The 72,089-nt window shown below is 37.2% G+C and overlaps 4 protein-coding genes across 5 annotated transcripts; 3 read left to right on the top strand and 1 right to left on the bottom strand.

Moving 5' to 3' along the window:
* Positions 1–17,047: 17,047 nt before the first annotated feature.
* LOC110739520 (protein trichome birefringence-like 43) lies at positions 17,048–20,362 on the top strand. The gene is made up of 4 exons (XM_021919966.1): positions 17,048–17,496; positions 18,087–18,264; positions 18,346–18,530; positions 19,475–20,362. Exons 1-4 carry the CDS (start codon positions 17,123–17,125, stop codon positions 19,962–19,964), a joined length of 1,227 nt encoding a protein of 408 aa, XP_021775658.1. The 5' UTR covers positions 17,048–17,122; the 3' UTR covers positions 19,965–20,362.
* Positions 20,363–23,139: 2,777 nt separating this feature from the next.
* LOC110739521 lies at positions 23,140–28,846 on the top strand. Of its 2 annotated transcripts, none has more exons than XM_021919967.1 (12): positions 23,140–23,317; positions 24,329–24,432; positions 24,541–24,621; positions 24,717–24,836; positions 25,053–25,125; positions 25,313–25,653; positions 26,322–26,388; positions 26,607–26,775; positions 26,859–26,933; positions 27,091–27,229; positions 28,092–28,361; positions 28,614–28,846. In XM_021919967.1, the coding sequence occupies exons 8-12, from the start codon at positions 26,642–26,644 to the stop codon at positions 28,758–28,760; spliced, it is 765 nt and encodes a 254-aa protein (XP_021775659.1). In that variant the 5' UTR covers positions 23,140–23,317; positions 24,329–24,432; positions 24,541–24,621; positions 24,717–24,836; positions 25,053–25,125; positions 25,313–25,653; positions 26,322–26,388; positions 26,607–26,641; the 3' UTR covers positions 28,761–28,846. The 2 variants fall into 2 exon arrangements, with proteins under 2 accessions (XP_021775659.1, XP_021775661.1); XM_021919969.1 differs by having other exon boundaries at positions 26,670–26,775.
* A 12,754-nt stretch (positions 28,847–41,600) lies between these two features.
* Positions 41,601–43,159, bottom strand: LOC110739568. Its single transcript, XM_021920024.1, has 3 exons — positions 42,253–43,159; positions 41,756–42,036; positions 41,601–41,624 (listed from the first exon to the last, which is right to left on the bottom strand). Exons 1-3 carry the CDS (start codon positions 43,157–43,159, stop codon positions 41,601–41,603), a joined length of 1,212 nt encoding a protein of 403 aa, XP_021775716.1.
* Positions 43,160–62,265: 19,106 nt separating this feature from the next.
* On the top strand, positions 62,266–63,584 carry LOC110739569. The gene is made up of 2 exons (XM_021920025.1): positions 62,266–62,683; positions 62,761–63,584. Exons 1-2 carry the CDS (start codon positions 62,266–62,268, stop codon positions 63,582–63,584), a joined length of 1,242 nt encoding a protein of 413 aa, XP_021775717.1.
* Positions 63,585–72,089: the final 8,505 nt, after the last annotated feature.

The raw sequence follows: 72,089 nt of genomic DNA on the forward strand, positions 1-72,089 counted from the left end.
AAGTTACAAGTGGCACAAGGAGGATGAAAGATTAGGTGAGGACCATATCCAAGGGAGGGACCATAGCCTTGATTCCCAAGGCAATGCCCACAACCCTTGGTTCCCACTTAATCAAATCGGCATCCCTCCATGTGGTTGGCAGGCAGCCTGCCTTAGCTGCCAAGGCTGCCAGCTGGCGCCTAGCACCAAGGTTGGCCAGCCACCCAGCCAACACACACACGCATACATCGCAGCTAGCCAGCAAGCACCCCACGCAAAGCCATTATGCGTGCTGCTAGCGAGCCACGCATGCTGGGCGCTGCAATGCTAGGCATACGCACACGCACACGCATCGCTGCTGCTTGGTGTTGTGCTAGCGAGGCACACGCACACGCATCGATGTTGCTTGGTGCTGTGCTAGCAAGGCACACGCACACGCACACGCATCGCTGCTGCTTGATGTTGTGCTAGCGAGGCTGCCAGCGCCTAGCACCATGCATAGCATAGCACGCCTAGCATGTTGCTATGCGATGGTGCGTGGCTGCGATGGCTAGGCGAGCAGTGCCAGCCCATGCCTTGCGCTAGCGCCTAGCATGCAAGCAAGGCCTAGCCTTGCGTTGCTTGGACTCATGGTGTGCTTGCAAGCTAGCATGCATGGGCCTAGCACGCCTAGCATGCTAGGCTTGCGATGGGTCTTGCCTAGCCTAGCACTCACATGGCTAGGCAATTGCGAGGCTACAGCTAGGCTCGTACTTGTAACTTGATTGATTTCATGTCTCGTCGAATTCCAAACTCGACTCGACTTGTGACGCTCGATCTCGACGCTTTAAGCTCGGTATGCGACGTCTTTGTTCGTAAAACTCCGACGACTAATCAAATCCTCCGGATTGATTCGTCGTCTCGGATCGGTTGTTCGATTGGGTTCGACCCGAAGGGTTCAGTCAAGATTAAGTTGTAATATTAATTATACATTAATATTACTGATCGTAAACGGCCTCCACCTAAGCATTCCGATCACTTGACCTTACTGAAGAATTAGCTTTCCAATAATTCTGAACCCTCTATCGGAATAATACGGACACCATTCCTTTCAATCTCCCACCTGTCCTTCCTGACAAGTGTGCAAATTGTGTATAGCCCCTTTCCTATGTCACTTAATGTCTCTTCAAGAACTGTAAGATAAGATTCTTCGTCATCCTTATTACGTCCAGAAGTATTTCTCGATTCCCGAGTTTGATTGTCAATAAGCAGATGATTTTTAAAATCCATATGAGCTAGGCCATGCATTTTTACAGCCTCGCTCTTCGAGAGGCCTTGTAAACAACAAAGACAATTTCCCTACTGTTAATAGGGGGACATTCCCAGTCTTGTATTGTTAGCTTCCCTTACTAAGAGGACTTAGTCGGCCGAGTGTTGCCGTTATAAACCCCATTTACGGCAGACGTTTGACAACATCAAAACGACTAGTACTCAAACAAGAGAACTTATAATACTCATGGTCGAGGAAAAAAGTTCGGATAGCTAATTGAGAAATGTACTAATGAACTTACGAATCCAAACTGCTTACTTAGCTGCTTCCGAAGCTGCCAAGTATTCGCCTTCAGTTGAGGAATCTGAAGTGGTGCTTCGCTTAAGGCAGAATATGTACCCCGACTGCGACTTGCAGTCACCTCTGTCAGTCTGGAAGCTCGCGTCAGTATAACCTTCAACAACTAACTCGTTACAGCCACCATAGACAAGGAAATTATCCTTGTTCCTTGTCAGGTAATTTAGGATATTCTTGGCCGCAGTCCAATGCGCCTCTCCTGGGTCTGAATGGTATCGGCTCGTAGCACTCAAGGCATATGATACATCCGGCTTATTACATATCATGACATACATGATCGATCCAATAAGCGAAGCATATGCAATCTGACTCATTCTCTCCCGCTCATCACGTGTCTGTGGACACTGTTTCTTGTTGAGAGTTATGCCATGGGACATGGGTAGGTGCCCTCTCTTGGCCCCTTCCATGTTGAATCGTTCCAGTACCTTATCTATATAGGTACTTTGGCTCAATCCAATCATCCCTATAGATCTTGATGCCCAATATGTAATGTGCCTCTCCTAAGTCCTTCATTGAAAAGTAGTTTCCCAGCCAGCCCTTTACGGACTCTAACAGTTTAATGCTGTTTCCAATGAATAATATGTCATCGACATATAAGACTAGCAATGCAATGTCACTCCCACTGACTTTCTTGTAGACACAAGACTCATCTCAGTTCTTGACAAAACCAAACTTACTAATGGCTTCATCGAATCGCAGATCCTAACTTCTGCTTGCCTTGTAGGGTTTCGTAGTGACCCACACTACGCGGAAAGGAAATCCCCCAAGACCCGCCTCGATAACTAAAGCAATTAAAACAAGCATCAACATAATTAAGCAAAAATTAAAAGAAGAGAGAAAGAAATTATACCCTCGATGCGTGCTTCGCTCGCAAATCGACCTCTTACTTCAAAAGCTCTAGCCTCGCAAGTGCGACGGCCTTCAACGGAATCCACCCTCGAGACCCGACCCGAACGACCCCTACCCCGAAGGTTAGTTGGGGCTAGACCAAGAAAGACTAGAGTATTACGAACTTAGAGGTTTTCTCACCTTAAGGGAGATGCCTCATTGAGTTCAACTCAAGTGGTTTTTCCCAAACCCAAACTTGAGTATTTATAGGGAAAGGAGACTTGATTCTCCCTTCTCCCATCCATGTGGGAGAATTGCATTTTCCTACTAATTTATTTTAATCAAAAACAAATTAATGAGCAATGCAATCAATGAGTTACAAGTGTCAAATGGAGGAAGAGTGATTAGGTGAGGACCTTTCAAGAGGGGGGGACCATAGCCTTGGTGCCCAAGGCAATGGCCACCACCTTTGGTCCCCACACACACAAACCAGATCCTCCCTATCCAAGTGGCTGGCTGGTAGTCTGCCTTGGCTACCAAGGCTGCCAGCTAGCGCCCAGCGCCAAGGCTGGGCAGCCTGGCCAGCCAACCAGCACACACGCATGCATGCGCAGCCAGCCAGCCAGCACGCACTGCTACGCTGCTGCTTGGCGCGTGGCGCTGGACGCTGCTATGCGAGGCACACGCACAGCCCAGCATGCCTAGCACGCTGCTGGCTGGTGCGTGCTGCTTGCAGTGCTGCGATGCACTAGGCTGCAAAAGCTATGCTTCTGCTGCTAGCGCCTAGCATGCTAGCAAGGCTGCTAGCGCCCAGCACGCTAGCAAGGCTGCTTGCGCCCAACACCATGCACAGCATAGCATGCTGCTATGCGATGGTGCGGGGCTGCCATGGCTAGCTAGCATCATGAGCCTAGCATGCCTAGCATACTGGGCTTGCAATGGGGCTTGCCTAGCCTAGCACTCACATGGCTAGGCCAATGCAAGGCTACGGCTAGGCACGTACTTGTAACTCGATTGATTTTACGTCTCGTCGAATTCTAAATTCGACTCGACTTGCGACGCTCGATCTTGACGCTCGATCTTGACGCTCTAAGCTTGATATCCGACGTTTTTGTTCGTAATACTCTAACAACTCATCTAATCTTTCGGATTGATTCGTCACCTCGGATCGGTTACTCGATTGGGTGTGACCCGAAGGGTTTAGTCAAGATTAAGTTGTAATATTAATTGTACATTAATATTACTGATCGGAAGCGTCCTCCACCTAGACATTCCGATCACTTGACCTTACTGAAGAATTAGCTTTCCGATAATCCCGAACCCTCTATCGGAATAATACACTTGTTGGAAGGACACCATTCCTTTCATGCCTTCTTAAGCATGCATACCTTCTTAACACTGCTTATATCAACAAAACCTTTCGGCTGTGTCATATACACAGTTTCTTCCAAAATCCCATTGAGGAAGGCGATTTTGACATCCATTTGCCATATTTCATAATCGTAATGTGCAGCAACTGCTAGGATTATCCGGACGGACTTAAGCATTGCAACTGGTGAAAAGGTGTCATCATATTCAACTCCGTGAATTTTCCTGTAACCTTTTGCCACCAGTCTAGATTTGTATATAGATACATTTCCATCTTTGTCTGTTTTCAATTAGAAAATCCATTTGCGAACGATAGGTGTACAACCTTCGGGCAAAATTAAGTCCCAGACTTGATTTTCAGACATGGATGCCATCTCGGATTTCATGGCCTCTTGCCATTTAGCAGAGTCGGGGCTCGTCATAGCTTGTTTGTATGTCACTGGCTCATCTCCATCCATAACTAGGATGTCTAAATCTTCGGTTAAGACAATACCAAGGTATCTGTCTGATTGAAATCTTGGTCGTTGCGACCTATGCAGGGTAATGGGGTGAGCATTTGCATTGCCGGTTTGACTCTGACCAATGTCAACAGCTGCTTCTAAAGCACTTTGATTGTCAGTTTTGTCAGTTCAATTTTCCTCCCACTTGTCATTTTGGAAAGGTATTCCTTCTCCAAAAAGACACCATCACGAGCAACTAACACTTTTTTCTCGGATTTATTGTAGAAGTAATACCCCTTGGTTTCTTTTAGGTAGCCCACAAAGAAACACTTGTCCGATTTTGAGTGAAGTTTGTCAGAAATTAATCTCTTGACATTTGCTTCGCAACCCTAAATCTTAAGAAAAGACAACCTCAGAGGTTTCTTGGTCCATAATTGATATGGAGTCTTTTCGATAGCTGTTGACGGAGCACGGTTTAGTGTTAGGGCCGTAGTTAGAAGTGCGTGTCCCAAGAAAGAGATAGGAAGTTCACTAAGACCCATCATTGATCGAACCGTTCGGATACTCCGTTCCATTGTGGAGTTTTGGGAGGTGTTAACTCTGAAAGAATACCATTTTCTTTCAAGTGATCATCGAATTCATGGCTCAAATACTCGCCACCCCGATCCGATCGAAGTGCTTTTATTTTCTTGCCAAGTTGATTTTCAACTTCACTCTAAAATTCTTTGAATTTTTCAAAAGATTCAGATTTATTCGACATAAGGTAGACATAACCATATCTACTATAATCGTCCGTGAAGGTAATGAAATACCGATAACCTTGGCTTGCGGGTGTACTTATTGATCCACATACATCCGTATGTATTAGACCCAATAAGTCACTTGCCCTTTCTCCCAACTTAGAGAATGGCTGCTTTATCATCTTGCCTAATAGACATCCTTCGCAATTTTCAAACGACTCCAAGTCGAACGAGTCAAGAACACCTTCTTGAAGAAGTTTCTTGATGCGTTTGACGTTAATGTGGCCAAGACGACAATGCCACAAGTAGGTTTGATTCAACTCGATGGTCCTAGCCCTTTTGGCGGTATCATAAATTTGTCTAAACATATGCAGTTTTATAGAACATATAAACAAGAAATTTTAACAATCCAACCATTAATTAAGTCTTGTTATCAAAATAACTTGGTGTCCAACACCATAGATCAAAAGTATGTTCAAAAGCATAAGAAACAATCATTGTTTAATTACAAATCATAGACAAAATAAATGCGCCTACAAGCACAATCAAAAGACCATCTTTGTCGTCCGCTTGTGGTTGCACATCCACTTGTGAAGCCCTCTCACTTGGTTCCTGAAAAAGACAACGTAAAGTGAGTCATATGTGGTATCCAATACCTATGAATAGCTTTCTACAAGTGTTAAGGAAGATACCTATGGTAGATGAAACATTTCTCTCCTCCTACCTCCTCCTTTCGGAAGAGCTTGCATTCGCTCTTGTAGTGGTCTTGTCCACCACAATAGAAGCATCGCATCTTCGCTTTGACCTTCTTCTTCAAGGGCCTTTGCTTGCTCCATGAGAGGTGGCTTGGAGAAGCCGTTGTATGTGCCCTGAGAGCATCATAGCCCGAGTGTAGAGAAGCAAGTAAGATATGACCCGACATCTCATCCTCCAATGGGATTCTGAGAAGCTCCATGTGCTTTAAGAGCCTAGTCATTCTAAGCACATGAGGTCGAATGGGCATACCGGGTCTCAATTTGGTATTACATACCCTTGACTAAAGCCGGTACTTTTCCTTAGCAAGGTAACCCTTTTCCGGTGGCTTTATATTCATGTTCGAGAGTGACCTAGTCAAATCAAACACAAGTCCATCATAGTTGCCATTGTTACTCTTGGTGACTCTTATATTGACAACGTCCTCAAGTCCTTTGAGGAACATGTCCGGAAAATAGAAGGAGAGCCTTTCCTTCCAATCTTCCGGGATGGAATTAGCCATAAGTCGTGAGACTTTGTTGCAATCGGAAGACCATTTTTCATGAACCTCATCGGTCAATATTCCCTTAGAGAAAAAGCTTGGAATGGGAGTATCAAGAGTGTACTCCAAGGAGCAATTCTGAAGAGTTTTCCTGAGTTCCTCCTCCCACTCTTTGTAGTTGACCAAGTTAAGGCTAAAAGACAACTTGTCGGAGAGTCCCGGGAACATAAAGTTGTTTGTTTGAATTACTTGCAGAAATGTTTCTACAATTGAAAGAATTTGAAATGAGAAACCATTCATAAACCAATAAGTTTGAAATTTAAAGCGTTCATGCAAATTTTCAATCTTATTGAGCATTTTATCCACGCATTAACATTAGTCCTTTTTAGGCGAGAATAAAATGATTCCAAGATCCCAAAAATCAAAAAGTGATTTAGAATGCTTTGGCTTGTCTTAACACTTAATATTTTAGGGTAAGCAATCCAATTGCTAATAGCTCCAAGCTACTCTTGGTTCGATAAAATGTCGCATCTAATGCTTCCTTGACATTTTATTTCCATTGCCATGACATCTAAGGACTCTTTACCGATATCATTGAGCTTAACCAAGACAACTTGTATACCTAATATACCTTACGTTCCTAAGGAAGTAGTGATGCGTCGCTTTGGCATAGCCCATCCCATACGCGCATTAGTTCGGTAAGTGTTGTTCTTGGGATGGCATATTTTAGCTCAATATTTTAGGGACCTAGGGTTTCTATGTTGGTTGATTTAAGTGAACTCAATTAATCATCGCAAGATTTGAAAACCTAAACATGCACCTAACATATCATTAAGATTTATTGAGATAAAATATGCCATCCCAAGGTTCTCCGATGCAACTTCTTGGCTTGTCTTCTTAGAAACGCCGTCTTCGAGACATCTTCGCTAACTATGAAACTACTAGCTACTACGACTAGGAATAATCTAAATATTAAAGTACAAAAATACGCAATGGTACGCAGAAAGTATTTAGATTTACAAAAATACATAACGGATCGCAGTCCGTATTTACTATCCTAGTTGGGCCCCACTAGTTGCCATTTTCACAAAACCTGTGAAACAATATACATTCCATTCATCCATTCACTATATGTGAATGGCCCATGCATTTTACAACGATAAACAAGTAATAATGCATTAACACGCGCGAACTAGTAACTAACTTAGGTGGTTAATCAAATTACTACGCCTAATTAAAACTAGTCAAAGTTGTTAAATATTTTATGTGATTAAAACGCAATTAGTTCATGTAATTAACTAAGCTCCCACTAAATTCCGCAGCCAACTTAATTAATCTAATTAATTAAGTCGGTTAACCCAAATTTTGTCAAAATATTTTTGCAAGTGTTAGAGGAATCGAGGCCTAGCCTCGTTAAAATAATGAAATAAATAATTAAAACGGCCCCAATTACGCAAAACAATAGCCCTCAACATGCCCCAAGTGCCTAGCATCAAAGCCACGGGGCTAGGATTGCTAGGCACTAAGGCCATGGCTTGCTAGCCTAGGGTGCTGGGTTACGCACTATGGCTGCCTTGCTGCCTCTAGGAGTCGTGGCTGTGCGTGCTGGCATGCCTGCCTAGCAGAGCACGCCACACTTGCTGGCACCACACGCATTGCAGCAAGCTACGCATGCTTGCGTGCATGCTGGCGCAGCCTTGCACACACATCGTAGCACCATGCACCACACTTACACACACTAGCGCGTCTACGAGGAAAGGCAGCCCATCACGCACTTTGGCAGCCACATGTGGGCTTCTTGAGCGCCCGGGTAGCCTAAGGGCGTGGCTTGGGCGATTTTACCTCGATTTTTTTGCACTTGCCTCGGGATTTTAATTCCCGATTTACGTGTGATAAAAATTAATTCTAAATTTATATAAGAACCAATTAGAAAAAAGTGAAAATAATACAAGTCCAACTTAATTAAATTCAATTTTAATAGTGCACAAGCCTAAATTATTCAAGAACCATTCTTTAAATCAATTTAGGTCTATCTTGATGCTACAAATATGAAGGGCTATACTCATAATTAATTTAACCAAATGTAAATTAATAATAAGATTTGAAAAAATTAAAGGGGTTGGAAAATTAAACCCTTTCATCCAATGAAAAAATTTCCAACACTAACTTATGTATAATTGAAAAATTACATCTTCCAATATGAAGATTTATTAAATTTCAATAACAAGTTTTGAACTTTTAGGACTTTAATCAATTCAAAAATGATTAAATCCAAAAATTAGTTCAACATGGAATTTAGCATTCAAAGTTCCAACCAAATTTACAATTAAAGATTGGATCTTTAACATGTTAGGGACTTAAAAATTACAAATTCACCATAAACATTCACACTTGAAGCAATCTATTTGCAAAATGTGAAAATTTCAAGTTTATGTGAAAAAATAAACTCACCAAATTAAGCACCAATTATGACTTCATAATCATACTTAATAAGGTTTATAATTGCAGTAGATTAGGGATGCAACCATACATTTAATCTACCTTTAACATGCCATAATTAATCAAGGTTTAAAGATTTAAAATTTTTCGTCAAAAACAAAAAAACCCCTCGAAAAACATGTTCCTGGGTGGATTTTGGCTTCTAGAAAGATCTCAAAGAGGAACAAAAATGATTTAGAACATCGATTCCACCCAAAAATCACTAATTTTGAGTCGAAATCAAGGTTCGTTGGCCAAAATTAGTAAAAAACCAAGATTAAAACTAATTAAAACGAGCTTCTAATCTAATTCAAAAGCAAAACCAGAATTTAAATCCATTTTAAGTCACCTCAATTAATTATTAGTTACAATAATTAAAATGAGCGCGGCTCCGATACCGCTGTTAGGTTTCGTAGCGTCCAACGCTACGCGTAAGAGAAACCCGCCCAAGACCCGCTTAATAATTAAAGCAACTAAACATGCAATCACATAATTAACAACATAAGAGAGAAGAGAAAAGACATTCTTACCCTTGATGTGTGCTTCGCTCGATTCACGAGCTCTTACTTCAAAGATCGAGCCTCGCAAGTGCAATGGCCTCCTACGGCTCGCACCGACCTGACCCGATCGGTCTTAATCCCGAAAGTTAGTCAGGACATGACCAAACAAAACTAGAGTATTACGAACTTAAAAGTTTTCTCACTTTTCAATGAGATGCCTTTTTGAGTTCAACTCAAGTGATTTTCCAAACCCAAAACTTGGGTATTTATAGGGAATGGAGACTTGATCTCCCTTCTCCCATCAATGTGGTAGATTTGTATTTTTCCTCTATTTTATCTTAATCAAAATCAAAATAAAAATGCAAGGCAATCAACAAGCTCCAAGTGTCACATGGAGGGAGAGAGTAGGTGAGGACCATTCAAGGGGGGGACTAAATCCCCTTGCTCACCAAGCAATCCCCTCAATATTGGTCCCCACACAAAACCGCACCACCTTGCCACTTAGGTGGCTGGCAGCCTACCTTGGCTGCCAAGGCTGCCAGCTGGCGCCTAGCACCAAGGTTGGGCAGCCCATCCAGCCAGCCCACGCATGCGTGTTGCTAGCAAGCCACGCATGCGGGCTGATGCCCCTAGGCGCTGCTATGAGATGTGGCGAGTGCTTGGTGTTGCTCGCTAGTAAGCACGCACAGCCAGCTGCTGCTGCTTGGTGTTGATATGCTAGCAAGCACGCACAGCCACAAGCATGCATGGCTTGCGATGCTATGCTGTGCGATACCCAAGCATGCTGCAATGCTAGCGATGATGCGGCTGGTGCTGCTATGCTAGCAAGCACGCCCAGCCATGCATGTCCAGCCACACACATGCGCATGGCACGCATCTTGCGATGCTCGTGCTAGGCAATGCTAGGCACGCTAGCACGCATGCAGTTTGGCACCTTGCCTAGCCTAGCACTCGCATGGCTAGACCAATGTAATGCTACGGCTTGGCTAGTACTTGTCGCTTGCTTGATTCCACGTCTCGTCGAATTCTAAATTCGACTCGACTTGCGATGCTCGGTCTCGACGCTCTAAGCTCGATATCCGACGTCTTTGTTCGTAATACTCTAATGACTCATCTAATCCTTCGGATTGATTTGTCGTTTCGGATCGGTTATTCGATAGGGGTGCGACCTGAAGGGTTCAGTCAAGATTAAGTCATAATATTAATTATGCATTAATATTACTGATCGGAAGCGGCCTCCACCTAGGCATTCCGATCACTTGACCTCAATGAAGAATTAGTTTTCTAATAATTCCGAACCCTCTATCTGAATAATACACTTGTTGGAAGGACACGATTCCTTTCAGCGGCTTCTCGTCTTCTCTGCGTGTGTGTCCCTTGCTACGTGGCTGCTCCCCTTAAATACAGTAGGTTTTGTTTTGAGGGTTTTCCTTCTTATTCTGCCTCTTGCGGCCGCTTCTATTCTTTTTTGGAATCTTGAGGTAATGGGTTTTCAACCCACTAATCTCTTTTTTTTAAGCACATCACGTGAGAGTATGTATATAGTCGGCTTTCTTTATCTTTCTATCTCACTTGCAAGTTGCAACAACCTGTAAATGATGTAAAATCAAAGATTTTTTAGCTCCATTTCTCTATTTCTATCATATAATATAATATAACTAAAACTACCTCTGTCATATGAGAATTAAAAGAGAAATAAATTTCACTAATCTATACAACATGAGCAAAACAAAATCATAGTATACTAGAAATGATTATTTGAATGAGCAAAATAAAATCTCATATTATGATATAAAAGTCATTTAAACTATATAGATTATACTCTAAAAAATATCATTAAAATGATATAATAAAATATATAAAATATGACTTATCACATACAAGACCAAGAAGACTACGCTACTCCCACTAACCTTCTTAGAAACACAAGATTCTTCTTCGCTTCTAAGAAAATCAAACTTTTTGATAGCCTCATCAAATCGAAGATTCCAACTCCGGGATGCTTGCTTAAGTCCATAAATGGAACTTTTAAGCTTACATACCTTTCTAGGATTTTTAAGATCTACAAAACCTTTTGGTTGTGTCATGTACACATCCTCTTGCAAGAAACCATTCAAGAAAGTGGTTTTGACATCCATTTGCCAAATTTTATAATCATAAAATGCAGCAATCGCTAGAAGTATTTGAACGGATTTAAGCATTGCTACTGAAAAGGTTTCATCATAGTCAATACCATGAATTTGTTTGAAACCTTTAGCAACCAGTTTTGCTTTAAAAACAGTAGTGTTTTCATCTTTGTCACTTTTCAATTTGAAAACCCATTTGCACCCGATGGGTGTTACCCTATCCGGCAAATCGACCAAATTCCATACTTGGCTTTCTGACATGGATTCCATTTCAGACTTCATGGCTTCAAGCCATTTTTCGGAGTCTTGACTCGCCAAAGCTTGTTTGTAGCTAGAAGGCTCTCCACTTTCCAAAATCTTAATTTCAGAATTTTCCATCAACAAGAAATCAACATATTTCTTAGGTGGTCTAGTGGGTCTACTAGATCTACGTACGGGCTCGGCAACATGAGAAATGTTCTTCTCAACTATTAAAGAATTTTCGCACGAATTAGATTCGATTGGGACGACAGGAGGTTCTTGCGTTGAATGCAATTCCTCCACCACATTATTAGCAGTAAGGGGAGGATCGTGTGGTTGAGGCACTACCTCTTCCTTATTTACTATTGGCTTAATCGGTAAGAAATAGCCTTGTGATCTCGTTTCTGACGTGGTTTTATCCACATCTATTTGTTGCTCTTCTCAAATTTCTTCGAGAAATATACAACTCCCACTTGTCTTTTTGGAAATAAAATCTTTTTCCAAAAAGACACCATCTCGAGCAACAAACACTTTGTTTCTCATTCAGTTGTAAAAGTAGTAGCCCTTTGTTTCTTTAGTATAATCTACAAAGAAACATTTGTCAGATTTGGGTGCTAGTTTATCAGAAAGTAAACATTTTACATAAGTTTCACATCCCAAATTCATAGATAAGACATTTTTGGAACTCTTCCAGTCCATAACTCATATGGGATCTTTTCTACTGCCTTTGACAGAGTCCTATTTAGTGTAAATGCAGCGGTTTCGAGAGCATGTCCCCAAAAGGATATTTGAAGATATGAAAGACTCACCAATAATCGAACCATATCTAGTAAGGTTCGATTCCTCCTTTCAGATACACCGTTTAATTGGGGTGTCCCTGGTGGAGTTAGTTGTGAAAGAATTCCACAACCCTTTATATTATTATCAAATTCTTAGCTCAAATATTCTCCACCACGATCTGATCGTTGTGCCTTTATTGTCTTGCCAAGTTGATTTTCTACCACATTCTGAAATTGTTTGAACTTTTCAAACGATTTAGACTTATGCCTCATTAAGTAAACGTAGCCATATCTACTTAAATCATCAGTAAAAGTTATGAAGTAACTAAACCCTCCCCTGGTTGTAGTGCTCATTGGTCCACGCACATCTGTATGTATGAGTCCCAAAAGATCAATAGCTCCTTCTCCTTTTCCCGTAAAAGGAGACTTTTTCATTTTACCCATCAAACACCTTTCGCATACACCATAGGATTCATAATCAAATGATGTAAAATGCCATCCTTTTGCAATTTCTAGATTCGTTTTGAGTTGATGTGTCCTAAACGACAGTGCCATAAGTAAGTAGGGTTTAAATCACTTCATTTATTTTTCTTGTAATCTATGTTATAGACGTGTTTATCAAAATCTAACACATACAAACCATTTAATAATCTAGCACTGGAATAAACATCTCTTCAAAATAAACTGAACAACAGTTGTTCTTTATTTCAAACTTAAAACCTTCGGTGTCTAACACCGATACAGAAATGATGTTTTTAGTAATAGCAGGAACGTAATAACAATTATTCAATTCTAAAACTAAACCAGAAGGTAAAGGTAGACTATATGTTCCAACTGCTAAAGCAACAACTCTTGCTCCATTTCCGACGCGCAGTTCTACCTCTCTCTTAGCCAGCTTTCTACTTCCTTTTAGTCCCTGCACACTCGAAACAACGTGAGTACCACAATTGGTATCAAATACCCAAATATCAAAAGTTGCTAAATTTTCTTCTATAACATAGATACTTGAAGAAGAAGCGCTTGTCTTCTTATCCTCAAAGTACTTTGTGCAGTTTCTCTTCTAATGGCCTATGCCATCACAATAGAAACACTTGGCTTCAGATTTTGCATCGCCTTTGGGTTTTTCAGGGCCTTTGGTTTGAGCAACTTTCTTACCCTTACCTTTCCTTTTTGTTTACCCTTGCCATTCTTCTTGTACCCTTTTCCTTTCTGAACCATTAAAACTTCTTTCTTTGGTTTTGGAATGTCTAGCTCAACAGTGACAAGCATTCCATGCAGTTCTTCTAAGGTATTCACTTTATCTTGCATGTTAATGTTCTGTCTGTATTGTTGGAACCCATCATGATGAGATATCATGATAATGTCAATAGCCATCTCTTGGCTATAGGTATGACCTAGTCCGGACAATCTTTGGAATAAATCCATCATCTTGTGAACATGGTCTCCCACTGATTCATGGACCTTTTGTCGACATTCGAGAAGCTCTTTATGAGTCTCGTATCTCTCAATCCTAGCTTGTTTTGAAACATCTTTTTCAGTTGCAAGATAATGTTATAAGCATCCATACCATCAAACTTCTTTTGAAGGTTTGGTTCCATGGAAGCTAGCATGAGACATGTGACAAAAACTAACTTATCTTGAATAACCTTGCGAGCAGCCTTTTCAGCATCAGATGCTGTTTCTGCCAGAATTGGGGTAGGGGTTTCAAGGACATCCTCTCTTCCTTCGGCCCTAAGAACAATTCTCAGGTTTCTTTCCCAATTAAGGAAGTTTGTGTTGTTCAATTTGTCCTTCTCAAGGTATGAATGTAAGTTGTGATTATTGTTGTTGTTATTAGACATGATATCTACAATAGAAATATAGCAAAGTTCAAATTATGTATATCATAGTAGCATAAAAATATTTTAACATACAAGCTACTAATCACGTCCTTTAATTTATGTTGCCATTTTTAAACAATATGATATCCAAGACCCTTAAACATAAGATTCCTAGCGGACTTTGGCTCTATCATTAAAATCTAGTGTCTATGGTAAGTAACAACCTTTACTGATTATATCGCATATAATCCTTGGTCGATAGGTGACAACTCTTGTTCTTATCTCTATGTTTCAAAACCCAAAACTTTATCTTTTGATGGTTGTGTTGAGCAAAAACCAAACTTTAACATGTAAACTTCATAAGTTCACCCTAACATCCCACAATTACATGCAACACCCCACTTTGGCGGAACCTATTATTAATGATCGAGAGCTTTATAGGTGTAGTTTGGAAAAACATATATCTCAATACTACTTTTAGGGACCTAAGTTTACTATGTTGGTTTATTTATTAGAGAATCCATAACATAAATAAAATCAACATGCATAAACTTAAAAATAAAGCATAATATAATGCGAAATTAAAATTTGTGATCCTAGTATGGCCCCTAATACTATGAAAAACTAGTCTTTATAAGCTCCATCCTTGATTCATCGTGGATCTCCATCCTCGATTCACCTTGGATCATCTTTTGATAGTCTTTTGCTTGCATTATTTGTATGTTAAATTTAAATAAAAATAAATAAATTATAAAAATACAAACGGTACGCAGACTGTATTTAATTATAAAAATACGTTAACGATATGCAGATCGTATTTACTATCCCAATTTGGGCATACTAGTCACCTTGGCTAACAATAATAATATCATACATTCAAAATTGTCATCCATAATATATGCCATATAATAAAATATCATATAAAATAAATAAGGCAAATATTAATCATTTATATTTGGTAAATGATTCAAATATAATCCAAATTAATTCCTTTAATTTAGTCAACTAAACATCCTAGGAAATGAAAGAGTAACGCTTACGTTAAAAATAGCCAACTTCCATTATTATGATTCAATTAGAATTAATATACGGCATTAATGTATAATTAAATATTAATTTGCTAAGTTGGACCATTGCTAATAACATAATGGTTGACTTAATTTCATAGCAACTACACTATCACCATTGCTCACGCCCTCCTATGTCTGCCGTATATCAATACCACCGTCGTGGCCCACCATCGGTGATAAAGCCACCCAGCCACGGTGGTTCACTCCCCTCAGTATATTTTTATTTATTTTTTTTATTTTATTTTTATTTTTGTTTTTTTGAGTTAATTAAAACAACTCTTGTTCTAATTTGTAGGAGATTAACATTAGCATGATGAAATTTAGCACAACTCTCTTATGCTTAGCCATCAAATTTAGGCAGGAATAACTATAGTCTTGCAAAACAATTTTACTCATATAGTTGTGAGGTTTTACGTAGTACCTAGAATTACTTAAGATCTTATCTTAAGAATAAATCAAATTTATCTTTTAATTCTATATACTTATTTAACTTTAGGTGAAATAATCAGAATAATTTATCATATAAAATCTGAAAATTTTTAACCAAATTTGGACGTGAAATCTAAATCTTTATAAACGGGTTATATGTACCCATACAAATAATCTAATTATGTGTATTATCCGAAATTCATGATATTAAGCCTAAAATCATATTTTAAAGCTTAAAGAAAAAAGGAAAACAAACAGAGCTTCTAGATGGAAGGCATGTTACGTGATAGTTTTTTGATGGTCCAATCAATTAAAAACCATTTTTAATCATGCATATTAATCCATATAAAAACCCTCCCTTAATTGAATCAAAATAATCAATATTGCATCAAAGTTAATCGTATTAACAAGATCATATTAACATATGCAAGAGGCTAACTGATACCACTGTAGGAACTTATTAGATGTGATAGTGGAATTTCAGGAACGCTTCCTAAACATATAAACAGGATCTCATGCATATTATCAATCTAAATCACATAATAGGAGTTAGATATACCTTTGATGTGTTCACTCCCTTTTAGCCTTTGATAGCCCTCCTTCGAAGACCAAGAACCTCAATTGTGATTCCTCTACGTGGTTCACAAACTCGAGAAAGATCCCCACGTATGCTAGTACGGAAGAAGGAGGAATAAACTCTTACTCTCTCTTACTTTGTATGGGATACGACTATTAGAAGTATTAGGGTTGTATGCACTCTTAATTGTTATAATTGTTATATATCTCATACATAATGTACAGCCTAATATATAATAGAAATTAGGTTATAAGATTGCAAACCCATTCCCCTAATTACTTCTCATGACCGGCCACTTTAACCTTTATTGGATTTGTGGCTTTGATCCATCTCGTGTTTATATGTGTGACCTTATAGGATCCGGCTATAATTAGTAGCAAGCCCATTATACAATTAACTTACTGACCGAAGTTGATTTCTAGCAAAACACTACGACCCTTAAAATAACCGAATTAATAATCTCCTTAATTATCCTATTTTATATTTATTAATTGCTATGCTTGATCGAGTACACTTCCTTCAGTATTTCATTAATTGGTGTCACCCTCTATTTAAGTACCACAGTTGTACACTTCGTACTAGCTTGTCAAAGTACGTGAAAAAGAATTAATTGAAGCATATATCAAGACATTAAAAATATAATACTTAGCTAGTATTATATAGTTGCCGTGTTAAAACATTTGGCCTAACGCATAGAAGCTTCTATTTGGATTGAATAGGGTTAATTATTGTACCTCCAATTAATTACTTACCACATGCACAAACACATGCTTAATTATATAACAACTCTTAAAAGTAGTTGACCTACATATCCATATGTACCAAATATTCTTAGAGATCTTGAGTAATGGAAAAATAATCCAACTAAATAATTAGGGAAAATATTAGTGATCATAAAATAAAGTAATATGGAATTGAAAATTTCCATGTATGATTCATGGAAATTACTCACTCTTGGAACTTTAGTGGGGTGTCTACTCTTTCTTGTTTTAGATAAAACACATCAAAATATAAGTCTTTCTATTGCAAGATTTGCTAGTTTACCCATAAAAGCTTCAAATTTTAACATCAATTATTCAGTAGGAATACCAAATGAAAAAACCAAACAGAATTGTAATATATTTGATGGAAGATGGGTTTACAAGCCAGAAGATCGAAATGCTAGCTATGATGCTCGCAATTGCCCTTTCGTCGAAGAGAAGATGAGCTGCCATAAGAATGGAAGGCCCGATTTCGAGTTTTTGAAGTGGAGATGGGAAGCTAATGATTGTGAGATACCAGTGTATGTTTCTTTCTCTGTGCTTTCTTGGTAGTAAAGTCATTTCTAATTTGTTTTTTTAGAAAAATAAGCTTTCTAACATTATGTACTAGTATTTAGTTTTTGATGGATGAAGACCTATTTTTATGACTAAAATCTGTTTCGCTAACTGTATACATATTTTATTTTATTTTTTTTATTTTTTTTTTGTTAACTTTCTTTTGCTTTTCGAAAGTTCGACTCACTTAAATGACTTAATGTAGAATCTTGTTTCCGAAAAATAAAGTGAAAAGGTGGGTGAGAGTAAGAAAATAATTAATAAATATAATATGTACGCCAAAATAGAGTAGAACTTTCTAAACACCCAAAATGAAAAGTGAGTCGAACTTCAAGTTTAGAGAGTAGATGAAATTTGAAATAACAATTTCTACACATTTATTATTTACTTTTCACTCAGACATTCCTTGGATTTGCATAGAATCATTCGAAATATTTGAAAGTTTATTGAAAATTTAAATATACATTAACGTATATTCCCTTTAACCAAACCAGATAGAATGAAGTTGTTTTTAAGCTAGACATTTCATATCAATTGTATTAATGCTTCATTGTAGGTTTAATGGAAAAGACATGTTGGAAAGACTTCGAAACAAAAGGGTGATCTTAGTAGGGGATTCACTCAACAGAAATATGTGGGAATCTCTTGCTTGCCTCCTACATTCTTCCATACCTTCCTCAAATGTGCAACTTCGTGACAATAGCAAAGTCCCTAGGCTTTTCTGGAAAGCAAAGGTATATTCAATTTCAGTAAATATGAAATTTAAATTTTATTATCAACCAAACAAGCACTTAAAATAAAAACAAATTTTATAGGACTACAACATGACCGTTGAGTTTTATTGGAGCCCATTTCTCGTCGACTTAAACCTAAACCATGAAAGCGGAAAAACGGTTCTTGTGCTCGACAAGCTTTCACCCAACTCCGAAATGTGGACCGGAGCTGATGTTATGGTGTTCAACTCGGGCTTTTGGTGGGTGCAACCCGGTTCAGCCAAAAGGTACAATGATACGTAACTTTTCACTTGTTTAGTCCTACTAGCTAGCTTTATTAGCGCAGCCATCAATAGTACAAAATTATAATCCGTATTATAATGCTAATTACTATCGATTTTTAGTGATTGACAATAATAGAAACTAATTCCGAAGATAGATCTGACAGGAGCCATAATTCATCTTTGTTTTTAGTGTCATATAGTCACAAAAAACAAAGACAAATTGCCTGTATCGTTGCATTGTGAAGTCAACTTTTGGCTCATTTGTGGTATTTTGAGTACATCAACAATATTCTTTTTTTTATTATTTAAAGAATTAATGAATTAATTATTGATATTTTGGATCATATTAACAGTATAATTTTTTTAATCCTAATATATGTGCTGTTATAATTTTTTATTTATTTTTTTTTTGTTTTTTACAAGAAATATATGTGTTGTTGGGGTATTAACAAAATTCTGAATTTAGAATTAATTAATTACAGAATAGGACAAGCTTTTTTTTTTTAAAAAAAAAAGACCTTTCATAACATGATTTTTGTTTTTTTTGGATCTTGTTATTAACAATATTAAGTGCCCCAAGGAATATATATAACAATTTAAAAAGTAGGTCAGAACTATGCGTCAATCATATTGGTTTAATTTATATATATTTCTAGTTTTTGTTTTTGCACTTATTAGGTTTTGCTTTTTTTATTTAATTTTTTTTTTATTTTATATGTATATTTATATATAAAATTACACAGATAGTCAAATATGAGTTAGATCATGAGAAGAAATCTAATTAAAGAGAAGAAATGATCGTACTAGACTAATAATATCTTTAAAAAAATTGTGAATATGTGATAACTAGGTACCTAAAATTTAGGTAAATTGAAAATGATTTTGAGGAAGAGTAATAAGTAAGTGTTATATATTTCGTACATCTTACATTTTTCATCAAATTTCAGATGGGATTACATTGAATACAAGGGGAAGCTAATACAAGAAATGTCAATGGAGCAAGCGTATGAAACGGGCATGAAAACATGGGCAAATTGGATCGAGAAAAATGTGGATCCAAATAAAACCACTGTTTTCTTTCGAAGCATTTCGGCCGAGCACAAAACTAAGACTCCTGAAAAATGGTGTTACAATAAAACCAAACTCGCCTTAGTTGATTACTATGCAGCTGTCTACCCTAAAATTTTAGTAGACATTATAGAGAGATTGATAAAACGGTTTAGTAAGTCTCAAGTAAAATACTTGAACATTACGAAACTATCTAGGTATCGGATTGAAGCTCATCCCGGTATCTATAGGTATAAGGATTGGAAGAATCTCACCGAGCATACGGATGATATAGTCACTCTTCGTCCTGATTGTAGTCATTGGTGTCTTCCTGGTGTTCCTGATACTTGGAATAAATTATTGTATGCTTCACTTTTTTTTGATTTGTGATATGAAGAGCTACAAATAATGTCGAGTTTAACATATTAATTACCATGTTTCACATATCTTTGTCATTTAATTACAAGGAGGAAATTTACTTTTAAGTAGTGTCGTTTATAGGCGGTTATAATATGTCTTGCATTAGTTACTAGACTTCAACGAAGTAAAAACGACATATTATTTGTTAAATATGTGGGCTAAGATTATTTGTTTTTGTGCCTATTTTATATTTGTTTTCAGTTTTGAGGGTATTCGATGTACATGGTCCCTTAGGATTTTACTGTCCGTGGATATAGCTAACTATTATGAATTACGTTCAACATAAATAAAACACTTGTCTCGTTCGTTGATATTAGGTAACAAACCGTCAGTGAACCACGTTGAATTTTGTGTTCATGTTTGTTGTTTTCTTCAATCTTTCTTGCATCTAATATAACATGGCGTATAATCTATATTCTTGTTGATTAATATCTTTAATCTTTCTTACATTCTTTATAACATAGGCTGTATATGTGTATATAACGATCAAGCACAACAATGATGTGCAAACCCCGAATATATCCTTGAATGAGTAAATTGCTCGTTGTAAGTCAACGTTTATGTAATTGGATTCATAAAGACATTATTTTATTTACGGCGACTTTAATGAAAAAGACCCTTTTTACTTCACTTTACAAAAATAATATTCAATAAATATAATTTTATTTCATTAAAATTAATTTCAGTTAAGTAAAAATAATTTCATTTCAGCAAAAATAATTTCATTTTAGTAAATATATTTCCAGTTCAGTAAAAATCAGTAAACATAAAAAAGAAATATATTAGAAAATCAGTAAAAATAATTTCATTTTAGCAAAAATAATTTTAGTTCAGTAAAATTAATTTCAATTCAGTAAAAAAAAATTTAGTTCAGCAAAAATAATTTCAGTTCAGTAAAAAAAATTTAAGTTCAGCAAAAATAAGGTAAAGTGAACCGGGAATTTTATTGGAAAAGTTTCTGCATAATACAACTGTTAGGGTTTTTCTAAAAAAAAACTAAAACTGTGAGGGTTTGTTTTTGTTTTGTTTTGTTTTTTTAATAGTATTAAAACTGATTATTTTGTAATTTATTAAAGAAAAATACTCCGTACAATTTATATCAGTTAAGACTTACTTTTATTTAACAAATCTGAATTAATTTTTAACTAGTTCAAAACCCATGCTATGCACGATTTTACAATAGTAATTCATTAATCATTTATTAGAAACTATACATAACGAAATCATAAGAACGAAAAAAAAAATTTAAAAAAAAAAGTACAATAAACATTGTGATATACCATAAGATTAATCTTAATATCTAAATATATAGTACAATTAATGTTAGATAGAAGGAGATAACAAATATAATAAAATAATAACACTTTTTGATAATATTCTAAGTAGTATTTTGTATTATTCAAAACATTTCTTATTCTTTAGTACAACATTTTTTAATTTTATTTAAATTATTATTGTTTGGCATCATTCCCTAAATATAATGCCAAACTTTTCCCTAAAATATAGTAACAAACTTCTTTCAAAAATGAAAAGTAACAATTTTTTTTGACGGGAAATTTTTTATGAGCTAATGACACGTGTATTTAAGGGATAACTACTAGGATTACTTTAGTATATAAATATAGATGCATACACATATACTTTGAATTGTTTGAAACCTATGTATTTAGTTTACTCATTTACAAAAGTATAAATAAAACAATGAAACAGAAGCACGCAGTATAATTTATTGATCCCATATATTAGGATCATGTTGTTAGACTATGGATGTCCTCATGTCCATGTTAACAAAATATACTATGGAGTATTTCATATCAACATGATCTTCAAGAAGTTACTTAATGTAAGATAATATGAAACTCCTTGAATTGGAGTGTATTCCATTAATTCATATACATAGAGTTACAAAGATGAGACCTAATCACGTTAGAAAATCTCAGAAGATATTTACACAATATTCACAAAATATATCATTCTATAACAAAATATCTATCATATTTTCTATCACACCCTCGCAGTCGTAGTGGGAGGAGGGTGAACGCTAAGACTTAATCTGAAGTCCAAAAATAGTTGTCGATGTAGGCATTTTGTGAAAATGTCTGCACATTAATACCGGGAAGGAACGTGTAGGACCCATACATGCCCTAACGCCGCCTTTTCTCGGAAGAAATGAATATCCATTTCGACGTGCTTGGTGCGTTGGTGTTGTACAGGATTGTGAGATAAATAAATAGCGCTTAGATTATCAGAATAAACAATAGTAGCCTGTCGGAGAGAACAATGTAACTTCAAAAGAAGATTTCGAAGCCAACAAGCCTCGGCAACAACATTTGCGATACCCCTGTATTCTGCCTCTACACTTGATTTAGAAAGAGTAGCCTGATGCTTAGACGACCATGAAATGAGATTGTCACCCAAAAAACAAGAATAGCCAAAAGTCAAATGACGAGTGTCAGGACACCCGCCCTAATCTGCATCTGTATATGTGATCAAGTTTGTCGAGCTGAAGGATATAAGTGAAACCCGTGAACAATTGAGCCCTGTATGTAATGCAAGATGCGTTTCAATACATCATAATGAGCCTCTCTAGGGTCATGCATGAATAAACAAACCTGCTAAACTGCATAAGCTATGTCAGGACGAGTAAAAGTGAGGTACTGTAATGCACCTACAAGATTGCGATAGAGTGTTGGATCATGAAATTTAGGTCCAGAGTCTGCACTGAGCTTGGATTGAGTATCCACTAGAGTTGTTGCAAGCACTAGTAGAAAAAATGAAGAAGGCACCGCCCTTTTCGCATCGGTTCTTAAAAACCGGTGGGAAAAAATTAGGTGGGATTTGGATAATTACTTTTCGCACCGGTTCCTTATAAATCGGTGCCAAATATTGGTTTTCACAACAGTTTGAACCGGTGCTAAATGTTATTATTAAAAAAAAATAAAAAATAAAAGAGGGAAAGCGGGATTTCGCACCGGTTCAGCCCAAATCGGTGGGAAAATTCATTTACAACCGGTTCGAACCGGTGCTGTAAATTAAACAAAAAAACCACTTAATCGTGAAATTCGATCTTCTTCTTCCTTCAATTCAGTTTTCATTCCCCTTCTAGCTTTTCCACATTCAATTCGCACCCCCCTCGTTGTCGCTTACCTTCCCCATAGCTGTACGTCCTCCATCGAAGCGCATTCTGGGCTTTCTCACCTCCATTGCCGCAACTCGTCTCTTTCTCTCCATAGCTCTCCTCCATTGAAGCGCATTTTGCTGAGCTTTCTAACCTCCATTGAAGCGCATTCTGAGCTTTCCAACTCCATTGTAACAACTTCGAGGTAAGATTTATTTTGTGGTCTTCCTAATCTATTGAATTCCTTCGCAATCTAGGGTTAGTCGTTGATTTAGGGTTTTCTGTTCTTTATGGTTTTCTGTTGTGACTTTAATTTTGAGTTGTGCATTCAACAATAGTAAATTGTTTTAGGGTTTTGATTGTTGCTGTTGTTTATGAACTTGATGGTTCTCGTTTGGGCATTTGTTTATGAACTTGATGGTTCTCCATTGCTGGGTTCCTCAGCTTTCTGATTTGGCGCTCAGCATATCTAACGCGTGTACTTAGCTGGAGAAACAGATTATATGTTGCTGTAAACTGGGCAACCATTCTAGTTTTTGGCAGGGATATTTCATAGATAGGAAACTGAAGATATTAGCTTCAAATATTGTTGTTGTTGTCCCTATTGCATTGAGGTCCTTTTACTTGTAGTTTGTGCTAAAACTTTGGACGTTATTTGATTTGTTGTAATCGAATTTTGCGAAACTGAATACTTCTACATATGATACTCATATTATGATATAATTACAGTATTAATCAAACAGATCAAGGTCTTTTGAACTAATTAAGTGCGTAATACAAAAACTGATTAGTTATCCGATTTATGTAGTTTCTCAATCTTATATGGCATCTAAATGAGAATGTGCTGATCTTGGTAAAATTGCAAGAAATGAGATGAAATTGTGCAAAGCTGTTGTGGTGTAATATTGGATAAAATTGCAATTATGTAAGCTTCTGTGGTGTAATGAGCTGCTTGATTTATGTTGGTCATTACTCATATAATATTGGATAAAATTGCAAGAAATGAGATGTAATTGTGCAAAGCTGTTGTGGTGTAACACGTGGCATAGGCTGGCAGCATCTCATTTAGATTTAAAATAAAGCATAAGAAATTGACCATATAGAGGTTTCCCATGCTTTACTGTGGTAGACTCAGGATACATGCCATCTTAAATAAATGATATTGTGATATTGTCTGCTCAGTGGATCTAATTTACATGTAATTTTCTCCTTGCAGTTGATATTATATCAACTATTGAATTTGACAAGACTGGGGATCACCTTGCTACTGGAGATCGTGGGGGCCAGGTTGTTTTGTTTGAGAGAACCGACAGAAAGGGTGTAAGTGCAATCATGCTTGTTTGATTCACAAAGTAACTTTCTTTGATTCTAATATAATTACATGTTGAGGCCTATAACCTATATATAATGTGATCATATGATATGTAGCCTGGTGGACCTAGAAGAGATCTTGTTAGTAGGCATCCTGAGTTTCGCTATCAGATTGAGTTTTAGAGCCATGAACAAGAGGTAGGTATCTTCATTGAATTGGCTGTCATAGTTGATGTTTGTTTCTCTTCCTTTTTTTCCTTAACTAAGCTCACATATTTACCTTTTGGTTTCAGTTTGAGTACCTAAATAGTTTAGAGATTGAGGAGAAAATTAATAAGATCAGATGGTGTGAGATGGCTAATGGCGCACTATTTCTTCTTTCCACTAATGACAAAACCATCAAATTCTGGAAGGTGAGGAAACTCTTGCTTGCTATATGTCTTTGCAGTTTATTATAGGATTTGTCTATCACCAGATAACTATCGAATTTAGGCACTTTCTGTGGATGAAGATATTAGCTGTATTACTCTTCTTGTCTGACTTTTTTTATCTCCCATATGGTAGTATTGGATAGGTATAATTTTTTGTCTCGTGTCCATTATATCTCACCGGATAGCTTCCTTGGTTAGGTTTCGGGAGAAAAGAAAAGAGAGGTGTTTTGTAACAAAACAGGTATACCATACGAAAGGAGGTTGCTCAAAGGTGAGATTTTTCTCTAAGTTTTTTTTTTTCTTTTTTTTTTTCAGTTTCATATTTCTCAGTCAGTTTACCAAATTGTTATGGCTATGCTGCTGTATTCACTGTTGGTCTGTCGGGAGTTCTATTATTATCTATGCTAAGGGATTGCTTCTTGACACCAGTGCGCTTTATTTCTCTTTTCTATTTCTAGGATGCACCACAAGAATGGCCAATTTGCATCTTTGAGAGAAGGTTCAACATCTTTCAATTTGGAAGCTAAAACGAACTTAGTGGTTGGTAGAAGCCTGGGACCAGAAACTATGAGAGTCCTTGTTAATTTAATCCCCCTCCTCCCATATGCACAATGTGCTGAAGGATAGTAATTAATTTATCTCCGAATTCCTGCTTATTCCCTTTCTAATTTTCTCTATAATTTCTAGTTCAAACAAGTGTCAGCATTGTGGTAGTGAAAATGATACACCAGCGATGCGACGTGGACCAGCTGGTCCAAGAACCTTGTGTAATGCTTGCGGACTGATGTGGGCCAACAAGGTGTGAATTCATAATATTGTATTTAAAATGTTTTAGAGTTGAGATTCTTGAGGGAGATAAAATGTTATAATATGAACATATATGCATTGAGCTTTGTGTAATTAAAATAATGTGCTGTAGGATAGAGGAAACCATGTGTAGGATTCTGTCTGTGTAAAATGGTCTATGTAATCTAAGTTTCTGATACTAAGGAGGGATTGAGTTGCTAGAGAAGAAATTATGAGCCTGATTTGATAATTGAAACAAATTTGGTTGATAATTAAACTATGAAATTGGACCTATTCTCCCATTACTAATACTGTTTAATTGGAAATATGAATTTGGACCTCTTCTCCCAACAATGAACAATGATACAGTTAGAATTAGATTCATCTCAATAAATTAATCCAAAAGAAAATCATTTTATGGTTTATATGCTGTATTTATAGGTAGTGTGATAAATAATAATGAACAAACAGAGACACAACTACAGAAGCAAACAGATGCCCAGCCTGCCTCTTTTTTTTTATTTTATTTATTTATTTATTATTATTATTATTATTATTTTTATATATATATATTTTTTGTTTAATATTTGAATTCTTATGTCTAAGCATTTGACTCTACATCGTGTAAAGAATGTAACCTCCTCAGTCTAGGTAATTACAGTCCATATATGTTCTTTACAGAAATCTTGTTGGAGCCGATTTGGGTGGTGAATTGGGGCATAGGATTATTCACATCTATTAAATCAATGTAAGATCTCTCTCTTTGCTGTATGGACTTGTAACTTGACCTTGTTAGACACACAGGAAGTAATAAATTTATCTTGTAATTGAAGGAGAGTGGTATCACACAACATATTGTCTAATTGCTTGCCTCTAATGTGCATTTGTGTAGTCCTCTGTTGTAAATGTTACTATATTTGAATGTATTTAATATTCTTAATCTTCACCAATATCTTACTTGTTCAGTCTTGCAGTCTTTTATTGTTGATCTACACGAGAAGATGACTGGCATTAGCATCTATGGTGCAGTTATGGACATCTCTCGAGAAGCAAATACTGCAAAATCTATATTCAATATGAAGATTCAAGATCCAACAGGAGCTATTTGTGTAAAGTTGCATTTTAATGAATCTTGGTATTACTAATTTGAAGTTTCGAAAAATGTTTCTTCGTTAGAGGATCAATTTGTTTGTTGATTTCTTCAACCATGTTCTTCAGGTCTTTAGGGAGATTGAGTCTTGGTCACACTGTGTACATCTCTGGTTTGACATGTGCCAAGACAAAACACAAGGGGTGAGCTCAACACTTATTTCCAATGATTATTGATATGCACATATCTTTATTGGCTATTGGTTTCTCTGACCAATTTTTGTAATCTGGTTCTAGTTAAGTAATATAAAATTATGTATAGCCTCACCTCAGATTGTAATATATTAAGTTTCTTTGACAGTCTAGAAGCACGATGGTTTGAAAATGGTCCTGGAACTTCCTTTGTCAACCTAAGCTGCTTGCCTGCAATCTTGAACTCATCTTGTCTCCACAAGCATTCTTACCTTGCTGATGTGTCAAGGCAGAATACTGGTACACATGTATGTCCTCAACAAGCTGTCATCTTTTGTATCACCTGGCTGATTACGTGTTTTAAGTGATTTTCTGCTAGATAGCATTCATCAGTTTGATAACTGAATTTGCATGTTGGTAGCATAGCCTATGACTGGTTAAATATGTCTTTGTCTCTGTTATACTACATTTTCGTTTATGAAAACTAAGATCTGGAGCTGTTAACTCTTATAGACTCTGCCAATGCATCTTTAGCCAAAGCTGAAGCTTGGGGTTTTCAAAAAGTCTTCTCGTGTAGAATTAGCTAGCTTAAATGGTGAAGTCTCTGGAGTAGTACCTTTGTGGTTGCTGACTGAGAAAGTAATCTTCTCTTAACTAATATATTCTCCTAGTTTATTTGGTCAATCACTCAATCCTATAAAATTTCACTTTACTCCTAAACCAGGAACCTTACTTATTGTAAATATTCTTAAGTCATTATATACTACATACTTAAATCTGACAATTCTTTGAAGAATACAACTGAAACCCTAAAGTCGTTTTTTTAACCTTTTTTTATTAACTGCTTCCTGTCTTTTAGAAATAGAATTGGTTGTGAAAAACATATACCTAAGTAGGATTCAATCACAATAGTAAGAAGGGGAGGGGGGGTGGGTGAGGGGTTCTTTCATAAATAGAATGGGTTGTGAAAAATATAAACCTGGGTAGTATTCCACTTCAAAACTAAGAAGGGGAGGGAGGGGGGGTCTCACTGCGAGATGAGGTTTAAGTGTTTAACTGATTCCTGAATGAGAGTATACCTTATTTTTCGTGAATTACAAACTAAGTCTGATGATAAGTTAGATTGTTCACAACTCTTACCCTGTTTCTCCTGCTGTCAATATCGAGTAGATTTGCAGGGTGTGGCTGGACCAAATTGAATACTGTCATGTTAATACAAGATTGGCACATGTTACTTGTGGTCATTTTGTTAAGACAACTGCAAGTGGTTCTGTTGAATGTGAATTTTGTTGCTGCAGCTGTGAGACGAAAACTAGACGCACTTTCCATGTAAAAATAACTGTGGCTGATGATAGTGGTAAAGTCTTTGCATGGTGTACTGGTCAAAATGCGATTGAACTACTGCAAATATCTCCAGATGAATTCTATGAATTGCCTGAGGTATGCTTCTTCATCACCTATTTCCTTTTCTTATAGGACACCTGTTTTAGTTACTGCTAAGATTGGAACGTAATTTCATTAAATAAGTCCAAACCAATTTTGTCCTCGCTTTTGGGAAAACTCTGCTCAAATATTGGGGCATTTGTGCATAATGTTAGAAATAAAGTTGGTGGTAGAAATTTTCAAGACGATTGGAAGACAATAGATTAGCATTAAGCTTAGTCTAATATTGTTGCTTCCCTTGGCATTCAGGAGGAACAAGTTATTTACCCATGTTCGCTGGAGAACGAAAGATACATGATAGCAATTGTGAACTGTGGTCAGCAGGAAACCATCTTCAAGGAATGTTTGACTGCAGAAAATGAGATGGTATACTTCATCTTCGTTTCAAATTTCTGATTTGCTTATTGAATTGCAATAAAAATCCCAACCTTGTATTTTATTTTATTGTATATTTTATTTTTTTGGACGAAAATTGTAATATTACAGCCTATTTTAATGAAAGTAGGTAACTTTATATATATGTTAGTGTTTATATATCAATTTAAGTGAAAAAAATGCAAAAAAAATTTTAATTTTTTTTTATTTTTTGGGGCATTTTTAGCACCGGTTTTCAAACACAACCGGTGCTAAAAGTTTTTTTTAATTTTTTTCGGCCACTTTAGGCACCGGTTCACAGAAAGAACCGGTGCTAAAAGTTTTTTTTTAATTTTTTTGTGGACTTTTTCGCACCGGTTCACATCAAGATTTGGTGCGAAAAGTCTGGGATTTAGCACCCCCGAAATCAGGATCGATTCTAAACTGGTGCTAAATGAGGGGTTTGAACCGGTGCGGATTACGTGTTTTCGCCTAGTGAGGTTTACAACTACTCATACCTGCGCGTTCTAGAATTTCCTGTGCATATTTTTGCTGAGATAGAAACAAGTATGAAGGAGTACGAGTAACAGCAATTCCCCCAAAAAAAAAAATTCAAAGGACCTAATTCAATCATCGGAAAACCATTCCATAAGTGAGAAATAATATTCCCACGTAGTCGATCCGAGGATGTAACCAACACAATATTGTCAACATACATATAGTAGAAAATATGCCATATCATTCCCGATGTCGGAAAATAAATAAAGAACTGTCACTCTTAGCAATGACAAACCCAATCTGCAAAAGATAGTTAGCAAATCGCTAATACCAAGCTCGTGGAGGTTGTTTTAGGCCATAAAGAGCCTTTCAAAGTCTGCAAACATAACCACGAAACCTTTTGTCAACAAACCCGGGGGGTTGATGCATATAAACACACTCATTAAATCACCATGCAAAAAGACATTTCTTACATCAAGTTGGTGAATAGACCACTTACAAGCCATAGCTAAACTCAACATCGTTCGAATAGTGGTAGGTTAAACAACCGGGCTAAAAGTTTCATCACAGTCAATTCAACTCCTTCAACCTGAGACCTGCCATCATAAACTAAACAAGATTTGTGTCTTTCAAGATCACCATTAGCTTTCAATTTGTGACACAATAACCACATACAATTGACAATATTCACCCCCTTAGGTCTAGGCACCAAATTTCAAGTTCCCGTTTCAATTAAAGCACTTTATGCATCACGCATCGCAGCATTCCAATTTGGGTCGACAAGGACTTGTTTGTGATTTTTAGGAAGCGGAGATCGAATAGTAACAGCTAAACTGTACTTTGGATTGGATTTGACAATACCATGTTTGGACCTAGTTTACATGGGAGGTGATGGAGGTGGAGGTCTAGTAGGTGAGATTGGAGTATGCCCACGAAGAAGGGGGGCCGGGGTGTAAGAATTTTGGTTGGTTTGAGATAGAGAAGAGTGTGTAGGAAAGTAGGAAATAGTTGGCTAGGCCACAGACTGGGCCTGGGAGGAGGCAGCGGGCGCTAGGTCATTAGGTAAGTGCGAGTGGGCTTCTAGCTGGCCCATTAGAAAGTCAGCAGCAGTTAGGCTTGGTGGAGTTAAAGAGTGTCGCAGCCCAGTTGCGGTATGTTGGGGTGTGACACAACTATGTTGCGGAGTGGACTGCTCAAGCCTTTCAGAATTAGTATGCAACAAATATTGGTGATGTAAAATTGGTGATGGATCATCCAAATATTACGAACTAAGATGTCGGATTCCGAGCTTAGAGCATCGATGTCGAGCGTCGAAAGTCGAGTCCAATTTAGGACTGCTAGCCTAAACGCTAGCAAGGCCGCAAGCCAGCAGCCTATGCGCGTGCTTACTGGAGCTTGTTGGCCAAGCTCGCGTGCTAGCAGTGCTAGCAAGGCCAGCCGCATGCTAGCGCGTTGGGCCTCGCTGGCTACTGCTAGTGCTAGCTAGCCCAGGGTGCTTGCCTAGCAAAAGCAGCAGCACCCCGCATCGCACAGTTGCTTGTTATTGCTGATGCGGCAAGACACAGCTAGGCAGGCCCAACCGAGGGACCAGGCACCAGCATGGCTGCCTTGGTGCCCAAGGCGGGCTACCAGCTAGCCGCCTCCTATTGCACCGTTTTTGTGAGGGGCGGTTTTCTTGGGGAGTAAGGGGAAGGTGGTCCTCCCCTTGCGGTCCTCACCTAACCCCTTGCTCACCTTGTGCCACTTTTCGTTTGATGATTGCCTTGAAATTTTAATTTAATTGGGAATTAAATTAATTTTTTCTTTTGGCATATTACCAACTATCCCACATTGAAAGATGATGGGAATTCTTGGGAACAATTCCCTATAAATACCAATCTTTGGGTATTGGGAAATTCACTTGAGTTAGTGAACTCTAAGGGATCTCCAAAAGTGAGAAAACCTTAGTTCATAAACTCTAATTTATTTTTGGTCTAGCCCCGTCTAAGCTACGGGGTAGGAACCGGTTCCGGTTCGGTAATCCAGGGTTTGAACCGTCGGACGTTTCACACTTGCGGAGCTTGAAGCTTTCAAGTCCGAGCTTATTGAGTGAGCGAAGCACGCGTCGAGGGTGAGTTTCTTTCTCTCTCTTCTCTTTATGTGTTCAGTTTTGTTTATTTGCATGCTTTTGTTTATGTTGTAATTATTATGCATGTAATTTGGTTATCGGATTTTGTTTCCGCGCGGTGTCGGTTATCGCAAAACCCAATAGTGGTATAAAAGCCTCATGCATTTAATTTTTGCAACTAAAAATTAATTAAAGTAATTTAAAATGGATTTAAATTCCTTGTTTAGCATCCTAATTAGATTAGGAGCTCGTTTTTAATTAGATTAAAATCGTATTTATGCTAATTTTGGCTTAGTAACCCCGATTTCGTACAAAATAGTGAATTTTGGGTGAAATCGACTTTCTAAATCATTCTTTACCCACATGGTGATAAAAAATGACCTTCCATAAGCCAAAATCCAACCAAAAAGTGGTGTTACGAGTGGTTTTTCGTTTGGAACGAAAAATTTTAAATCTTTATCTTGATTAATTATGGCATGCAGTTATTGGATTATGTGTTTGATTATACCATTAATCTTCTACAATTTTAACCCTTATTAAGCATGTTTATGAAGTCATATTGGTGCTTAATTTGGTGACCTCTAAATTTCACATAAACTTTAAATTTCACATTTTTGCAAATTAATTGCTTGGAGTGGGAAAGTTTATGGTGAATATGATTTTTAAAGGCCCTAAAATGTTAAAGATTCAATTTTATTTGTTTATTTGGTTGAATCTTAACTTGCTAAAATCCATAATGATCTTATTTTTGGTTTTAATCATTTTGGAAATTGATTAATATCTTAAATGTTCATACTTGTGCTTGAAATATTATACATTGTTCTTCATATTGGAAGGTTACAATATTCAATTATGCACAAGTAAGTGTTGGATAAATCAATTCATTGGATGATTGATTATTTATTCAACTATTTTGTCAAATCTCATTATTAATTTATGTTGGTTAAATTAATTGTGAGAATAGCCCTAAATATTTGTAGCATCAAGTTGAGCCAAAAATAATTTAAAGAATAGTTCTTAAATTAATTTTGGTTTGTGCACTAAAATTGAATTTAATTAAGTTGGACTTGTTTTATTTTCAATATTACTCATTATTAGTTCTAAAATCAATTTAGAATTAATTTTTATGTCACACAAAAAAAAAGGAAATAAAATTCTGATAGGACGTCGTCAACCTATCAAGAAATAAGACCTAACTCGATCCTACTAAACTAGTAGCAAGGGCAAGAAAGGGTCGAACCCATGAGAGGCGTTGAATCAACCACCAAATGTTATTGTTTAAACAAGCTAGATTAAGTCGGGGGTTTTAAGTTGGTATTACGTCACATTATTCTAATTCAAATCAACTAATTCTAAGAGGTGATTAACAATATTAAGAAGGCCTAGGGCATGGGTTACACCACTCAACTTCATCACGGACCACAAGTAGCATGCATAGAAATGGTGATTTAGGGGATAAATTAGGGGAAGTTATCAAATGCACCCAACTACTCTCTCAAGCTAGAGGGATTACTTGACATCAAAACCATAACCTACTCTCGTGATTATGGGCAAGAAACAAGTGTTAAAACATCCTCACGATAACATGCAAATTCCCTTGACTAGAAATTCCTATTCTCATGGCAAATCAAGTCAATCAAGCATAAGGGAGCTTCCTCAAGTTCATCTCTCGATCCTTCGTTGAGGAAGCTAGATAAATAATTCAAGCAATGGCCAATTACAAGAATTAACAATGAAACCTCTTAAACTCAACTAATTAACACCCCACAATTAACAAATTAGTACATGCAACAAGTGTTGGTGATTACATTGAGGGTTCACCCAAACCCTAGAAATTAGACTACTCACAATCCATGGAGGTTAAAGCAATTAAAGATTTCAAGGAATTCATGAACAAATTAAAACTAAGAATTAAGTAGAATCTAACAATTAAACATGCAAAGAACAACCAAACAATTAATAAAAAGCAAGAATTAAAGATAGAAGAGAGAAAGAAAGAGTAAGAAAAATTACTAGAAGCTTCAATAATTGACTAACAATGGTGGAACTTGTCTTCTACAATGATTGGATTGAAAACCTTCAAAACAAGAACTAAAATCTATGCTAATTTGAGGATTTTTGTGTTTCAAACTAAGAGGAGTATGAAAATCTGAAAAAATTGGGAACCCCTCTAAAATGGTCCAAAGGGGCTATTTATACTACCCCCTAAAATAAGAGGACGGAGAAAACAAGAAACGGGTAAACTGTAGGCCTGCACGGACGTGCTGAAGTTGGCACGTCCGTGCAGACCAAGGCAGAAACTCGGTTTAAGACGACCTGCTGCAGCACGGGCGTGCACCTTTGGCACGTCCGTGCTGCATCATCTGCACGGACGTGCAATATTTGGCACGTCCGTGCAGGCCTTGGCAGAAAGATGGGTTCAGGTCTGCACTCCTGCACGGACGTGCAACATCTTGCACGGCCGTGCAGGGTCTTCTGGGCCCTTTTCTTCGTGTTTTCTTCTACGATGCTCTTGTACTTGGATTCTTTCCATCATTTCCTTGCTTCTAACCTCGGTTTGGTAACCATGGGCTTCATTTGGTCGTCTTTGGACCTAAAATCTCATCAAAAACACTAACAACCCGTGAAGCATAGGATACACAAAAATTGCATAATAATAGGGTAAAAGTGAACCAAAACACAAATTTGTTCAGGTAAACTAGGTTCAAATACGCCCTAAAACCGCATAAAATAGCAAGTTATCAAATCCCCCCAAGCTAAGCTTTTGCTCGTCCTCGAGCAAACTAGTCATGACAAAACAAATAGAGGGAACTAACTTGTTATAGAAGGTTGAAGCAAAAGTTAAACCAAGAAAGGGTAGGCATACACAATAAACCGAACGATCACTTTTAGCAAAAGTGAGAAGCCGTTTAAACCTACAAGTCGCCTAGTAGGACGAGTCCATCTCTCGTGAGGGTTTCCAAAGAGAATCACCCACAACTCCCACAAACACAACAACGATTTTTTTTTTTTTTTTTTTTTTTTTTTTATAGCCCAAGTCAACTCATCGGGATGTGATTCAAAAGCAAGACAAGTGAACGACATTCAAAAATCAACATCATAATAATGTACACATGAGTTAGAGACCAAGAAGGATGCTGAACAAGATTGCAATGGAACACTTCCTTAGGCTTTTTACTAGTTCATTAAAGCACATTTGCTCATTCCTAAGTCATAGCACATTTTTATTTTCGGTTATAAAATAGTGAAATACAAGTCCACCTCCCAAGATGCACAAACAAACTCCCTCCACTACACTCTACTATGAGATTTTTACAAGAGGAAACTAAAGATAAAGGGTGTGGGAGGCATCCACAAATTGACCTCAAAAGGGAAATGTAAAATTTTTTTTCATAAGATAAAGCCCTTGAATTTGAGACTTTATTTATTTGCTCCGCCTTTTTTGACTGTTGAGCGGCATGTTTTTTTTTTTTTTTTTTTTTTTTTTTTTTTTTTTTTTTTTTTTAGAAATTGTGGTTTATTTTACCAATTTATTTAATAAACATAAACCTAATAAATCTCAAGCAAAGCTTTATTTTGGGAAGAGTGGAAGGCACACCAAGGGCACAAGGGACCGCAAATCAACTAAACATAACCTACTTCAAGTGTGCTTAGACAATTTCATGAACTTAATGTGCAAATGAACATTCATCGACTTTCATTTCATGTTCAAACCAAGGCAATCAAGTTTAATAAACTCCTATATGACTCCAACCCTTGCATACACTTTTCTAAGAGTAACTTGTCATTCAAAAGCAAAGCAAGTAAATCACACACGAATCGTCATATGAGTTTCATCCTTGGGCACTTTTTCATCATTTTTTTTTTCATTTTTTTCTCTCTTTTTTCTTTTTTTTTAGGCATAAAATAACTATACATCTAAATAAGGGATAGGAGAAGTATTCACAATGTAAGGGATTTGGATTTCAAAGGAAGCAATTTGGATTCAAAGGGTTTGGATGTTAGGGAAATGGGAATAGGGGCATGCAAATCAACATATACGTACGAGAACACAGCATGAACCAATGGTAAATGAGAAAATACTCCCCCCCAAGCTATCATAAACATTGTCCCCAATGTTGAAACAATATAAGCACAAAGAGAAGGGGAATGAGATACTAACTCATTGGTTCGGGCCCCCTTGGGAGCTCGAACCCCCGGGGTAGAGATGCTTATATACATTGCGGAAGTCGCCCAATTCCGTTCGAAGACCCTCAAAGCTTGACCTCATTCCGTCGAAAGAAGTCCTCAAGTCTTCATTTGACTTCCTCATGGTCTCAAAGTCGGAAGTCATGCGGGCGAAGTTCGCATTCATATTAGCCATCTGCTGCTCGAAGGTGAGGAATGGGTTTCGTTCACCCATGCCCTGACCTTGGTACCCCTCTTGGTACCCTTGTTGGAACTCGTACTGCTGGTGAAATTCTGGTTGTTGCTGAAATTGTTGTTGTTGATGATGTTGTTGTTTCTCTTGCTGCTCTTGCCGTTGTTCCTCTCCCTCTTGACCGGGAGCCCAAGGGAAGTCCCTCTCAAAGATCCAGTTCGCCTGGTTGTAGATGGCGGTGGCCTCGGGGTTGGGTAAGTAGGCATAGGGGCGCCTACTCACCAACCACAAATAGGGGTGGTTCCCCTCTACATCCGTGAGCCATTTCATGGCTCTCAGCGACTGCATATCCAACTGTGTTGGACCTGGAACAACCTGCTCTTCTGCAAAATCAAGGTTAAGAGCAGCAGCAATTATAGTAATCATACCACCTATGGTGATGTTGCCTGATCCTGTGGCAACATCTTCTAGGTGGTCCATAAACCAAGACCCCACATTTAAACTCGTACTACCCTCACTCAGATGCCATAGAAAGTAAAGCTCTCGAGTAGACACGACCCCTGAACTGTCTACTCGACGAAAGCTTGGTTAACTCTCGCTACGGACATTCTATGTTGGGCATTCATGAGCTGGAAGGTCATGTAACGGGGGGATCTTGTGGTGTCACGGTGCACACAAAGGGAGGAGAGGAATTCTAGGGTCAGTCTCCTATAGGTTAAGGCATGTAACTCTAGCCAAGAACCTAGGTCGGCTCCCTCGAATAATATTGTGATGTCAGCTCCTACCCCTAAGGCGTCCGCCACCTTACTATCATAGAATTTGGTGGGCTTGACCCGCCTCCTACTGATTTTAAGGAAATTGGCCAAAAAGGCCTGGTCAGCGAAAACTATTCCCATTGTGTCCACTTGCGGTGGATCAACGGGAGGAGGAGGCGATGGGTTCCTAAATCTAAGGGAAGAGGTGTTTCGGGATTGGTTTCTTCTTGGCATGGTTGTTTTTATTTTGTTTTATTTAGAATGACTAAACCCGCCACACAAAGAGATCAAGACACTAAACCAATTCACCAAGTAATTTTAAGGTCAACAACCCAAGACTTAGCCACACCAAAGGACACCACAAAGAATAATCCACACAATCACAAAAACTCACAAAACCTAAACAATTAATCCTCACAATATTCAATTAAACCCATAATGCTTTACATAAAAGCACAAATACTCAACAACTATCAATTCAACCAAGATTGCAAGCAAAAATAAGCACAAAACAACAAGTTTCAAGTATGGAAATAGTAAGTGGAAGGAACGATTATACCGAGCTTTACGTGGGTGTAAAACCCGCAAATGAACCTTCCTAGCCTTCCTTTCCCTTGCTTGAACCTTTTCCTTCAACCAATTGTTAAAATTTCAATCCAAAAGAAAACCCCCAAATTGATTTTTTTCTTCTTAGGGTTTCGGTTAATGGGTGATTTTTGGGTTGAAGATTGGAGAAAGGAGTAGTATTTTGCGTTTTTGTTGAAAAGGAGTGTTGATTATGGTGGGAAATGTTGAATTTTGGGTGAGAATTTGAGTGTTTGAGGGTTGAGAGGAGGAGTAAGAGGGGTTAGAGAGAAGGAGGAGAACCGTGGGTTTGAGAGGAAGAACAAAAAAAAAATTGTGGCTTTTTTTCTTTTTTTTTTTTTTTTCGAGCAGTTTCGGCCTTAAATACTTGGTATGCACGGACGTGCAGCATTGGCACGGACGTGCAGCTCAAGTCAGAATGTGCTTAACTTTCTGCCTGTAAAAGCACGGACGTGCCATTATCGGCACGGACGTGCTGCTTTTGGCACGGACGTGCTGCTTTTGGCACGGACGTGCTTAACTTGGCAGAATACTTCTCAACTTTCTGCCTTCCTAAACACGGACGTGCCATTTTCAGCACGGACGTGCTGCTTTTGGCACGGACGTGCTGCTTTTGGCACGGACGTGCTTAACTTGGCAGAATACTTCTCAACTTTCTGCCTTCCTAAACACGAACGTGCCATTTTCAGCACGTCCGTGCTGATTGGCAGGCACGTTTACTCTCCCCTTTTTTTTTTTTTTTTTTTTTTAAGAAAAATTACTAAAATACTCGGGTTGCCTCCCGGAAGCGCTTCTTTATTGTCACTAGCTTGACCATATTACGTTTTCAATCACGAGGGATATCAAATTCATCTAAATGAACTACCTTTGTTTCTTCTTGCACGAAACCATCGAAGTATGCTTTCAACCTTTGGCCATTAACTTTGAATGGTTCACCTTTGTCGTTGGAAATCTCAATGGCGCCATATGGGAATACCTTTGTAATGGTGAAAGGGCCACTCCATCTTGATTTTAGCTTTCCCGGAAACAACTTCAACCGGGAGTTAAATAGCAAGACCTTGTCACCCTCCTTGAACTCTCTCTTGTTGATGTGCTTGTCGTGCCATGCTTTGGTCTTCTCCTTGTAGATCTTTGCACTCTCATATGCATCTAACCTCAACTCTTCCAAGGCATGGAGGTCAAGCATCCTCTTTTCTCCGGCGGATTGGATATCAAAATTCAAGGTTTTGATAGCCCAGTGCGCACGATGTTCCAGTTCGACCGGTAGATGGCATGATTTCCCATAAACGAGCTTGTAAGGGGTGGTGCCAATAGGAGTCTTGAAGGCGGTGCGGTAGGCCCATAGAGCATCATCCAACCTTGATGACCAATCCTTCCTTGACCTATTCACCGTCTTCTCTAGTATCAACTTAATCTCCCTATTTGAAATTTCAGCTTGACCACTTGTTTGAGGGTGGTAAGCCAATGACACCTTGTGCCTCACTCCGTATTTTTCAAGGAGAGCCTTGAAAGATCGCTTTGCAAAGTGCGATCCTCCATCACTTATTACGGCACGTGGCACACCAAACCTAGGGAAAATGACTTTCTTGAACAACTTGACCACTACCTTAGCATCATTTGTAGGAGATGCAACCGCTTCAACCCACTTTGATACATAGTCGACGGCCACCAAAATGTATTTGTTCCCAAAAGAGGATGGGAAAGGTCCCATAAAATCTATTCCCCACACATCGAAAATTTCCAGCTCTAAAATGTTATTCAAAGGCATTTCATTCTTTCTTGACAAATTACCGGTCCTTTGACACCGGTCACAAGCTTTAACAACTCCCCATACGTCCTTGAACATAGAGGGCCAATAGAAACCGCATTGCAATATTCTCGCCAATGTCTTGTTAGCACTCATATGTCCTCCACAAGGCGAGGAGTGACACATTGTGATAACTTCATGAATTTCATCGTCGGGGACACACCTTCTAAAAAGACCATCAACACCTTGTTTGAAGAGCAAGGGGTCATCCCAAAAGTATTGGCGGACATCATGGAGGAACTTCCGCTTTTGTTGATAGGTGAGGTCGGGAGGAAGGATGGAGCAAGCCAAGTAATTTGCAATATCCGCAAACCATGGGGCCGGGGCTTGAATGATTGCGAATAATTGATCATCCGGGAATGAATCATCAATTGGAAAAGCTTCAATTTCACCTTCTACGATCGGTAGCCGTGAGAGATGATCGACTACTACATTCTCGGCACCCTTCTTGTCCCGAATTTCTATATCGTAGTCTTGTAAGAGCAAGACCCACCTAATCAACCTTGGTTTAGCGTCCTTCTTGGACAGCAAGTACTTCAAAGCCGCATGGTCGGTGAAGACTATAACTTTGGAGCCCACCAAGTAAGACCTAAACTTTTCGATAGCATGGACGGTGGCTAGGAGCTCTTTTTCAGTCGTTGTGTAGTTTCTTTGTGCTTCATCAAGAGTTTTGCTAGTGTAATAGATGGCATGGAGCTTTTTATCCTTCCTTTGCCCAAGCACAGATCCAACGGCATAGTCCGAAGCATCACACATGAGTTCAAAAGGGAGCTCCCAATTTGGTGGTTGAATGATGGGAGCCGTGAACAAAGCTTCCTTCAACCTATCAAAGGCTAGCAAACAATCATTAGAAAACACAAAAGGGGCATCCTTTACCAACAATTGAGTGAGCGGCTTAGCGATTTTGGAAAAATCTTTAATGAACCGGCGGTAAAAACCCGCGTGTCCAAGAAAACTCCTTATACCCTTCACATTAGTGGGGGGAGGGAGGCACTCAATAACCTCAATTTTGGCACGATCAACCTCAATGCCCCTACTAGAAAAAACATGTCCCAACAAAATACCCTCTTCAACCATGAAATGACATTTTTCCCAATTAAGCACAAGGTTCACCTCTTGACATCTTTTTAACACTTTAATCAAATTACTTAGGCAAGTGTCAAAAGATGAACCGCAAACAGAAAAGTCATCCATAAATACCTCGATTGATGATTCAAGCATGTCGGAAAAGATAGACATCATACACCTTTGAAATGTAGAAGGTGCATTACATAATCCAAATGGCATCCTTCGATAAGCAAAGGTGCCAAAAGGGCATGTGAATGTAGTCTTCTCTTGATCCTCGGGTAGGATAGGGATTTGGAGGAATCCCGAATACCCATCCAAGAAGCAATAGTGACTATGTGATGCCAACCTTTCCAAGATTTGATCGATAAAGGGGAGAGGGAAGTGGTCCTTCCGAGTGGATTTGTTCAATTTTCGATAGTCTATGCACATTCTCCACCCGATGACCGACCTTGTAGAAATGGTCTCACCCTTATCGTTCTTGATAATGGTCATGCCCCCTTTTTTTGGAACAACTTGAACCGGGCTAACCCACTTGCTATCGGAGATAGGGTAGATTATGCCCGCTTCAAGAAGTTTCAAAACCTCTTTTTTAACAACTTCTTTCATGTTGGGGTTGAGCCTTCTTTGGTGCTCAATTGAGGAGTCATGATCATTATCAAGCAAAATCTTGTGCATGCATATCGTGGGACTTATCCCCTTAATGTCATCAATGGCATACCCAATGACACTCCTATACTCCCTCAACACAACTAGGAGTTTCTCAAGGGAAGTGTCATCAAGGTTGGTATTGACAATAACGGGATAAGTCTCATTATCATCAAGAAAAACGTATTTAAGTGAAGGGGGAAGGGGTTTAAGTTCAACCTCAGGAGGAGGCGTAGACCTCTCCTCTTTTACCTCCACCTTAAGTGCTTCAAACTCCCTTGCCTTGCCATGTAGGGGTTGGTCTAGCAACAACTTGTACCCCTTAGCTTCATCATCATCATTGTATAAACTTTCCGTGAGGATCGCTTGTAGAGTATCTTTGCTATTGTTCATCATCTTCAATTCCTCCACTTCTCGGTCAAGAGTATCGATTCTATTGATATCCTCATACATAGGCTTCCTCATGGCTTGCGAGAATGAGAAAGAAATTTTCTCATCTCCCACATTCAATGTTAGCTTGCCTTGTTTCATATCAATTACCACTCCCGCCGTGTTCAAGAACGGCCTTCCCAAAATGAGAGGAACCTTGTTGTCCTCCTCCATTTCCATCACCACAAAGTCACAAGGTACAAAAACTCTTCCCACTTGTACCGGTACATCTTCAAGTATTCCCATTGGTAATCTAACCGAACGATCGGCTAATTGTATTGAGATTCTTGTTGGCTTCATCTCACCAACTTTTAAATTTTTCGCAATTGAGAAGGGCATCAAGCTTACACTTGCCCCAAGATCACAAAGAGCATCCATGGCTTCCATATCTCCAATCTTCACCGGAATTGCATAGCTACCCGGGTCACCAAGCTTTCGGGGAAGCTTGTTTTGAATGATTGCGCTCACCTCCATTGGAAGGGAGATGGTTGCACTCTCTTCAAGCCTACTTTTGTTGGACAAGAGATCTTTTAAAAATTTCGCATATGTAGGCATTTGTGACATAGCATGAAGAAAGGGAATGTTCACTTGGAGCCCTCTCATGACCTCAAGGAACTTTGAAAACTTCTCATTCAATTTTTTCTCTACCAACCTATGAGGGAAAGGAATAGGTGGCTTGTAGACTCTCATTGGGGGTTTCTCCACTTCAACTTCAACTCCCTCTCCTTTCTTTGTGTCTCCCTCAACACTCTTTTCTTTTTCTTTTCTCTCAACTTCTACCACCTCATTTTCAACATCATTCTCACTTCTCACCTCCACACCCTCATCTCTCTTTTGTGGCACATCTTCACTCATTACCGGACCTTCATACCCTCTCTCAGACCTCAATGTGATAGCCTTGACATGCTCCTTCGGGTTCACAACCGTTGAGCTTGGAAATTGACCACTAGCATTGGAGGTAGAACTCCCAACTTGTTGTGCAATTTGAGCTAGTTGATTCTCAATTATTTTGTTGTGCGCTTGAAGTTGTTGGATGTTGGAGCTCATTTCTGCATTGCTCTTCCCTTGTTGATTTATGAAAGACTCAAGAGCGGCCTCAAGGGAAGTCTTTTGGGGTGGAGGAGGTTGTTGGTTGAATTGCTGTCTTTGTTGGTTTGGATGGCGGTATGGGGCTTGGTGATTTTGTTGATTTTGGTTGTAGATGTTTTGAGGAGGGTTGTTGTAGTTGGATTGTTGGTTTTTATTGGGTTGTCTCCACCCTTGGTTTTGTTGCCTCCAACCTTGATTGAAAGGTTGCTCATTTCTTTGGTTCACGGCCGCAACTTGCTCATTAGTAGCATTGCAATATGAAGCCATGTGATCATTACCCCCACAAGTCTCACAAGACATGACTTGTGGTTGTGGTTGTGAAGAGGAGGTACCGCTTGAGGAGGTTGCTTGGTCTAGCTTGTGAGCTAGCATATCAAACTTTGAGGCAATGAGATCTATTGCACTCAACTCATGCATACCTTTCTTCTTCGGTTGACTTTCTCTTCTATCATATCTATAGGCGTAATGCCTTGCAACTTCTTCAATCATATTCTCGGCTTCTTCCACCGGTAGCTTTTTAAGACTACCACCGGCTCCGTTGTCAAGATTGGCCCTTGAGGTAGGAGTGAGACCGTCGTAGAAGCTTTGAATAATCATCCATAAAGGCAACCCATGGTGTGGACACTTCCTCTTTAGATCCTTGAATCTTTCCCATGCTTCACCTAAGGTTTCATCATCCTCTTGAGTGAAGCTTGTAATATTCCTTCTCAATTCCGCGGTCTTTTCGGGCGGACAAAACTTCCCAAGAAATGATTTGGTAACCTCTTCCCATGTTGTTAAGGATCCTTCTTTCACGGACCTCAACCAACACTTAGCCTTGTCCCTAAGAGAGAACCGAAACATATGCATCCAAATGAATTCCTCCGTGTGGTTGTTTTGCTTGATGGTAGTGCACAACTCAAGGAAGTTGTCTAAATGAGCTAGAGGGCACTCATTTGCACTCCCCCCGAACTGTTCACTTTGGATCATCCTTATGAGTTGAGGAGAGAACTCATAGTTGTTTGCATTGGTGGTGGGAAGAAGTATGCCACTCCGAAGTTGGAATGCATCGGGGTGGTCATAGTCTTGTAGAAGTGGAGGAGGCGGTGGGTTGGCCATCTCTTGCTCGTTGTCAAGATTATCCTCCGACTCGGAATCCGTATAAGCTAGAGAAAAATCCGGCGTGCCTTGTAGGAGCCTTCTTACGTTCCTCAAAGTTCTATTTAACTCCGGATCTACGGGGATAAGCGGTGATTGCTTACTCCTCCGTGTCATGCACAGTCAAACAAAGCTAAGGAAAACGTTAGCAATGACTATCACAAAGTAAACACGCTTAAACAAAAACAAAATAAGAAGATTATATACATATACACAAATCTAGACTCATTCAACAATAACTTATTCAATGTGACTTTGCCTCCCCGGCAACGGCGCCAAAACTTGATAGGACGTCGTCAACCTATCAAGAAATAATACCTAACTCGATCCTACTAAACTAGTAGCAAGGGCAAGAAAGGGTCGAACCCATGAGAGGCGTTGAATCAACCACCAAATGTTATTGTTTAAACAAGCTAGATTAAGTCGGGGGTTTTAAGTTGGTATTACGTCACACTATTCTAATTCAAATCAACTAATTCTAAGAGGTGATTAACAATATTAAGAAGGCCTAGGGCATGGGTTACACCACTCAACTTCATCACGGACCACAAGTAGCATGCATAGAAATGGTGATTTAGGGGATAAATTAGGGGAAGTTATCAAATGCACCCAACTACTCTCTCAAGCTAGAGGGATTACTTGACATCAAAACCATAACCTACTCTCGTGATTATGGGCAAGAAACAAGTGTTAAAACATCCTCACGATAACATGCAAATTCCCTTGACTAGAAATTCCTATTCTCATGGCAAATCAAGTCAATCAAGCATAAGGGAGCTTCCTCAAGTTCATCTCTCGATCCTTCGTTGAGGAAGCTAGATAAATAATTCAAGCAATGGCCAATTACAAGAATTAACAATGAAACCTCTTAAACTCAACTAATTAACACCCCACAATTAACAAATTAGTACATGCAACAAGTGTTGGTGATTACATTGAGGGTTCACCCAAACCCTAGAAATTAGACTACTCACAATCCATGGAGGTTAAAGCAATTAAAGATTTCAAGGAATTCATGAACAAATTAAAACTAAGAATTAAGTAGAATCTAACAATTAAACATGCAAAGAACAACCAAACAATTAATAAAAAGCAAGAATTAAAGATAGAAGAGAGAAAGAAAGAGTAAGAAAAATTACTAGAAGCTTCAATAATTGACTAACAATGGTGGAACTTGTCTTCTACAATGATTGGATTGAAAACCTTCAAAACAAGAACTAAAATCTATGCTAATTTGAGGATTTTTGTGTTTCAAACTAAGAGGAGTATGAAAATCTGAAAAAAATTGGGAACCCCTCTAAAATGGTCCAAAGGGGCTATTTATACTACCCCCTAAAATAAGAGGACGGAGAAAACAAGAAACGGGTAAACTGTAGGCCTGCACGGACGTGCTGAAGTTGGCACGTCCGTGCAGACCAAGGCAGAAACTCGGTTTAAGACGACCTGCTGCAGCACGGGCGTGCACCTTTGGCACGTCCGTGCTGCATCATCTGCACGGACGTGCAATATTTGGCACGTCCGTGCTGCCTCATAATCACGGAAGCACGTCCGTGCTGCATCATCTGCACGGACGTGCAATATTTGGCACGTCCGTGCAGGCCTTGGCAGAAAGATGGGTTCAGGTCTGCACTCCTGCACGGACGTGCAACATCTTGCACGGCCGTGCAGGGTCTTCTGGGCCCTTTTCTTCGTGTTTTCTTCTACGATGCTCTTGTACTTGGATTCTTTCCATCATTTCCTTGCTTCTAACCTCGGTTTGGTAACCATGGGCTTCATTTGGTCGTCTTTGGACCTAAAATCTCAACAAAAACACTAACAACCCGTGAAGCATAGGATACACAAAAATTGCATAATAATAGGGTAAAAGTGAACCAAAACACAAATTTTTTCAGGTAAACTAGGTTCAAATACGCCCTAAAACCGCATAAAATAGCAAGTTATCAAATTCCGAGGCATAAGCACGTGAAACGAGGCACCAAGCTTCGAGCACCATCCCCGGCTATGGGTCTTAGCTTTGCGCAGCCCACATGTTGCTACCGAGGGAGTGCGTCGTGCTACTGCGCAAGTGTGTAGGAGCACTAGCAGCTTGGTGTGGGAGGGCGTGCGTGCGAGAAAGTTCCATGGCGTGGCAGCAGCTAGTTGCAGCAGCCAAGCGCGCCATGGAGTGCGGGCTGCCAGGCAGCGCCTAGCACCAGCTCGGCCCGCAAGGTCGGGGCTGCTAGGCAGCGCCCAGCACTTGCGTGCGCACGAGGGCTGGGGCTGCTAGCCTTGGTCATCCCGAGACCCTTTTTCCTCGTTTTTTATTTTGCGGTTTTGTGTTTTACTTAAAACGTGGCTAAGCCTCGGTTTTTCCCGGCACTTGCAAAATAATTTGGCAAAATTTTGGGTTAACTGGCTTAGTTAATTTTAATTGGATTATATTTAATTAAGTTGGATATGGAATTTAGCAGGAGCTTCATTAATTGTTTTGCGCTATTATTATTGCTTTAATTCACATAATCGGATAATTATTTTCACTAGTTTTAATTAGCCGCGTTAATTGGATTAACCACCTAAGTTAGTAACTAGTTTTGCGCTCGTTTTGATATGTTGCTTGAATTATATGTAAAATGTATGGGCTATTCACTAAAGAAGTGAATGGATGAATGGAATAGATATTCTAATGCAGCTTTTACAAAATTGCAACTAGTGGGGCCCGACTAGGATAGTAAATACGGAATGCGTTCCGTTTTGTATTTTTGTAAATCTAAATACGGACTGCGTTCCGTTATGTATTTTTGTACTTAAAATATTTAGATTAGTCCTAGCTTTTCTAGTAGCTGCATAATTGGTGGTAATGTCTCGAAGACGACGTTTCTAAGAAGACGAAGCCAAGAAAATGCAATGAAGGCCCTTGAAAATTTGATGATTCAAGTTTCAAGGGGTCATGCTATTTGCCAAATGCATCTCTATTTATGCCCTATATATTTTGCTTATGTATAATTGCGATATTAGATGCATGTTTAGGATTTCTAATGTTGAATGATTAGTTTAGTTCACTTAAATCAACCAACATAGAACCCTAAGTCCCTATCATATTGAGTTAAAATTTGCCATTCTAAAATGACACTTACCGAACTAATGAGAATAGTAACGGGCTATACCAAAGCAATGCATTACTACTTTCCTAGGGACGTAAAATATACTATGTATACACGTTAGTTTTGGTTAAACTCAATGATATCACTAAGGGGTCCTTAGATGTCGTGGCAATGGAGATAAACGTCAAGAAAGCATTAGATGCGATGTTTTATCGAACCAAGAATAGCTTAGAGCTATTAGCAATTGGATTGCTTACCTTAAAATATTAAGTGTTAAGACAAGCCAAAGCATGCTTAATCACTTTTTGATTTTTGGGGTCTTGGAATCGTTTTATTCTCGCCTAAAAGGGACAATTTTAAATGTGTGGATAAAATGCTTAATAAGATTTAAAGCTTGAATGTATGCTTTAAATTTCAAACTTATTGGTTTTATGAATAGTTTTTCATTGCAAATTCTTTTGTTTGTAGAAAAATGTTTGCAACTAACACCAATAATAACCAATTTCCGTTACGCGCAATTCTTGATAAGGAGAAATTGAGTGGGCCAAACTTCCTTAATTGGCAAAGAAACTTGCGTATAGTTCTCATGCAAGAGCAAAAGGACTAGGTCCTTGATGAGGAAACTCCCGACGTTCCTAATGAGGAGGTCACTCAGGCTGCCCTAAACCGATGGCACGCTGCTAATCGGGATGTCAAATGCTACATGTTGGCCACAATGTCTTTGGATATCCAAAAGACATTCTTTGAGAAGGAGACGACTTTTGAAATCATATCTAAACTTCAGAATATGTTTCAAGAGCAGACCCGAACTGAGAGGTTCGAGATCCATAGGCAAATCCATGAGCACATGTGCTCAAAATGATTGGATTATTTGAGAACATGGAGAGACTTGATGCGGGGTACTCGAACAAAATGGTAATTGACATTATTCTCCATTCGCTACACAAAGGCTATGATCAGTTCAAGATGACCTATAATATGCACATCATGGAGAAAACCCTCACCGAGCTTCATGGGATGTTGAAGCAGGCCGAGCAAACGCTCAAGGATGAGGGGAAGCATGGTATGCTTATGGTCAAGAAGGGCAAGCCATTCAAGCTCTTGGGCAAGAAGAAGGGCTACAGGGGCAATGGTAAGAAGACCTTTCCGCCTAAGTCAAAAGCTACCAAGAGCATCAAAGAAAAGATGGTAGCGTCTTCTAAATCCGATTCCGAATGTTCCTACTGTTACAAGAACGAACATTGGAAACGGGATTGCCTCAAGTTCAAGGAGGATAAGAAGAACGGTTCAGGTATATATATGTTATAGACCTTAACTTTACTAGCAAAGCTTCATGGGTAGTAGATACCAAATGTGGCTCACACCTTTGTTCCAATGCTCAGGGACTAAGGAAAAGTAGAAGGCTAGTGAAGGGAGAAGTGGAACTCTGGGTCGGCAATAGAGCAAGGATTGCGGGCGTATCCATTGGGACACTTAGTTTGTCTTTGCCTTCTGGGCTTGTTTTAGAACTTGAAGATTGTTATCACGTTCCAAACATTACCAAAAACATTATTTCAATTTCGGCGTTGGACGCCAAGGGTTTTGAATTTCGGATAAAAGACAATAGTTGTTCATTTTATCTTGATAATGTTTTATATGGTACGGCACATTCAGAAAATGGTCTTTATGTGCTTTCACTAAACAAACAGGTTTATAATGTTAATGATACCAGCAAAAGGGCTAAGACCGTTTAGTCGAATCAAACCTACTTGTGGCATTGTCGTCTTGGCAACATTAACATCTAACGCATCAAGAAACTTCTTCATGAAGGGATTCTTGATTCATTCGACATAGAGTCGTTTGAAAACTGCGAAGGATGCTTACTTGGAAAAATGATAAAGCAGTCATTCTCCAAGTTGGGTGAAAGGGCTAGTGACTTATTGGGTCTTATACACTCGGATGTATGTGGACAAATGAGCAAAATCACAAGAAATGGTTGTTGCTATTTTATCACATTCATGGACGACTATAGTAGATATGGCTCTGTCTACCTTATCTCGCACAAATCAGAATCCTTTAAGAATTTCAAAGTATTTCATAGTGAAGTGGAAAATCAGCTTGGCAAGAAAATCAAAGCCCTTCAATCAGATCAACGTGGCGACTATTTGAGCTACAAATTCGACGACAATCAGAAAGAACATGGTATTCTCTCAAAATGGACACCTCTTGGAACTCCACAATGGAATGGAGTGTCCAAGAAGAGAAATTGAACTATGTTAGACATGGTTCAATCAATGATGGGTCTTAGTGATCTTCCTATCTCTTTTTTGGGACACGCACTTCTAACCGTGACACTTTCTTGAACCGCGCTCCATTAAAAGATATTGAAAAGAATCCATATGAATTATGGACGAAGAAACCTCCACGATTTTCTTTTCTTAAGATTGGGGTTGCGAAGCATATGTCAAAAGACTTATGCATGTCTGACAAGCTTGCACCAAAATCTGACAAATGTTTCTTTGTTGGATATCTAAAAGAAACAAAGGGGTTTTACTTCTACAACCAATCTAAGAACAAAGTATTTGTTGCTCGAGATGGTATCTTTTTGGAAAAGGAGCATCTTTCCAAAATGAAAAGTGGGAGGAAAATCGAACTTGATGAAGTTCGAGAAGATGAGCAACAAAGTCAAAATGACAATCAAAGTGCTTTGGAAGCAGCTGTTGATAATAGTCAAGGTCAAACCGACAATGCTCAAAGTCAAAATGACAATGTAAATGCTCAATCTATTACCCTGCATAGGTCACAAAGGCAAAGATCTCAATTAAACCTCGGTGTTGTCTTAACCGATAACCAAGAAATCCTAGTAATGGATGAAGATGAGCCAGCGACATACAAACAATCCATGATGAGCCCTAACTCTGCAAAATGGCAAGAAGCCATGAAATCCTAGATGGACTCCATGTTTGAAAATCAAGTCTGGGACTTGGTTGATTTTCCAGAAGGTTGCACACCTATTAATTGCAATTGGATTTTCAAGTTAAAAACCGACAAAGATGGAATTGTATATGTATACAAAGCTAGAATGGTGGCAAAAGGTTACATGCAAATTTACGGGGTTGATTATGATGAAACCTTTTCGCCAGTTGCCATGCTTAAATCTGTCCGAATTACCCTAGCAATTACCGCATATTATGATTATGAGATATGGCAAATAGACGTCAAAACCGCCTTCCTTAATGGAATTTTGGAAGAAATTGCGTACATGACACAGCCGGAAGGTTTTGTAGATCCAAACAATGCTGAGAGGGTATGAAAGCTTATGAAATCCGTTTATGGATTAAAGCAAGCAAGAAGAAGTTGGAATCTGCGATTCGATGAAGCCATTTGCAAGTTTGGTTTTATCAAGAATCCAACTGAGTCTTTTGTTTACAAGAAGGTCAGCGGGAGTGACACCGCATTCCTTGACCTATATGTCGATGACATATTTCTCATTAGAAACAGCATTCCAATGTTTAAGTTTGTAAAGACTTGGCTTAGAAAGTGTTTCTCAATGAAGGACTTAGGAGAGGCACAGTACATATTGGGCATCAAGATTATAGGGATAGATCTAAGAGGATGATTAGATTGAGCCAAAGTACTGATATTGATAAGGTATTATCACGATTCAATATGGTGGAAGCTAGGAGAGGCCACCTACCCATGTCTCATGGCATAACTCTTAGTAAGAAACAGTGTTCAAAGACACTTAATGAGCGAGAGAGAATGAGTAAGATTCTAAATGCTTTGCTTATTGGATCGATCATGTACGCCATGATATGTACAAGGCCGGATGTATCGTATGCCTTGAGTGCTACGAGCCGATACCAATCAGAACCAGGAGAGGCGCATTGAACTACGACCAAGAATATCCTAAAGTACCTGAAAACGAACATGGATAAATTTCTGCTCTATGGTGGGAGTAAGGATTTGGTTGTTGAAGGTTATACTGACGCAAGCTTCCAAACTGACAGAGTCAACTTCAAGTTGCAATCAAGATACGTGTTCTGTCTTAATAAAGGAGCGTTCAGTTGGGAAGAGTGCTAAGCAAAGCACAATTGCAGACTCTGCAACTGAAGTCGAATACATGGCAGCTTCAGAAGCAGCTAAGGAGGCAGTTTGGATTTGTAAGTACGTTGGTGAACTTGGTGTTCTCCCCTTAATAAAGGGACCAATAAACCTCTATTATGATAATAGAGGGGCTATTACTCAGGCCAAAGAGCTAAGGGAGCATTAGAAAGTCAGATATGTCATGAGGCGATTTCATATGATAAGGGAATGGAAGTCTGACGGTGAAATTTGAATTTGCAAGATTGGAACGGACGACAATATAGTCGTTCCACTCACTAAACCTTTTCCTCAAGTGAAACACAACAAACACGTTGAGGCAATGGGAATCAGGCATATTAGATATTCGCTTTAATTTCCCTGTTTGTGTGTTTTAATTAAGTTGTGGAGATCTTAATGTAAAACACTAAGTTAAACCATTCATTTATGAAGTAGTTTAATTTTTCTGAAAATTATTATTCCATTTCTATTTAATTGTGGTTTTGAATTAAATAATGAGTCCATTCGATTTGAGAATATACAGATAGGGTATCAAGACAATGTTTTGGATAAAGAAACGCCTATTAAGTGAACATTAAATATCATATCGAAATTATCCCTAATCAAGGTCATGTGAAAGTTGGACAACTAATGACCGCGTGAGATTAGTGTGTAGTATGATTTATAGCACCGTTTCTTGTGCTATTAGGACAAAAATATCATAAATCATATGCACAGGTATTGGTTTGGAACTATACCGGATCGACCTATGAGAATACTGTAAGAGATTTAACAATTGTCATAAGTATATTACTCATTATGGCTATCGGAACCTCTTTCCTCAACCATGAGTATTGTAAGTTCTCTTGTTTGAGTACTAGCCTGTTTTTATATTGTCAAACATCTGCCGTACAAGGGATTATAAAGGCAACACTCGGGCGGCTAGGGCCTATTAGTAGGGGAAGCTAACAATGCAAGACTGGGAATGTCCCCCTATTAACAGTAGGGAACATGTTTTTGTTGTTTACAAGGCCTCTCGAAAAGCGAGACTGTGAAAATGCTTGGCCGTGCTCAAGTGGATATTAGAAATCATCTGCTTATTAACAGTCGAACTCGGAAATAGAGAAACACTTCTGGACGTGATAAGGATGCCGAAGAATCTTACCTTATAGTTCATGAAGAGACATTAAGTGACATAAGAAATAGGCAATACACAATCAGCACACTTGTCCGGAAGGACAAGTGGGAGATTGAAAGGAATGGTGTTTTTCGAACAAGTGTATTATTCCGATAGAGGGTTCGGAATTAATTACGAAAACTAATTATTCAGTGAGGTCAAGTGATCGGAATGCCTAGATGGAGGTTGCTTCCGATCAGTAATATTAAGGTACAATTAATATTACAGGTTGCTCTTGACTGAACCCTTCCAGTCACACCCAATTGTGTAACCGAACTAAAACGACAAATTAATCCGAAGGATTAAATGAGTCAATAAAGATTTTACGAACTAAGACGTCGGATTTCGAGCTTAGAGCGTCGAAAGTCGAGTCGAATTAAGGAATGATTGCCTAAATGCTAGCAAAGCCGCAAGCGTAAACGCTAGAAATGTTGCAAGCCCAGCAGCCTATGCGCGTGCTGGTTGGAGCTTGCTGGCTGAGCTCGCGTGCTAGCTGTGCTAGCAAGGCCAATCGCATGCTAGTGCGCTAGGCCTCGCTGGCTAATGCTAGTGCTAGCTAGCCCGGGCTGCTTGCCTAGCAAGGGCAACAACACCCCGCATCGCAAAGTAGCTTGTGCGGGCTGGCGAGGGAGGCTTGTGCAGCAACAGCGCCCAGCAACAAACAGCCCGCATATGCGTGGCTTGCTGTTACGGGCTAATACGGCAAGGCACAACCAGGCAGGCCCAGTCGAGGGACACTACAACAAAATGAAGCTAAGGTAACAGTAAAAAACCATACATTGCCTAATATTAAAAAAGTGTTGCCTTGTACCTAAGGCAACACATAGGAGGCGTAATTTATGCCCCCATTGTATATTCATAAGGCAACACTTTTTAGTTCAAAGGCAACAATTTTAAAATTCAAGGTAAAATAATACCTAAGGCAACAGTTTAACAAAGACAACAAATAAAAATTGTTGCCATCATAAAAGACAATTCAAAATTGACACCTTATGTCATAATATGCAACAACCTTTTCACTTGTTGTATTTGCTAGCAATAATACACAAGTGTTGCCAAATATTTTAAAGACAACACTTTAAAAGTTGTTATATAAAATTAAATAACTAGAATAAATTGGCTATTTTTTTTTCCGATTGTAATACATTGCTATGTAATATTGAAAGAGTGAAATATGTAGTATTCTTGTGAATTTGTCATATAAGAAAAATGTTGATCATTAAAACATGTAATAAGCATTTGACTCGAGATCCCTAATTTATATAATTAATTAGTAAAAAAAAAAACAAAAACAAAAGCAGTATCAACATGTTTTCAACACCAAATTCATCTTAATAACCTGTTATTTCATAGTATGTTATACGCTATAATATTAGTCTAGCTGATAAATATAAGAAAAAATTAAATCCAAACAAGAAATAACAATAAAAATGTTAAAGCAAATTCAAAATTGAACAATGACGTCACATTCTTCTTCTTCTTCTTCTTCTTCTTACAGGCTGCCTTCATCTTCATCTTGTTCATCCTCCATACTATTCACTCCCTGCAAATTTTTTTTTAAAAAAGTCGGGTATTAAAATACTTTGTATAAGATATCAGCATATACCTTCACAAGGCAATCCAAAATCCTGCTTTTCCAATTCCAAATGATGCCTCACAAATGCATACAGGAGGATTTACAAATTCTTATATTCAACATTTTTAGATCTTTTCTTTTGATTTTTATATTATGCAAAGTAGAGGTAGATAGTGACTAAGGTCTTTATTATTTTTCTCTGTTTTTTTTGGTGCATTTGAGAGATATAACTAAGTTGGGAAATTCTCCTCGACAACTAAAGACACATTAGAAGTCATCTTCCTTTCACAAAAAATTCATTGAATTTCTAATACCCTAACATTACTATTTATTGCTAGGTCTGGTATCTTATATGTTTGTTTGTAGAGCCTTTTTTGTGTTGCACATTAATTTAAAGAATGCTTCAGTTTTATCAAACATTAATATACGCCTTATTTAGCTAGCTTGTAACTTTATGGTAATAGTAGTATGAAATTGTTGTTATCATCATGTTATTAGCCTTGTTATTATCATCATGTTATTAGTTATGTATTTACATTAGGACATTCGAAATACAAAGTATTTTAATACCTTTGTACCAAGTGTTTCGAAAAAAGTAAGTTATACCAAAGTTCAACAGCATATAAAGGAAAACAAGTGTTTCACACACCTACATCTCACCTTTGTACCACTAAACACACTAGCTCTATGATAGTAACATATTAATAATTGAAAAGTTTCTTGTCTCTACTTCATCAATATTATAATAGAGTATGACAAAAAACACCTCTACCCCTAAACTCACACACTAGCCTAATTTAGATCATTTCGAGCTATTTAACTTCTTCACAAAATAAGTTATTTAAGTTAAGTCATAACTCCTAAACTACACTAATTACAAAAAAGGATTCCAACCTCAACTTTCATACTAAGTACATTCTGGTAAATCGTAGGGTATAAGCACTTCTACACATTTTCCAAAAACAATAAAATTAAAAGGAACTACATAAAAGTGATCAAATTAGCATTGCAAAACAACTCACTACCACTTAATCGTAATCACAAATCAACAACATAAGAAAACAGCTCACTGAAACCTATTCTGCCACTTAGAACACTGAATTATAAACAATAGTTATTGCATCCATGCAGTTGCACAATTCTAGCATTAATTAATTAGTACATTTAATGATATTTAGTCACAATACAATGCAGTAGTAGCTAGCAGACGCAACAAGCAGCCAGGCAGACGCATCAGACATGCAACATCACCCAGCCGCAGTAGGCCTGCAGCTGCCCCTACCAGCCGTAGTAGATTAGTAGCAATAATGATAGTTGGGGGGTTTATTTATTTATTTTTTTTACAATAAAATAAAGAAAGTTAAATATGACACTCTAACACAGTATACAGTGAACTAAAATTAAAGCTCTAGAATTCGACTAAGCTTTAGAGAAAGTATGAGTAACTCACCAAGAGATGGTAGGAGGGACAAAATAACACAACGTAAGCAATTATAAATTTCAATCATATTTGTTTAATAAGCTCACCAATACATAATCCTAGAGTTCTTCTTTCTTCTCGTTCCTTAGTATGGGCCAATTCTTGACAGTTAATGGTAGGATATTTGCTTTTCGGGCTACTGTTCCTAAGAAACTAGTGAACTCATTACATGTTTTGTCATCTGGACCAACAGGTTGTCCATGCTCATTCAAGGTAATTTCCAAGCGTTCTTCTTCGCTGCGTCCATGAACGTTGTAACACATAGTGGGTCCTCTTCTAGGCTTATCCTTTTCACCTAACATGAGCAAAGAAATTCAAAAGTACAAAAAAATAATAATAATAATGATTGATCGTGCATACAGGTAAACATTTTAAAATACAAAAACAAAAGAGAGCTTGCCATTTTCTTTATCATTCTCATTTCGATTTAAGTGTTCGACTTTTGATCTTAGTGTTTCATCAGGTTCTCTTATGGTTAAGTGTTGTTGCTGCGATGTATGATTAGGGGTAGATAAGCCACCATGTGAAGAAGCCAAATCAACTTTCTCCCGGCGTTTCTTAAAAGTCAAAGCTGTTGTTATTGCTTTTCGAGTCAGAGCCTTCATTTTGCGAATCTGCAAATGTGAACAAACAAGGAAAAGAAAAATATACAATACTCTAATATGCCACATTTGAGCTGATCTTTAGGTATATCAGCATACAAGGAAAATACAGACAAAGACTAGGCAGTTAGCACAATGCTTATGCAATTTCACACTTTTGCAAATGAAAAGACAAAACATCCAGTTATATTCGGGATTGAAGCAATCATTAGTGACTGTAATCAAAACCAGAACATCACAATAAAAAAACGTACATTACAATACAACTCAATCATGAATCATCCAATCTAAATTGAAACATTGTGTCTCATCCACAGCACACAGGTCTAACTACTTACAACACAGAGAAGAAATCGTGTTCAAAGAGAAGATTTTGGCAGCATATTGCAAAACAAGGGGAGATTAAGCTGATACATGCTTGTAAACTTAGAACCGAAAATGCTTCATTTACACAAAACTAGACCTAAAATGATCAAATCATGACTTAATGCCCTTAACTATGTGTGTTCGTGCCTTAGAAACATGAAACAAAGGGTTTTTTTATTGTGATATTATTTGATTTTTGCAAAATTCGGATCGCAAACGCTTTATGTACGCAAAACATAACCCAAATTGATCGAACAATGATTAAATGCCCCTTGCTATGAGAGTTAGTGTCCTAGAAACATGAAACTAAAGTTATTACTCATAGATTGGTCTAATAATAGTGTCTTAGAAACATGAACAATAATTAAATTTCTAGTTTTATATTATGATATTCTTATAACTTGATATTGATCATTACTCTAAATTAATACCACACAAACAAGCACAAGTATACATAATCACTCACGCAAAATCATACCATCACTGCCATGTCACATCGCGCGGGGGGGGGGCAACAACTCGGCATTAGGGTAGTAGAATTAATGTTTCAACAACCGCAAAGCAATAGGCAACAACAACATTATAAAGCTGTAGCAGTACACCGAGACATCAATAAAGAGAGCTAGAGGTCAGGGCAGCTGGGGTATAGTAGCATCCTATGTACTGTTAACATAATCATAGGGAAATAATTGGAAATAAGGTTCTTACTACTTTCTAAATATGTAGAGAACTGACAAATTTGCTACCAATACATGTTCATAGTTGATAGCAAAGCAAAACATTCAAACATCAATCATATCCCTAGTTGCATACATGCATGAGATAAAAGTGTTCCATTCTTAATTTAAAACCCACATATATGTAGCAGCACAACACATTTTGATGCATACAGAATTTACATGTGTAAAGATAAAAGACATGCTTATTGATAAATGTATAGCATAGAAACAACTACCTTCCATTGAATAGAAGTGGACTTTTCTTTATTGTTAGACTGTGGAACTAGAAACTCTTCATCGGTGGAATCAAGCTCATGCTCCATATCTTGGTTAGGCCTATAGAGCTCATCGTCTCCCAAAACCTTTTTTCTTTTTATTCTTACTCAGATTGATTCTATTATTTTGAACTCGCGCCATCAGTGACTTAGCCTGTTCCTTCAAACCTAATTCTTCCATTCTTGTCAAATTTTTTTTAATCGTTTCCATTCTCAGCCTCTCATATTCTGCCATTCCTGGTTCATGAGTTTGATGCTCATCACCTGAACCTCTTATAGCTCTAAGCTTAGTGGATTTTTTTCTTTGTCATACTTGGAGCTAATTAATTTTGAAAATGAATCCAATTATACAGAAGAAAAAAAATCATATATATAAGCACTCATAAAGCAAGCTTGTACAAATAAAGAGTAAGAACTATACAACCAAACAATAGCTATATGTATATTGACCAACGTAAAAAAAAATGGGATAAAAAAACATGAATATCAAATTCTAATTTCAGTTGAGAATCAATTAAGAAATCATTGAAGAACTAAAGTAGTTTCGATAATGAGAGAAAAATGATGTAAGAGACCCAATATCCAGACCACAATCACATGTTTACATACACTAACAGTAATCATATAAAGGGAAGGCCCAAGAGGGAAAGCACAAACAACACTCAGCAGGGCCAACAGGGCAATAAAGCACAACAGGACAAATGTAATTAATTCTTCACTCAAGGAGGGAGCTGAGCAAGGTGAAATTGGAGTTGCAGAGCTAATTCTTCAATAAAATAGTGACAAAATCCTTTAATGTTAGGTCTATTTGTAAACTTGTAAACTTGAGTATATATAGGAATTAAGGCAGTAGTAGTCATTATGTTTGCATTGTGAGGAATTTTGTAAAAGATATTGTTAATCGAAAGTTACCTATCGTTGAGACTGATTGCTTCAAGATGTCAAGTTATTCCTTGTTGCCAGAGTTAATAAAAAAGACTCAAGCTTTAATTTTTTTTCTTACATTGTTATTACAAATTTGGTCTTCAAATATCATTCTATACCAAATGACACACATCGACTCCATCAAAGGGATGAGCTTGAATCCCCTAACATAGTTCTATCAGTTAATAAAAGGGATGAGCTGTGACCTCAAGCTATAATTAACATATCTCAACCATACCTTGTTGCTTTTGAAAGTCCATCATAAAGGGACAATTCTTTGATAAAGTAATTTACTAGTCTCAAGCAATTTAGCATAAAGTTGAATACATTGGAAGCCCTTTTGTTCTAAACTCTCCATTAAATTTTCACTCTAAATTCAATTATCTGGGTTTTTTAATATCAAATTTGATTTAGTGGTATCATCCCATTTACTAATAACAAATCGCCTACCATTTAGCACACCTTAACTCAGTAACTTCATTTTAACACACACCTAGCTTTCCCTCTTTCTGCACAAGGAGTATAAAAAGTAGTCTGTACTAGTCAATAATTTAACACATAAGAAAATCAAGCACCTAAGTTGCATTGGCCCTACAATAGTATTATGCCCATATACAAGTAGCTTCCTTGGAAATATTTAAAATGCATATGTTTAATCAAATTCAAATCAAATTTAACATTTGTACATGACTGCACGAATTTAACTTCATCACTGCTTAAAGTTCATGATTAAGTTCAAAATGTGGTCATAATAACTTGACTTTTCACTTGTATATGATTAAGTTCATATACGGAGTATTTTGTATAAACTAATTGAAACCCAAATCCAAAATCTTTCCAAAAAGAAAAAACCACCTTAATTAATTGTATCATCAACTAATTGCAATTATATATATACCCACTCCTTAACAAATGCATAATCACCGCAAGCAGCAACCAGAAGTTAGATAATTTTTAGTAATTCAATCAATCATAAAGCTAACCCAGAAACATAACCAACAAAAAAAAACGACAGAATTAACACAACCCAGAAGATATTTATATCTAAAAATCAGATCCAACATCAAATCAACCAGTTAAAAAGATTAAATTCACTTGGGAGATAAAAGGGGCAATGGTAACTTACAAATGAAATTCAGAAAACAACGACAACTTTGCCGGCATCAAAACCAACTAGCCAATCATAAAAGCAAAGGAAGCAGTGTGAGTAGAGAGCAAAGCAACTAGTTAATTACAAAACAGATACTTTATCTCTTAATTAACTCTCACCTGAGTAGAAATAAAGGAGGTGAGTAATCGATTGATGGATATGATGATTTTAAGGTGATGAGTGTGTTGTATAATGAGATCAACAACTGAAAAGTGGAGTAACTGCTGATTCATAATGAAAAAATTTTGGAGCCAAAAATAATTCACCATTTCGCGGGTTTGGAGAAAAAACTGGGGTTGAGGAGTTGACGAGTTGAGGATGATGGGTTTTATTTTTAACTAATTTTTTTTGGGAAATAAATGTGGAGTATCATAATCTCTAATAATGAGAAGATACCGACTCTGGTTCTTCACTTCTTCTTCATCTTTTTTTTTTTTTATTTTTTTATTTTTTTTTGTTTTTTAAATTATTTTTAAAGTTTGGTTGAAAGATGGTTCTTCACTTCTTTGTAGATTACTTGGGAATAAACTAGGGGATCTTACTTGGGTGGGATTAAAAAATATCTTAATGAAACAAAGTTGTAATGTGATATAACAAATAAATTAAAATGGCTAAAAGTTGCAACTTGCTAGTTTGTGGATGGTAATCTATTATTGGGATAAAAATAAATTCAAAATAAAAACCAAACTATTTTTCTTTTAGGAAAAATATAAATAAAATAAAAATTGGATGTACAATAAATATTGTATATTTGTATTAATATTTTCCTAAAGTGATTATTAGTTAGTCTACTATGAAAAAATATTATCCCCCAATATAAATAAAATGTTGTGTATGTTCTAATGCTAAATTTACTCTATATAAACCGATAAAAATTAAAGGTTTGTCAGTAAAAGTAACTATAATATCCTATAAAACTTATTTCAATGGCAATTTACATTAAAATCTTATCGGCTTCAAAGTTATCCAAGAAATTAAAAGTTATCCAAAATTGCAAAAAAGTTACCTTACTGAACTATTTCAAGTTTCTCTAAAGCATATTTAATTTTATCTAAGCTTACGCGAGCTTATTTTTTGTAAAATAAGGGGAATAAAATTGAACACAATAAAGTCTTGTTTGTAATAATTTTTGACGAAGTTTTATACAAATGTAATATTGAATCGAAATCAGCAAAAGTGTAATCAAGGAGACCCAAAATCAACTGATATGAAATAGACCCACCCAAGCCCGTGTTGAACCTAATACTCCAATTTCAATATTATTAACCAATACGAAGTTAATGGCTTTGCTCAAACCTGACATGGACCCGATAGTTATTGGCCCGACTAAAAAATGATCTGACCCAAACCGGGTTGTTTAAAAGGGTAACCTTGACCATTATGACAATCTATTTTTAATTATACAAATGTGAAAGTCAAGTTATTATATAGAATAAAAAGAATCATATAGTGAGTTTTACCATTAAGTTTTATACACATGTGAAAGTCAAATTGTTTATTATGCTAATAAGTTTTATAAAAATGTTAAAGTCAAACTGTTTTATTATGTTAATAAGTCTTATGCCGATTTCACCAAATTTAATCCCAACTGATTCTAGTTTGACAATCATAAACTTAACCCGACGCAACATCGACCTATACAGATATTTGATGAAATCTAAACTATTTTGAGCCGATTTGATGTTAGCCCATCTTGTTTTCGAACATAACAAGTTGAATTGACACGACTAATCTAATCCAAACGGATCAAGTGGATTAAAATGGTAACTTTGACTCATTATGATCCAATCACTACATGGTCAACCCGTAATTGAATTGATATGATATAACCAGTTGATACTAATCATGTTCTTATATAATCGACACAGTGAAACTTGACACATATGCATTACTTTGACTTTAGATAAATATGATTTTATATTGGTAAAAAATATTAACAAGTTGAGATTATATTATAAAGCTTTATTATATATCACGAAGTAATACCTATTTAAGAATATATTTCATGATAAAATTTTATTTTTATACGTTACTAAAAATGATGGTAAAAATTAGCATACAAATAGTGAAAAAATTCAAAGATGTCATCTTTACTCAATAGATCTTGACTCGAAATTGACAAGACCTGATCTAACCCAAGATGAATGAGGTGGATCAAAATGGTAACCACAACAAAGGCTATGGTTCCATCTCGCCTTGAGAGAAATTTGACTTGTTATGACTCGTTCCGTCAAGGGTAAGCCCGTAATTGATACAATATTTCAAGTTGACAACTCTACCTATAACTAATAGTCAACTACTCATTCATTATTACACACTTATTCATCTAACCATCACTAATCATACTTTATTTAAGAAAATACACTCCATAGTTAACATATAGAGTATAATTTTTGTTGACACAACATAGATTATAATTGATAATAACATATAAAGTTTAAGCTCATGATTATCTCTTTCAAAAAATCTAATCATGATTTAATAAATGTATATTCCCCTCACAAATACTTCATACTATATTATGATTATTATTTTTATTATTATTAGTAGTAATTTTTTTTGACATTATTATTATTATTATTATTATTATTATTGAAGATTGGCTTGAAGGTAATGCTTAGTAGGAAATTTTTGGATTTAGCATCTCTTGATTTAATACTCAGTAAAATATAGCAGTGTTCTTGTATTAAAAGGAAAAAGAAAATTTCATTTAAAAAAAAAAAAAAAACAAAACAAACCCAATTAATTCGTTAGTAGGTGGCAGCCACAAAATAAAACAAACCAACCCATAACAAACTACTTCCCACAAAATCAAATAATTCAATTACCGTTCTAACTTTTCATTAAAAATAAAAAAATAAAAATAAAATTGTTAACCATATTTCCCAAAAAGTCAAACAAACCCTCATTACGAAACCAAAAGATTGTCTCAGTGCTAAAATTCTATTTTGATTACTGTTTTCTGGTATCAAATTGCAATTTATTGGAGTATATTCTAGATAGTATAGATTGTTTGGTATCATCTTGCATGGAGTAGATTAAAGATAGCAGCTTGTGGATTGAGGAAGAAACAAAGACAAGTAAGTTTGGCAACTCGACTCAACTAGCAATTTTAATTTCATAGTATGTCAGGCTATAATGTGATGTATGGATAATATATTTTCTTCATTCTATTATTCATTAGTTGCTTGTTGCAATTCTCTTTGGCTGTATCGGATGTATAATAGAATCTGATGTTTAATGACTATAATCTGATATATATATATATATATATATATATATATATATATATATATATATATATATATATATATATATATATATATATATGGTATTGTTAGGTGCTTGTTACCATTCTCTTTGGCTGTATCTCTTTTAGGGTGTGACTCAATTGTCGTATTGTGAGATTTGTGACCTTTAATTTATCTAATTTTTAAAGTTAATACTTTTTCTTTTTTCATCAGTAATCCTTGCTTTGTCCCCAATACTATATAAATTGTTGTTGTTATAAAAATTGTATATGCATTTTTATTGCAGAAAGTTTGTCTTCTTATTTTGTTTTAGCCATTCCAAGAATTCATGTCAATATTTGTCTCCTAGTTTATTACCTTTGTTGTTGATCCTCCATATAACTTCTTATGCTATAGAGTATTACAATGGCAAACATCAACAGAGATTGGATTGATGCACCCCACAGTGCCGAAGAATATATCAAAGGAGTTGAGAATTTTCTAGATTTTGCATTTCTAAATTCAACCTTGGACATAGAGAAAGATGATGAACCGGAAATTTTATTCCCATGTATGAAGTGTGTTAACAGATTCTGGTTCCCAAGGGAGGAGGTTTTCAATCACCTAATTGCTAACAAATTTAATAAGAGGTATAAAGTGTGGAACTTTCATGGCGAAGGATTGACAACATGGTCTTCTTCAAGGGGAGATGGGCATCAGTGTGATAATCAAAACACATTAGACAATATTGATGAGATGATTAATGATATTTTCAGAGATGTTATAGGAGGTCAAGCTCCGAAGCAGAAGAACTTCGAAAGGGTCCTGATGAAAGTGCTAAAAAGTTTTATAAATTGTTAGAGGATGCATGAGAGGAATTATATCCAAGCTGTAAGGATTTTTCTGTTCTTTCATACACAGTGCGACTCTATCTACTTAAATGCCTTAACGGGTGGAGCAATTCTTCTTTCGATGGGTTGATGAAGCTTCAATGTGCTGCCTTTCCATTTGCAAAGCTTCCCACTTCTTTTCATCATGCTAAAAAAATGGTAAAGAACCTTGGACTTAATTACAAACGAATTAATGCGTGTCCTAATGATTGTATGTTGTATTGGAAAGAACGTGCAAATGACAAGTCTTGCCATGTTTGTAAAGCTTCTAGGTGGAAGTTAAATGAGAAGCAAAAAGAGGAAGGTGCATTGCCTAACGAAGGAGTTCCTGCAAAAGTTCTGCGTTACTTTCCTCTTAAACCTCGTCTACAAAGGTTGTTCATGTGCTCTAAGACGGCTGAACTCATGACATGGCATGAAACTGATCGCAAGAAAGATGACAAATTAAGGCATCCAGCTGATGGACAAGCTTGGAAAGATTTTGATGTTGCACATCCTCAATTTGCAAGTGATTTTCAAAATGTGAGGCTGGGTCTTACTACTGATGGTTTCAACCCATTCAGAACTATGAGTGTGTCATATAGTATTTGGCCTGTTGTTTTATCCATTTATAATTTGCCTCCTTGGTTATATAATAAGTCTGAGTACAATATCATGTCTTTGATTATACCTGGTCCTTCTAATCTAGGTTATGACATTGATGTTTACTTGCAACCATTAATCGAGGAATTGAAGGAGTTATGGGAAGTTGGAGTTGACACATATGATGCTATGAAAGATGAAACATTTTCTTTAAAGGCAGCCTTGTTATGGACAATCAGTGACTTCCCTGCTTATGCAATGTTGTCCGGATAGAGCACCAAAGGAGAATTTGCCTGCCCGAATTGCAATCATAAGACTTGGTCTAAATACCCGAAGTATAGCAAGAAAATGTGTTACATGGGACATCGTAGCTCTTTGAAAGAAAATCATCCATGGCGTCGTAATAAGAGAGCTTTTGATGGTAATGTAGAGACAAGGCCTCCTCCTTCTGCTAGGTTTTAAAAGATTTAGAAGGGTTTGAAAATAAGTTTGGGAAAACTCAAAAGAAGGGCAGAAAGAAATTTCCTTAGAAGAAGAAATCAATTTTCTTTGAGCTTCCTTATTAGGAAACTAATACCTTGCGTCATAATCTTGATGTTATGCACTTTGAGAAAAATATTTGTGACAGTGTGCTCGGTACTTTTCTTGATATCCCGGGAAAGACTAAGGACCATGTGGCAGCCCGCTTTGATTTACAAGAAATAGGTATAAGAAATGAACTCCATTGAAAGAGAACAAATAATAGAGGGAAGCATTTATACTCCAAAGCCTGTTTTTCTTTATCTTCAAGTGAAAAAGACTTCTTCTGCGGTGTGATAAAAGGTGCTAAGTTTCCCGATGGTTGTGCATTAAACATCTCCAAATGTGTCCAATCCAATGAGAGGAAAGTTGCTGGTTACAAGAGCCATGATGCGCACTTTATGCTTCATTATTTGCTCCAAGTTGCTGTAAAGAATACCTTGCCTAAGCAAGTAGCATCGACTTTGATTAAGCTAGGATCCTTTTTTAGGGGTCTATGTAGGAAAGTTCTAAAGCCTAAAGATCTTGACGATCTTGAATCTGAAATCATAGAGATACTTTGCCAACTTGAGAAGATATTCCCCCCCCCCCCCCAGTTTCTTTGACATAATGGTCCACCTTCCACTTCATCTTGTAGAGGAGGTAAGGCTTGGGGGCCCTGTCCAAAGTCGTTGGATGTATCCGAAAGAGCGGTATTTGGGTAAATTGAAGTCATATGTAAAAAATAGAAGTCGACCCGAAGGTTCCATTGCAGAGGCCTACTTGGCAGAAGAATGCCTTATTTTTTGTTCGAGGTATCTTCACGATGAATTTAGTTCAAAGTTGAATCGATCGAGCACCTAGAAATGATGATGATGATACTGCATCTAATGAAGATGGAAGCCTTTTTCCTAATGTTGGACGTCCTTTAGGTGTAAAAAAGAAAAACAAAGGCAAAAAGATTTCTTTAGATGAAGACACTTTGATGAATGCTCATCGCTATGTACTCTTTAATTGTGATGAAATAAGTGATTACATAAGGTCAGTAAGTAAATTTAAATTGGTATTATTTCATATTAACTATATTTAATCTTTGTTATTTATAATTGACTAATACAACTAAGTTGCTTTGTGATATGTATGTAGTGAACATCAAGATTTAGTGAATCGTCAAAGAAGTCAAGGTAGACGGGGTAAGCGGAGTAGGTGGGCGAGAGCACAAGAACACAGTCATGATATTGGAGCATGGTTCAAGGACCGTGTACGGGAAGAAAATGTTTCCAAAGAAATCAAGGCTTTATCCCAAGGTCCTGACTATACTGTGAGAAGTTTTAAAGGGTACCTAATAAATGGTAACAAATTTCATACAACTACACATGAGTCAAAAAGGAAAACTCAATGTAGTGGAGTTAGTGTAACATCTTCAATGTCGAGTTTTGCAAGTTCCAAGGATCAAAATCCTGTTGTTGGGGAGGTCAAATATTATGGAGTGGTGGAGGATATCATTGAGTTAGATTATTTTGGACATTTCAAAGTGGTATTGTTTCGCTATAAATGGTTTCAAGTGGAGCAAGATGAGTTTAGGCTAACATGTGCAAATTTTAAAAGGTTATGCTATACTAATGACCCTTTTGTGATGGCTAATCAAGTAAACCAAGTTTTGTATGTGCAAGATTCCAAAGAAAAGCATTTGCATTATGTTATGGAAACTATCCCCAGAGACTTCTTTAATATGAATGAAGAATCAAATGGTGATGTTGGAGTTTCTTATTGGAATGAATCTGCTAGCGATGGTGTTAGCCCAGGGGCAACTATTGCTGATGACTATGATGTTAGTTGGTTGAGAGAGGACTTGCCTGACACTACTGTTGACGTTCCAGAATACATGTTAGAAATGCAAGCAGAGCCGGAAATTGATGAATCGGATGATGAAATCGAGGACAATACTCTATGGGATTTCATGCAAGCAAGTGAAGATGAAGCTTAGGAAATATGATTGGTCCGTTCTAGGTATTCTGTTTTTAGTAACTTTGAAGTAATAAAAGCTTAGGGATTTTAGCTTAAACAGTTTTGGTTTTGTTTGACTGCAAAATTATTTGTTTTAATGATAAAAAGTTTGGTTTTTTTTTTTTTTTTTTTTTTTTTTTTTTTTTTGTTTTTTGTTTTTTTTGGTTTTGTTTTGGGAATATTTGATATCTTAAGAAGCTCAATTTGTTTGTTTCGGAATAGAATCAGTTAATTGCCCAAATCAAATAATATGAAGTTTCAGTAGTCATATCTCATCTTGGCCATGGTTGTCTGGCTCAAAGCTTCTTGCTTTATTGACTGCATGAACTGTACTTTATTGATTTCCCCCCTTTTATGTCTCACAGGCTTGCAATCGTTACGGGGTTCAGAAACTGCTTTTGGTGCTGGTATGACCTCTTAAACTAGCTTCCGTACTTTGCATGTAATGCTATTAGATCGACTTATGACTGTTGGAGGAGATGTTAAGAGTTTTCTATCAGCCAGCCACACGCAATAGCATGTAGCCACCAGCCTGGAAAGCTGCAGGCATCTGCCAGCTCTAGCAGCAGGCAGTAGACAGTAGACTACAGCAGGCAGCAGCAGCAGCTTGTCGATATTGGAATAATATCATTTCAAGCTTAAATCTGGTAAAAATATGCTGCATTTACGTCCTGCTTAATCAAGCATTTTAGTTTTAGCAGTTTTGATTTGGTTTGATTGCAAAAGTATTGGTTAAATTGGACTTTAGAATACGAATAAGTTTGAGAATTAGATTTTGGAATTAGCATTGGTGTGAGCTAATTGATATTTTTACTGCTGCCATGTCAGATTTTGGAATTATAACTTTTGAGAATTAGATAGATTTTAGGGTGAAATAATGATTTTTTTTTTTTTTTTTTTTTTTTATATATATAAATTTGTTTTATAAACTTGGTTATCTTAAGAAGCATTTCCATGTTCTAAATCAAAGTGAATTGTAATTGTCAAGTTCCAATTTTCATACTAAAGTTCAACTTGTGTATTTGAGGTATAATAAAGAATATAACAATGCTCTCTTGTTTGGGCCCTAGTATGTCATGTTTTCATTTTTTTTTGGGTTTATGTTGCTGTAGCTATTTTGGATAACTCAAACAGACAACAAGTACTTATATTATTTTCTAGTACTACAAGATTGCAGAACGAATTGAAATGGAAGGAAAGGCTGTTTGATTGTCGTGAATCATATTAGTCAGCTTGGACTGCTAGAGAAGCAGCTGCTGAGTATGAAAAACTATTAGAAGTCAGTCTCATTTTAATAATCTATTATCCAGTTTTATTTTGCATTATTGTTATCTTGGTGTAGGGGGTGATATGAATGGGCATGCAGTTGATAAATCAATGTTAACGTTTCTCATTTTATTTATGGTTAGCTGCTGCTTGATTTTTGCAAATTTATTTCTTAGGATGCTTCATATGAACTCTTAAACATGGGCTCTATTGGTATTGTGGACATCAGCACAACATCAGCCCTAGTTATAGTTACATGCTTTCTCATTATCCTTTACAAACTGATGTCTTCTTTGCTCGTTGACCTATTGGTGGTGCTTTCTGCATTGGTGGTGCAGAGATTAGAATTTTTTTCCCTTCCTATAAATTTATATTTTATATATACTTCCTAGTCTTCCCGATAGAAACAAATCACCTTCCTTAAATTATGGTTGTGGTTTCTGAAAAGATTAGAAGCAGACCAACCACTTTAGTACTCTAAACATCTTGCCAGTAAGTCCTAGATAACACTATTTTGTGAAGTATTTCCAGTGAAAAAAGAAGTAGCCCGTATAGATATGGGAAACACATAGTGTGTATTCTGTGATGAATGACTTTAGAAGAATTAATCTAACAGATACATATTTGAAATTGCAAGGTTTTGTTATTGTATATCTGATTATCCACACTTCTATCGATGAGAGCTTCTACATGAGTGCTACATAAGAGCCATTTTGAGCTTTTTATTACAATATTTTCTTGCAGTTTTTGTCCATCACCCCAAATTCTGGAATTTAGTGATTTTATTTAGCCAAACAATAATCATTTGCAGCTCAAAGTAACGAAACCAAAAGTTCTAAGAGTCCACCCCTGCTTAACTTTACCCCCTACCTTACAGAAGATTTAAAGCAAATCAGAAATTTAGGTGGTTTTAAATGTAGCATCGGTCAGATTCTCTGTAATTTGATCCCCGCCATGATTATCATGGATTTGGTAATATATTTGTGATTGTGATATGTATGAGTTTTGTAGAATACATCTATGTGATTTAATAAGCTTACGAATGTTGGAGGAGATATTAAGAATTTTCTAGCTGCCGGCCACCCGCAGCAGCTAGCAGCCAGCAGCAGACAGCTGCTAGTCCCTACCAGCAAGCAGTCGCTAGCCGTTAGCAGCAGCACCAGCTGGCAGCCTGCAGCAAGCAGCAAGCAGCCACTAGCAGGCAGCAGGCAGCAGCGAGCAGCCACTACCAGGCAGCAGCAAGCCGCCAGCTACAGGATGCAGCTAGCCGCCACCAACAGGATGTCGCCAGCGGCAGGCAGTCGCAGGCTGCAGGCAGTAGTAGCAACTCATGTAAAAATATGCTGAATTCTTTCAGCTACTTATTAAAATCAATGTCATGAGTATTTGTTAGATTGGACTTTAAAATTAGAATTAGTTTGACAAAATTTACTTTTAGTGAAATCATGTTGGTAACTAAAATTAGATACTTATATTATAAGATCTTGGGGATTTTGTGAGTTAATTGATTATAAGTATTAGTATTCTCACTAGATATATGGTATATATCCCAATTAGACACAAATATTATAAGATCTTGGGGATTTTGTGAGTTAATTGATATTTTTACAACATCCATGTCTGATTTTGGAATTATAACATTTCAGAATTAGATTTAGGTTGAATATTGATATATATATATTTTGTATATATACAAATTGTTTTATAAACTTGGTTTTATTTAAGAAGCATTTCCATGTTCTTACCAAAGTGAATTGTAAGTGTCAAGTTGTTTGAGAAAATTTTATTTTGGATGAAATCATGTTGCTAACTAAAATTGGATACTTATATGTACTAGAATTCTCACAGATAAATGGTATCCCAATTATACACAAAAGTTATCAGATTGTGGGGATTTTGTGAGTTGGTTGATATTTTTACTGCTGCCATGTTAGCTTTTGGAATTAGATTTTGGGCTTAAATAATGATATATTTATTTTTTTTGTATAAAAGTTGTTTATAAACATGGTTTCTTTAAGAAGCATTTCCATTGTTTATAAAATATGCTTTATGTTTTCAGGATGCCTTGATCTTAATCTCACACTGCACATTGTACAAATCAGCAGAAGAAGAGGTCTGATATGGGGGTGGCGTCTGCTAAGTGCTAGTCTTGTAACAACCGAGTTTTTGTCCCAATCAGCAGGCAACCAGCCACAAGCAGCAGCTAAATGCCACCAACAGGCAGTCGCCAGCAGCAGCAGGCAGTCAGAACAACTTGTAGATATTGCTGCTACATGTTGCTACTGTCTTTTTTTTTTTTTTTTTTTTTTTTTTTTTTTTTTTTTGTACAAAGACTGCCAGCCTTTTGTAATGTTTTTTATTTGTACTGTATAATTAACATCAATTCTACTCGTTTGAAAATAGTAACTTTTACATATATGTTATATTTTCTACATTGATTTAGCTTAAAAATGTTGTTGTGAAATGTGAAATCCACCAACCACATATGCACTGCCGTGGTTGAATTTGTGTGCCTTCAAGGCCAAAATTACCGATGCTAAGTCATTTTTCTAGTCATCAACTATCGTTGTCATACACACCTTTACGTTAACGTTTTCAAATTGTTGAATAGATAATAATTTTGTTCTTATTGACAATAATCTGTTTATTATTATTTTTAAACCATTTTTCTAAATAATAACCTATCTTATGTAAGGTAATGAAAACACATGAAACAATCGTTGTCTTAGATACCTTGAAAAAACATTTTTAAAATTATTACATAAGCAGTAATTTTATTGTTGTTACCTTTTTGGGCAACATTTTAAATAATTGTTGTCTTATGTAAAAAAATGTCTACATTTTACATATTGTTGTCTTACATAATCTAAAGCAATACTTTTAAACCGTTGCATTGTCATATAGTACAGATTGTTCAAGATCAAGGTAACAAATAATTATTGTTGCCTTTTACTACAAAAGGCAACATTTGTCATTTTGTTTCAATTTTGTCCGTTGCCTATTCTCACTTTTTTTGTAGTGGGACCAAGCGCCAGCATGGCTTCCTTGGTTCCCAGCACTGGCTGCCAGTTGGCCGCCTCCAATTGAACCGTTTTTGTGAGGGGCAGTTTTCTTAGGGAGCAAGGGGAAGGTGGTCCTCCCCTTGTGGTCCTCACCTAATCCCTTACTCACCTTGTGCGACTTGTCGTTTGATAATTGCCTTGCCATTTCATTTAATTGGGAATTAAATTAATTCTTTCTTTTGGCATTTTACCAACTATCCCACAGTGAATGATGATGGGAATTCTTGGGAACAATTCCCTATAAATACTAATCGTTGGGTATTGGGAAATTCACTTGAGTTGGTGAACTCTAAGGGATCTCCAAAAGCGAGAAAACTTAGTTTGTAAATTCAAAGTTATTTTTGGTTTAGGCTCGTCTAAGCTACGGGGTAGGAACCGGTTCTGGTTCGGTAAGCGAGGGCGTGAACCGTCGGAGGTTTCACACTTACGGAGCTTGAAGCTTTGAAGTCCGAGCTCATTGAGTGAGCGAAGCACGCTTCGAGGTTGGGTTTCTTTCTCTCTCTTCTCTTTATGTGTCCGTGTTTTGTTTATTTGCATGCTCTTGTTTATGTTGTAATTATTATGCATGTGATCCGGTTATCGGGTTTTGTTTCCACGTGGTGTCCGACACCGCAAAACCCAACATGTATAGGGTTACAAAGATGAGACCTAATCATGTCAGGGAATCTCAGAAGATATTTACACAATATTCACAAAATATATCCTTATATAACAGAATATCAATCAAATCCTTCTATAACAGAATATCTATCATATATTCTATCATACGATAGATATTCTATCACTTAATAAAACAAAATATACGTAGTTATAAGACATTAGCTTCATTATTCATTAATTTATTCATGCTATGATTCATAACTCTCAACTTGCATTAATATCATAAATTTCAATTAAAGTTTTACCACGTACTGCATGTTATGGTCAAAATTAAGGCACGACCTGACGCCCGACATGTTGCACGACGCTGGAAGATGAGTGACGACCTTGTAACTAACTCAGCAAAAGATAAGGAAGTTATAAAGGTCCACGATGTTATTGTAGCTACTTCCCAGCAATAAATTCTATTATAGCTATTCAAACTTTGGCCGGATATGTCCAAGAGTAGAAGATAAACCCAAGTCTTCGTCAATAACCGATTTCCTATTTCATAGGAGAGTGGGCACAAGTCTCCAACGGCATTATTAGCTAGGGTTTAGACTATTTAGTTGGTATTATAAATAGCACAACAATTTTACTAAGTAGAAACACATTACTCATGCATCTTACTCTTATCTCTAAGTTCCTATTCTCATTATACTCAATGTTATTCATAGTGCAACGGTGGTCTTGCACCCACCTGACAAGAGTTAGAACGGTCGCACATTCTACACTTGATCAAACACATTTATAACAAACTCCTCACAAACCAAGAATAATGACAAGGGTTCGGTCCACTCAGAACGGGGTATTAATTGCTAAAGACTTTAATACCTAAGCTAATTCGAAATCGGTAGTTGATAGGGAGGCAATTAAATAGTAAACTACAACTAAAGATATAAATCAAGCGATTAAAAGCACTAGGGGAATGAGATTCACTCAACCATGGGAATTAGGCAAATAGGGAGAAATAGAGACAAAGGGATAGCAAGGACCATATGAAAGATCAACCTCATGCAATAGGGGAACAATTCACACTACTAAACTTAGATTCCTCATTAGTTTAGCAACAAGAGATAAATAGTCAAAATGCAATAAGTAATGAAATACTCAATTCACATTTCCATGTCAAACTAAGAATAACATGCCATCAACTTCTAGAGTCAAGGTTAGCTACTCCTATCATGAAGAACTAACAAGCAATCTCACATAATCAATTTAATCACAACCCAACATCAAAACTACTCCCAAATCTACATAATCACCATTAGGTTGGGTTTCACTCAACCCCTAGCTAGATGACTAC

This window comes from Chenopodium quinoa, unplaced genomic scaffold, assembly GCF_001683475.1.
Source record: "Chenopodium quinoa cultivar QQ74 unplaced genomic scaffold, ASM168347v1, whole genome shotgun sequence".
NCBI classification, from domain to species: Eukaryota; Viridiplantae; Streptophyta; class Magnoliopsida; order Caryophyllales; family Amaranthaceae; genus Chenopodium; species Chenopodium quinoa.

Excerpts from the sequence above, each read along its gene's own strand:
- LOC110739520 (XM_021919966.1), top strand. The coding sequence starts at position 17,123 with ATGGAATTGAAAATTTCCATGTATGATTCATGGAAATTACTCACTCTT. Across the intron at positions 17,497-18,086 it reads AATGATTGTGAGATACCAGT|GTTTAATGGAAAAGACATGT; the intron begins GTATGTTTCTTT and ends GCTTCATTGTAG. Across the intron at positions 18,265-18,345 it reads GGCTTTTCTGGAAAGCAAAG|GACTACAACATGACCGTTGA; the intron begins GTATATTCAATT and ends CAAATTTTATAG.
- LOC110739521 (XM_021919967.1), top strand. The coding sequence starts at position 26,642 with ATGACTGGCATTAGCATCTATGGTGCAGTTATGGACATCTCTCGAGAA. Across the intron at positions 26,934-27,090 it reads GCCAAGACAAAACACAAGGG|TCTAGAAGCACGATGGTTTG; the intron begins GTGAGCTCAACA and ends TTTCTTTGACAG. Across the intron at positions 27,230-28,091 it reads GGCAGAATACTGGTACACAT|ATTTGCAGGGTGTGGCTGGA; the intron begins GTATGTCCTCAA and ends AATATCGAGTAG.
- LOC110739568 (XM_021920024.1), bottom strand. The coding sequence starts at position 43,159 with ATGGCCAACCCACCGCCTCCTCCACTTCTACAAGACTATGACCACCCC. Across the intron at positions 42,037-42,252 it reads TGAGCAACCTTTCAATCAAG|GGAAGAGCAATGCAGAAATG; the intron begins GTTGGAGGCAAC and ends TAAATCAACAAG. Across the intron at positions 41,625-41,755 it reads AGAATGATGTTGAAAATGAG|GTTGGTAGAGAAAAAATTGA; the intron begins GTGGTAGAAGTT and ends TTTCCCTCATAG.
- LOC110739569 (XM_021920025.1), top strand. The coding sequence starts at position 62,266 with ATGGCAAACATCAACAGAGATTGGATTGATGCACCCCACAGTGCCGAA. Across the intron at positions 62,684-62,760 it reads CCTGATGAAAGTGCTAAAAA|TGCGACTCTATCTACTTAAA; the intron begins GTTTTATAAATT and ends TTTCATACACAG.